The following is a 72,089-nucleotide window of genomic DNA, read 5'->3' as shown; positions in this document are numbered from 1 at the left end:
TGCTGAGAGCATATTGGATATCATTGGGCGTATACAGCTGCCGCATATTATTCAGCGCCTGTTGTATTAAGCGTATATTGCTGCCGCATATTTTTGAGCGCCTGTTGTATTAAGCGTATATTGCTGCCGCATATTATTGAGCGCCTGTTGTATTAAGCGTATATTACTGCCGCTTCTCATTAAGCGCATATTTTTCAATGGAACAGAACGCCTCAGCGTCTTCAGCAGGGGCGCCTCCGACCTCCGACATTAAAGCCCTCGGCCTCTGCTCTGCATGCCAGCTTAAGAGCCACGCACAGTGAGGAGCCAGACTCCCTATGTGCCTGTGAGGAGGCCGTGGGACCCTCGGGCCAGGACCAGTCTCAGCCACGATTTGCTGACAGTTCCCCAGGGGCTACCCCGGATTTAGCGGGCAGTCTCGACCAACCTGGAATCCCGGGGGATCTCGTACCCCGGCGATTAGAGGCCGCGTCCATTTCCTGGGTGGATCTCTTTAAGGGGATTCATGCCTTTGTACAGATGCAAACAGCTTCCCGTCCAGGCCCTGCTGTTCCTGCTGTTTCTGCTGTTCCTTCTGTGGCTGCTGCTGCTGTTGCGGCTCCAGCAGATCCTGTTCCTGGACCCTCACGCCCTTATCGTGAGCAGGACCTCCCGCCTCCAGACAGTCCGGATCAGACGGACCCGGATGTTTCACCGGACGAGTCCGAACTCCCGGACGAGGGGGAACTTCCCTCAGGGATTGAGCCATATAGAACCATGAGGCGGTTCTTCCCTAAAGAGGATCTTTCCGACCTGGTGTCTCAGCGCCTGGCGGAGTTGGATATTACAGGTCCCAGCGCTACGGTACCCTCTGCGCAGAACCCCCTGCTGGAAGGTCTTCGTCCTACAGCCCGCCATTTTCTATTATTGCAAGCGGCACAACAACTGATAGATTTAGAATGGGCTGCACCAGCGGCCTCATTCAAAGGGGGTCGGGCCCTGACAGGCATGTACCCCCTGGCACCGGCTATCCAGGAGCTGCTGGCGTGCCCTCAGGTGGATGCCTTGATTAGCGCTGTGGTCAAGCGCACTACTATTCCAGTTGAGGGGGGAGCGGCCCTCAAGGAGCCTCATGACCGGCGACTGGACGCCATTCTGAAACAGATTTTTGAGGTGGCAGCTCTATCTTTGCGGATCGCAACCTGCTGCACAGTGGTGACGCGTTCCTGTTTGTCACAGGTCAGGAACAACGCTCCAGCAGCAGACATGGAGTCAGCTCTCTCGTTCCTCACGGATGCGGCATCAGACCTAGTCCGGACAACAGCCAAGGGGATCTCATCCTCCGTAGCCGTCAGGAGGCAGCTCTGGATCCGGAAATGGTCAGCCGATGCTACTTCGAAGACACACCTCACCAGATTGCCCTTTAAGGGCTCTTTCCTGTTTGGCAGCGACCTTGATAGACTGGCCAGCACATGGGGCGCCTCTCCAGTACCTCGACTGCCGGAAGATCGGTTCAGAAGGAACCAGCGCGCCTTTCCAAGGCCCTCCAGGGGGTAGAAGCTCCCAGCGCTTCACTCCCTACAGGAGTTGCTACCAGGCGCCTCGTCCTCAGGCCCGGAATCAGTCCTTTCGGACCAAGCAGCGCAAGAGGGGAGCAGGCCCGGGCTCAGGTTCTGGCCGCGCCTCACAATGAGAATCCGCCGATTCATCTGGGGGACGGAGCCATAGGGGGCAGGCTAACCCTCTTCTACCCCAGATGGGTCGAGATTACGTCGACCAGTGGGTCCTCGTCATCATCCGAGAGGGGTATTATCTGGTCTTTCATCATCTCCCTCCGGACAAGTTTGTGGAATCTTCATGTCCCATACACAAAAAGGCAGCATTGGAAGCTACCCTGGCGAGGCTCCTGTCCTTGAAAGCCATCATCCCAGTACCTGCATGGGAAGTGAATTCTGGACACTATTCTATTTATTTCATGGTACCCAAGAAAGGGGGCACCTTTTGGCCCGTACTGGACCTCAAGTCAGTCAATCGATACTTGAGGGTCCCGAGGTTTCGCATAGAAACTCTGCGCTCAGTCAAGAACGCAGTACAGCCAGGAGAATTCCTCACGGCCCTAGACTTGTCAGAAGCCTACCTGCATATCCCGATACATCCGGAGCATCAGCGCTACCTACGCTTCAAGGTTCTAGGACGCCACTTCCAATTCCGGGCTCTGCCCTTCGGGTTAGCCACGTCACCGCGGACCTTCACCAAGGTGGTCGTAGTGGTGGCAGCGGCACTCAGACGGGAAGGAATCCTTGTCCATCCCTACCTAGACGATTGGCTGATCAGAGCGAAATCACGAGAGGAGAGCCATCGGGCAACCGACAGGGTGATCGCCCTTCTGGAAAGCTTGGGCTGGGTAGTCAACCTCAGCAAGAGTTGCCTACAGCCTTCCCAGTCACTAGAATACCTGGGAGTCCAGTTCGACACCCAGGCAGACACGGTCAGTCTCACTGCCAAGAGAAGGTTAAAACTTCAGACGCATCTCCGGTACTTGATGGGAGCCAGTCGGCCCACAGCTTGGGATTATCTGCAGGTTCTCGGCCTCATGGCATCCACCCTGGAAGTGGTATCTTGGGCAAGGGCCCATATGAGACCTCTGCAATGCTCCCTGCTCTCTCGCTGGAGCCCCCGCTTTCGGAACTATTCCACGCACCTTCCTCTGCCAGCTAGAGTACGGACCCAGTTGCGGTGGTGGTTGCAGTCCACCACACGAGCAGGGGTCGAAGATGTCCTCCCCCACGTGGACTCTGCTCACCACAGATGCCAGCCTGAGCGGCTGGGAGCACACTGCAAAGAACTCACCGCACAAGGGCGGTGAAACGGAGAAGAGTCAGCGTGGAACATCAACCGTCTAGAGGCCCGGGCAGTCCGATTGGCATGTCTACGATTTGCTCACAGACTGAAGAACAGAGCAGTCAGAGTGATGTCCGACAACGCCACCACGGTGGCATACATCAAATCGTCAGGGCGGACCAGAAGCCAACAGGTATCTCTGGAAATAGCCCCGCTGATGGCTTGGGCAGAGGCGAATCTTCAGGACATCTCCGCCGTCCACATTGCCGGAAGGACAACACACGTGGCAGACTTCCTCAGCAGAGAAAGCCTAGATCCGGGAGAGTGGCAACTGTCACCCACAGCCTTCCAGATGATTGTGGATCACTGGGGGATTCCGGACATGGACTTACTAGCGGACAGGTCCAATGCTCAAGTACCCAGCTACTTCAGCCGCAAGCGCGACCCGTTCTCACACGGAATCGATGCCCTGGTTCAGCCATGGCCTCCAGGGACTCTGCTATACGCCTTCCCTCGGTGGCCTCTGCTGGGCGCCATCATCACAAGATTCAGAAACACCGGGTCCTAGTTCTTCTAGTGGCACCAGACTGGCCAAGAGGACCCTGGTACGCGGACATGAGAAGACTACTGGCAGGGGAGCCCCTTCCCCTGCCTCCTCTCCGGGACCTTCTACGTCAAGGTCCCATCCTCCACGAGGATCCGGCTCAATTCTCTCTTACGGTCTGGCCATTGAGAGGGCTAGACTGAAGAAAAGAGGTTACTCGGAGCCCGTGATAGATACACTCCTCCGAGCCCGCAAGTTTTCCACTTCCCTTACTTATGTAAGGATCTGGAGAATATTTGAAGCATGGTGCGACACTCATGGCACCAATCCACATGCGACCACAATCCCTATTGTTCTGGATTTCCTGCAAGATGGGCTTCAGAAGGGTCTCTCCCTCAGCTCCATCAAAGTTCAGGTGGCTGCACTGTCTTGCTATGGTCCCAGGAGGGATGACAAGACCATTGCCACGGCATCCAGATGTGTCTCGCTTCCTGAAAGGAGTTAAAGCACATTCGTCCGCCACTGAAGTGGCCAGTGCCTTTGTGGAACCTCAACCTTGTTTTGGATTTCCTCGTGGGATCCACCTTCAGACCCCTTCGGGGCCTGTCTCTCCGTTCTCTAACCTGAAGATAGTGTTCTTATTGGTGGTGTGGTTCAGCACGCCGCATCTCAGAGCTCCAAGCACTGTCCTGCCGTGATCCCTTCTCAGAATCACTCCGGAGGCTATCCATCTTCGCACGGTTCCCTCCTTTCTACCTAAAGTGGTCTCACAATTTCACCTTAACCAAACTATATCCTTGCCTACTCGGCGGGTTTGAAGAAATCTGAAGGGCGTTTACTACGCCATCTCGACATAGGCAGAATGCTGCCCAGATATCTGGAAATGACACAAGAAGTACGAAAGACGGACCATCTGTTCATCCTGCACAGCGGGAAAGACAGAGGGGAAGCGGCCCTCTCGGCCACCATCGCCCACTGGATTAAAGAAGTTATCAGAGCAGCTTACGTAGAGGCCCGGAAGTCTCCGCCTCGACAAGTCAAGGCTCATTCTACCAGAGCACAAGCGGCATCTTGGGCAGAATCCAGGATGCTGTCGCCTGCAGAAATATGTAAAGCGGCGACGTGGTCCTCCCTCCATACCTTCTCCAGGTTCTACCGTCTGGATGTCCAGGCCAGGGAGGACACAGCATTTGCGAGGGCGGTCCTACATGGTCCTCAGGCAGCCTCCCCGCCCAGGCTGGGAGTAAAGCTTTTGTACATCCCATTTGTTCTGAGTCCATCTGGCTACACGCCAGGAAATGTTGAGATTACTTACCTGATAATCTCCTTTTCCTTAGTGTAGACAGATGGACTCAGCATCCCGCCCAGCTGCCTGTGTACATGGGTTTCACCGATTCAAGGTAAGCCATGTCATCTGTTTCCATAAGAGCGTCCCCTTTGCCAGGTGTCGATGCCTTCCGGTTGGGAATGCTGGCGGTCTCCAGCTACTATCAATCGGTCAGGGGAATCCTGTTTCACTATTTCACTGAGCGTCAGTACACACATCCATAACAGCTTTTGCAAGGAAGATTACTAAGTTGCTACGCTTCCTGTGGGGGTATATATACCCGTGCTGACGTCAGATCTGTCTCCAACTGCTAGCACAAGCATACTATACCCATTTGTTCTGAGTCCATCTGTCTACACTAAGGAAAAGGAGATTATCAGGTAAGTAATCTCAATATTTGCTTTCCCAGGAAAAATAAAATAAAAACTGAAAATGGAACTATCAAATATGGGGTAACATTTACAATGTTGTAATGAAAGGTGAATTTAAAACCCAACACACAGTCAATCCAGGAATGCGAAAAAAAAAAGTCAGGCTCAAGCGACTAAAAATAAATTAGTTTATATTCACACACTTTGAAGGCAAAATCTGCCTCCTCTTTATGGTTTTTACCTATCTGATCAGTACCTTGGGCCAGTGGTTCTCAACCTTTTTTGGCCGGGACACACCTGACAAATGGTTCTCATATGCGTGACACACTGAACATGTGACCATCACGGGGCTAAGTGTAAAAATGCACTCTGCATCCACAGGAATTTCCTCAACCCTCAGCAATGAGTGCAGAGCAGATCTAGGAGGCATAACCCGTACAACTCACCATACAAAAAAAAGATATTCTGGTTCTGATGACATCTCAGTAAAAGCAAAACAAACTCCCTTTACTACCAGGCACAATAGCCTTCCTTATGAAAAGACAGTAATTTACCACTAATGCATATCCTATTGAGAAAACACATCAAATAAGATTGATACAAATGCCTACATGCTAGTAAAGTACCTCACCTCGGTCACACACCCAGAACTGACCTTCACCAAGTACAGAAAAAACACAAATTATAATATGGAGACAGAAACTGGAACGGAAAACCAAAAAAGCCAACTCTGCATACAGTGCGAACCTGGAGAAATGGAAAGAGAAATATAGCACCTAACAGACTCAGGATTTGCAATAATGCACACAAACTAACCTGCACAAAGTTACACCTGTATTACGGAACACACGCAAACAGTAACAACCCTATCTAAGAAATACAACTATTAAACCAGGCCTAAACACTAAAACATTTCCTATTGGGAAAACAGAATAAGCCAAGCTGCTACAGAGCCCCACACTGAAATCATTGTAAAGTTATACCAAAAATGTTACAAAGCAGCTGCTGAACAAAATATATTCAATTAAATACTCATAAAAATTATTAAAACATGTCCAAATATCAATAAAATATTTCAAAACAGCAGACATCGCATAATACCCAATAATTAAAATGGCAGTCAATCAAGAAAAATAAATTTAAAAAGCCACCTTTACTTACCTTCTCCAGCAACTCTCCAACTCCTTTCCCTTCCAGGCCCAATAGCACTAACCAGAAGCAGCAAGGGCTGCTGAAGCTCTGTCCTCAATCTTCTTCCTTAGCACCCACAACCAGTCACTCACAACACACACAACCCCCCAATTAGACCCACGACCAGTCTCGGTCTCTTTCACACCAGTCATCTTCCTGACCAGTTTCTCTCTCTCACACAGAAACACATCACCTCCCTGACCAGTCTCGCTCTCTCAATCACACTCATGTTCTCTTATATACAAGCTCTCAATCACACACAAAAGCTCTTACACCCATTCACACCAGCTCTCACCCAGGCTTCCATTCACACCCCTACACACAAGCTCTCACCCAAGCACCCATTCACACCCAATGACACAAGCTCTCACCCAGACATCCATTCACACCCCACAGACACAAGCTCTCACCCAGACATCCATTCACACCCACAGACACAAGCTCTCACCCAGACATCCATTCACACCCTCAGACACAAGCTCTCACCCAGGCATCCATTCACACCCACAGACACAAGCTCTCACCCAGACATCCATTCACACCACAGACACAAGCTCTCACCCAGACATCCATTCACACCCACAGACACAAGCTCGCACCCAGACATCCATTCACACCCACAGACACAAGCTCGCACCCCAGACATCCATTCACACCCACAGACACAAGCTCTCACCCAGGCACCCATTCACACCCACAGACACAAGCTCTCACCAAAAATAACTTCTTCCTTCATTGCAGGGATGGGCTCCGGTTCTTCCGCCGTTGCTTTAATCCGGCGGGGCCTTCTTTTTTTCGGCGCCACAGGGATGGGCGCCTCAGTCAGAGGTCGGGTTTTCCTCTTCACCGCTACGGGGCTGGGCTCCCGTAGCGGCCTTGCACCGTCGGGGTCGGGTTTTTCTTCACCGCTACGGGGCTGGGCTCCCGTAGCGGCTCTTGCACCGTCGGGGTCGGTGTTTTTCTTCACCGCTACGGGGTTGGGCTCCCGTAGCGGCCTTGCACCGTCGGGGTCGGGTTTTCCTCTTCACGCTACGGGGTTGGGCTCCAGTAGCGGCCTTTGCACCGTCGGGGTCGGGTTTGCTCTTCCACCGCTACGGGTTTGGGCTCCCGTAGCGGCCTTGCACCGTCGGGGTCGGGTTTTCTCTCTTCACCGCTACGGGGTTGGGCTCCTGTAGCGCCTTGCACCGTCGGGGTCGGGGTTTTCCTCTTCACCGCTACGGGGTTGGGCTCACGTAAGCGGCCTTGCACAGTCGGGGTCCTACACTGCTATTCCTCCCACCCCACTCCCGGGCAGTGCCATGCCTGCCTCACCGGCCAATCAAGGCTTCCTCCCTTCTTCCTACTCCCACTGGCAGGTGGCAGGGAGGAGGCTTCCGATTGGCCTGCGCGGGGGAAGGCAATATGAGGAGGCTTCCCATTGGGCAGTGGGGGGTAGAAGAAAGGAGGCTTTCAATTGGACTGCGGGGGCTGGAAAAGGGAGAAGGAAAGTTACAATGGGGCAGTGGGACCACCGGGAGACGCGACCACCTGCCGGTGTTTGGCGACACATCTAGTGTGTCGCGACACAACCGGTTGAGAAGCCCTGCCTTGGACCATATGCAAGTGCTGTCCGCAACACACCTGCCTTCTTGATGCTTAATATAGAGTGTCTGCTCGTATTTCCACATCGTGTTTATGAAACAATTTCGCCATTGCCAGTAAGAAGGCAAGGCATCTCCTGGCCAGGCCAATAGTATTTCTTGTCTAGAATAAAAGCTTTTCTGGCAGAAAGCATATCCCCTTTGAAAAAAACAAAACAAAAAACCCTTTCCATTCAATTTAAATTACAAATTTGAAGTAAGGGGAAGTGCAGTAGTCCAAAATTTCACCTACATATTTTTCCCAAAAATTATATTTTAGAGCATTACCAAAATGCATGTGTTATAGATCCACTCCCAAGTGACTTTTCATACATGTTGCTGTTTTTGATATTTTAGCTTTAAACGCACTTGCTTGGGATATGTATGCTCTTCTCAAAAATGTATATTGTAATTCCCACAGATACATATTGGAAGATATGTCAACAATTCATCATTATGTCCTGTGATATAGAAAAATTGCCCCTTTTCAAATCATCGTTCGAATGTACTATATATGAAATTCTTGTCATCCAGCTTTGAAGTGCTTCATGAACATAAGAACATGCCATACTGAGTCAGACCAAGGGTCCATCAAGCCCTGCATCCTGTTTCCAACAATGGCCAAGCCAGGCCATAAGAACCTGGCAAGTACCCAAAAACTAAATCTATCCCATGTTACCGTTGCTAGTAATAGCAGTGGCTAATTTCTAAGTCAACTTAATTAATTAGCAGGTAATGGATTTCTCCTCCAAGATCTTATCCAATCCTTTTTTTAAACACAGCTATACTAACTGCACTAACCACATCCTCTGGCAACAAATTCCAGAGTTTTAATTGTGCGTTGAGTGAAAAAGAACTTCTTCTCCGATTAGTTTTAAATGTGCCATATGCTAACTTCATGGAGTGCCCCCTAGTCTTCTATTATCCGAAAGCGTAAATAACCGATTCACATCTACCCATTCTAGACCTCTCAAGATTAAACACCCTCTATCATATCCCCCCTCAGCCGTCTCTTCTCCAAGCTGAAAAGGCTAACCTCTTTAGTCTTTCCTCATAGGGGAGCTGTTCCATTCACCTTACATTTTTGTAGCCCTTCTCTGTACCTTCTCCATCGCAATTATATCTTTTTTTGAGATTGCGGCGACTAGAATTGTACACAGTATTCAAGGTACGGTCTCACCATGGAGCGATACAGAGGCCATTATGACATTTTCTGTTTTATTCACCATTCCCTTTCTTAATAATCCCAACATTCTGTTTGCTTTTTTGACTGCCGCAGCACACTGAACCGACTATTTCAATGTGTTATCCCTGTGACGGCCTAGATCTCTTTCTTGGGTAGTAGCACCCAAGATGTAACCTAACATTGAGAAACTGTCATGGGTTATTTTTCCTATATGCATCACCTTGCACGTATCCACATTAAATGTCATCTGCCATTTTGATGCCCAATTTTCCAGTCTTACAAGATCTTCCTGCAAATTTATCACAATCTGCTTTTGTATCATCTGCAGATTTGATTACCTCACTCGTTGTATTTCTTTCCAGATCATTTATAAGTATATTGGAAAGTAAGGGTCCTAATACAGATCCCTGAGGCAACTCCACTACCCCACTCCCTTCAGCTGAGGAAATTGTCCATTTAAATCCTACTCTGTTTCCTGTCTTTTAGCCAGTTTTGTAATCCACGAAAGGACAGCAACCAACCTATCCCATGAACTCTTTTACTTTTCCTAGAAGCCTCTCATGAGGAACTTTGTCAAACGCCTTCTGAAAATCCAAGTACACTACATCTACCGGTTCACATTTATCCACGTTTATTAAACTCCTTCAAAAAAGTGAAGCAGATTTGTGAGGCAAGACTTGCCTTGGGTAACGCCATGCTGACTTTGTTCCATTAAACCATGTCTTTCTATATGTTCTGTGATTTTGATTTTTAGAACACTTTCCCTATTTTTCCGGGCACTGAAGTCAGGCTAAGTTTTGAAAGTGATATCTCTCCATTTCTTCAATCTTTAAAAATTTCTTTCCTATCTTTAATACCAACAAAAACACACTAGAGGGCATTTTATCTACTTCTTATTTTTCTGTTATCAGTGAAACCTATTCTTTCTAACCCTTTTTTGCAAGTACTTTTTATTCCATGTCCTGTGATAAAATAAAATGTGCTGTGTTCAAATATTTGGTTTTACCTTTAAATATTTAATTAATTATTATTCTCTGGTATGTTCATGACATCAGAGTTGTGCCTGTTTCATATGTGTCACATGGTAACTACTGTCATGTTTTATGAACTGCAAAGATTTGGTATGCTGCTATTTTAAGTTTTAAACCATTAACTTTCTCAGAAGAAAGCATAAGAATCCTATTTCCTAGCGTTTAGCAGATGGACTCAGGACCAATGGTATAGTGTACTCCTTATAGCAATTGGGATTGGTCCTGAGTCCATCTGTCTACACAAAGGAAAACGAAATATCAGTAAGTATTTCTCCAATTTTGCAGTACTTGGAGATGTGTAAACAACCTTATGTGTCTTTCTGTTTTTATTTAACATTATTCTACTTTTACTAAAGATGCAAAACATAAGATCATGTAAGCACAATTTGATGTGGATACTGTATTAGTATCTTGATTGAATGTAATCCACTGTGAAATGTCTGTAAGTCAGAATATAAATTGATTAAAATATAGCCCTTTGCCATATTAGTGTCACTAACCAAACAAACTTTCTATTATACTGAGTAAACTATATGAATTTAAATCTAAGAAATTTAATATTTATCTCCCATATCTCACTAGTGAAGGAAAATAAACCCACCTTAAAATGAAGAAAACAGAAGCTTGGGTGGAAGAATGAGCCGCCTCATGATTTTTAAGTTCATGTTAAATGGCTTGGTAGTTCTACTTCAGCTTTCGGTGTGCAATTTGGGTATATGGCTAGATTCTGGATTAACATTTGAAATCTAGATCTCTTTTTTGGTAAAGATGTTTTTTGGCCATCTAAGGTATCTCCCGGTATGCGCACAAATTTTCAGTCCGATACAGTAAGGAGCGGTAGGAAGAGCTGCGTTAGTGCCGGGCGCACGCACAATCCGGCTCACCTACCGCTCGATACTGTATTTAAATTGCTTGCAAATGCAAGCCTTGTCCAAGAAGCGTCGTGAAGCGTTAGGCCCCGCAACCATTTTACTGTATAGGGCGCTATACAGTATCCTGGGTGCGCTGGCCTAACGCTTCACGGACACGCTGGTATTGTCATTTCAAATGTCATTTCAAATGACATTTGAAATGACAGGTACTAGGAAGTGGACGGTTCTCCTACGCTTGGGATTGCCAGTCCTCTCTCCCCTCCTCCCGAAGCAAGGCGCGTAAAGCAACGACTTACTTTTTTCGCATCCTTGAGCGTCACACCTTGAGCGGCCCAATTGCAACGCACAGGGCCCTTTCGCCCGTGCAGGCATCCATCTTCGCCGGGAGGCAGGGGAGCCGCGATCCATCTCCACCGATGTCCGTCTCCGGGGGGGCTGCGAAAAAAGTAAGTCGTTGCTTTATACTGCCAGTCGTCTCTCCCCTCCTCCCGAAGCAAGGCTGCTTTATGCCCCTTGCTTCGGGAGGAGGGGAGAGAGGACTGGCAATCCCGAGCGTAGGAAACCATCCCTTCGTTGCTACTTTTTTTTTTTTTTGGCTTTTTAGATTTTTTTTCTGCTTTCGTTGCTTCGGGGGGAGAGGACTGGGGCTGCCCTGGAGACCAGCACCCATTGACGCGGCCAGGGCAGGTGAGCGGGGGCTGGGGGTAAGTTTGCCGCCTACTCTTACCCCTGCCTCTAACGCAGGGGTAAGGGGTAGGCGGTAAGTTAGCAGGTAAACGCGCGGCAAAACGGCAGGGTAAAAAAGCGATAGGGCGCGCGTTACTGTATGGGAGGGAATAGCTAATTCGATCGTTTACATCTAAGATACTGCCGCGGGCGGAAGGGGTTACCCGGTGATTTAAAAAAGCGGTTAAGAAGGTAAGAATCTGTTAAAGGGGATTGTATATAGCAGGAAGGGCTAACACGGCCGGAAAGTGAGTAGAAAGCAGGTTAGGAGCGGGGTAACCACGGCCGCACTTTACTGTATTGACCTGTTTTTTTTGGAAAGAGGCAGTGCATAGGTGTGGTCTAGGCAGGGTGTGGGCGATCCCATGTTTTAGCATTCAAATAGTGTGTGTGCGCCAAGGGTCCCTATCCACGTAGGCTAGTTAGTAAGGATTGCAGGGTTGGAGCTAAAAGGGTGAAGGGGAGGCAGGTTAATTAGGGGTGTTAGGAAGTCCTACCCTTTACGTGGGTGAACTAGGAACAGACTGGGGAAACTGATAACTGCATCAGCACGGGTATGTATTAAAATTCCCCCACTTATGCAGTAGAACCGGCATTTGCGTGCACAGATAAATTGTGCATACATGTACACGCGTACCGCCAATTTTATACCATACACTCATATGCGCAAATGTTATAAAATGGCCTCGTCTATTTGCGCAAACTGGCATACATGCGTACTTATATGCCCGCATGGCTGTTTAGAAGTTACTGTTCCAGGAGGTAATTTTCAAAAGGATTTATATGCATAAAACCTGAGTTTTTGAAAATTGCTACTTTTACACATGTAACTCTTTTGAAAATTTACTCCATAGGACTCACACTCTCTTGCTCTCTCTCCTGCTCTCTTTCTCTCCAGAAATGGCCAAAATGCAATTCCAAAAATTTATCACAAATTGCATTATGGCCATTTTGGGCATATTGCACAGCCAAATGCCAGGTAAAAAGGTATAGTTATTTCCAGCATTAAAACCGTGCAATAGCATGCATTATCGTGTACATTAATGCCATAACTCATTTTGATGAATGACCCGCTTAGTTAAACGTTTCAAGTTTACCAAAGTTTTTGTTTTGTATACTTTTAGATGATGACTTTTGTGATGAGATTCTAGAGAAAAGGCTTCCTTTTGATAACTCTCCCATGCAGATCATTGTGTAAGCAACTCTGTACTGTGGACAACTAATCCAGTTTCAACTAAACTTTTCAGCAGGTGATTTTCAGTGGTCCATGGGTTGTTTTTTGCAGATCTGACAGTTTTTAGGAAGTTCTTTCTTGGTCTTCCAGGCCTTGACTTTCATTTCCATGTAATTTCCACTTAATATTGGACAGTTTGAAACTGGTAGCTGAAAGCATAGTGATGGTAACTATGATAGCAATGCACATGTACATGTGTATTCCAGCTCGCACCAAAGTAGGCGGCCAGAACATACACTCATACATGCACACATGGGGGTCAATTTTAAGACCTGCACACGTCCACTGTGCATGTGGTTCCTGGTGTGCACACGTTATGAAAGCTGATGGCCATGCACCGTGGATGCTGGATTTTAAAATCCGCACATATGCGCGGGCGGCCAGTGACTTGTGCATGCAGGGGAGGGGGGGCGATTTTACCATGCAACGCGCGATGACGCGAATAGGGCTGCCCCAGTTCCCTATACCCATATCTAACCTTCCTACCTTTCCTCTCTCCTCCCCAACCCCTAACCCTACCTAACTCTCTAATTTTTTTTATTTTATTTTTTACTTTGCTGACTCCTTCAGAGCAGTAGTAGATTCCGCGCGCTGGCAGCTGCGGCAGTTTCCCTGGGACAACAGCTAATGGCATGTCCTGGCCCCGCCCCTCCCCTTTGGAGCAGCCCGGCACTTTGAGTGCAACGGGGTTACTTCCGAAAATGCGCGCACGCGTGCAAGGCCCAGCCGCAAACACACGTGCAGACCCTGTTTTTTACACACGTGGCTCTTTTTAAAATCGGGCTGATGGTATAAAATAAGCTTGTACATGCATACATGTGTGCACAGTTTTATATGGGCTTGCGCATGTGTGTGCAAATGTCGTTACCGTTTAGGTGGGGAATTTTAGTAGACAAGTGCAGACGCAATTACTAGTTTCTCCAGTTTGTTCCCAGTTCACCCAGGTAAGGGTAAGACTTCCTAAACCCCACCCCCCCCCCTAGTTAAATAGCCTCCCTTTTACCCTGATAGCACCAACCCTTAAAACTCCACTGACTAGCCTAGAGTTTATTTTGTTACTTACATGCCATCCATAACAGTAGTAAAGTTACACAGCAAGGGGACCCAGCGCACACTTGTGCATATTTCATGTTAAAATCCTGGAATGCCCATGCCCCAGCCCTTTTTTTTTTTTTTTTGCAACTTCTAAATACTGGGGCACCTTTTAAAATCCATGCGGCGCATACCGGCCAGACATACTTCCGTATCTCTTGGTTTTAGCACACACCAGGCTTTTAAACTTCATCCTTGAGATTTTTTTTTTCTAGACATCCCCCCTACTTTTTATGAGTGAATGATCTTAATTTCAATTTCCTAGCGTGTAGCAGATGGACTCAGGACCAATGAGTATAGTGTACTCCTGCTAGCAGTTGGAGACGGATCAGATTTCAATCTGACGTCAGCCCCTAGTACATATACCCCTGCAGGAAGTGCAGCTCTTCAGTATTTTCCGTCTCCATAGCAGTTAGGGACTATCTGCACGCTCTCAAGCGTTAGATCAAATTCAAAGAAGAAAACCCAAAAATTTAAAGAAGAAAACCTACCTAAAGATGAGCCCCGCTCTCCTGTGGTGATACCCTCGGGTCCCTCCCCCAGTTGAGATTCCCGAAGTGATTTCCGTGGTCCCTCGGAGATGAGCCTCGGGCCGGCGGCCGAATCGCAGTGAGGACCTAGCCCCTGATCCTTCGGGCGCAGCTGAGAAGCAGCGGGTGCACCCTGGAGCGCGGTGGTGAAGGTATTTGCCCTCTCCCTCCGCAGCTGGAGACCGTCCGGGACGAAACCAGGAAGCGCCGAAGACCAGGTAAGGTAGAAATCTTCTACTGGAATCCGGTCTCCGAGGATCAAGGAGGAGCACAGGTCACCGACCGGGTCCAGTGCCACGGGTTGATCCGCCTTAGCAGGGCCAGGCCCCAGGCTATTCAAAGAGTCTGCCCACGTGGAGACTCTCCAAGGGGGTTGCCATCTTGGCCTACTCGCCGCGCCGTTCACCTCCGAGCGCACATCTCAGAGTCAGACGCACAAAGCACTTGTGCGCATAGACTTACCCGCGCATAAATCCTTGCGCGCATAACTTGCATGCACAGAGCCGAGCACATATCTACGGCACAGCCGTGCGCACAACTTACACGCTCATTTTAAGCGCACTGGAGCGCATAAGATTTACGCGCCGTCAGCCATGGCATCCCCAGGAACAGAAATTAAAGCGCAAGGCCTCTGCCCAGCATGGCACATCAGAGCCGCACAAAGCGAGGAGGCTGATGCCCTGTGCACGCAGTGCGAGGAGGCCCTGGGAGATCCAGCTCAGGGCAGTCCCACCCAGGGCAGAGTTCTAGCTCCTCAGGGGGCACCCCGGACCTAGCCTGGGGGACCCCCCCCACAGACAGGGACCCCCAAGGAACCAGCGCCCCTCGGCTTTGATCCAGCGTTGATATCATGGGTGGAATTCTTCAAGGGGGTTCACGCCTTGTTCAGATGCAAACTGAACCTCTGGCTGACCAACACATGCTCCACCGGAGGACCCCACATGCCCCACCTATGGGGACTCGGACATCTCTGAGGAGGAAGCCGAACCCCTGGAAGAGGGGGAACTCCCCCCCCCCCCGGGGACAGAGCCTCACCGAACCATGAGACGCTTCTTCACAAAGGACGAGCTCCCGGACCTGGTCAATCAATGTCTGACGGAGCTCACTATCCCGGGCCCAGGTATTTCGGGGGAACCTAAACCGAACCCCCTGCTGGAGGGTCTTCGACAGACTTCTTGCCACTTCCCTCTGTTACAAGCAGCACACCAGCTGATTGACCTGGAATGGAAAGCTCCGGAGTCGGACGAGCCTTGGCAGCCCTGTACCCCCTGGCACCCCCAAGAGTGGATGCCATGATCTGCGTGGTCTCTAAGCGCACCACTATCCCAGTGGAGGGAGGAGCTGCGCTCAAGGATGCACATGACCAACGTCTGGAGTCCATCCTCGGTCATTTGACGTTGCCGCTATGTCTCTACAAATTGTGGCCTGCTGCACTGTGGTGACACTTGCCTGCTTATCACAAACCAGGAACACCCCAGGAGAAGACATGGAACCAGCAGTATCATTCCTCGCGGATGCTGCCTCCGACCTAGTACGCACAGCGGCCAGAGGAGTGTCATCTGCAGTGGCTCCGAAGCTGGTCGACCGACGCATCTTCCAAAATGTGCCTCACAAGGATGCCCTTCAAAGGATCCCTCCTGTTCGGCAGTGAACTAGAGAAACTGGCCGACAAATGGGCGAGTTCCCATTGCCACGACTACCGGAAGATAAGACGAAGAGAAACCAGCATCACTTCCCCCAGGTCCTCCAGGGGCAGAAATTGGCAGTGCTTCAATCCTTACAGGAGCAACTATCAAGCCCCGCCCTATGGGCAGGAACCAGTCCTTTCAGACCAAGCACAACAAGAGGGGAGCCAGCTCGGGTATGGGCCCCAGCCGCACCCCACAATGAAATTCAGCCGACCCATCCAAGGGAAGAAGCCATAGGGGGCAGACTAGCCCTATTTTACCGCAGATGGGTCGAAATAACCTCGGACAAGTTGGTCCTAGCCATCATTCGGGAGGGGTACTACCTGGATTTCCTACGAACCCCTCCGGACAAGTTTGTGGAGTCCCCCTGCCACGACCCCTCCAAGAGGGCGGCAGTGGAAGCTACTGTCCAGACTACTGGCCCTCGAGGCCATATACCCAGTGCCTCCACAGGAAATAAATACTGGCCATTATTCCATTTATTTTATCGTTCCCAAGAAAGAGGGAACATTCAGGATCCCTCGCTTCTGCATGGAAACCCTACAATCCGTTATAAGGGCGATACAACCAGGAGAGTTTCTCACATCCCTGGATCTTGCGGAGGCCTACCTGCACATCACCATTCATCAGGAACATCAGCGCTACCTACGCTTTCAAAGTCCTGAACCGTCACTACCAGTTCCGGGCAGTACCCTTCGGGTTAGCCACAGCACCCCAGACGTTCACCAAGGTAATAGTGGTGGTGGCGGCAACACTGAGGAAGGAAGGAATCCTCGTTCACCCTTACCTGGATGATTGGCTGATCAGAGCATAGTCACCAGAGGAAAGCCGCCAAGCAACCAGCAGAGTCATAACTCTACTGGAAAACCTAGGATGGGTAGTCAACACAAACAAAAGTTCCCTACAGCCTTCACAGTCGCTGGAATACCTAGGAGTCAGATTCGACACCAAAGAGGACAAGGTGAGTCTGACCCCCACAAGGAGATCAAAATTGTGGAACCGGCTGCAAACCTTGCTTGAACGATCCTCGTCCCATAGCATGGGATTACCTGCAAGTCCTCGGGCTGATGGCATCCACACTGGAAGTTGTGCCATGGGCGCAAGCCCACATGAGGCCCCTACAGCGCTCACTCCTATCACGGTGGAGCCCACGGTCCCAGAACTACACCGTACATCTATCACTCCCGGGCAGAGTTCGGACCCAGCTACGGTGGTGGCTGCAGGCCAGCCACATTTGCTGGGGATCAAGACTATCCTCCCCAACCTGGACCCTACTCACCACAGATGCCAGTCTACGAGGATGGGGAGCACACTGCGAGGAGTTAACCGCCCAAGGGCGGTGGAACGAAGAAGAGGCGGGGTGGAACATCAACCGCCTAGAAGCACGAGCGGTCAGATTAGCCTGCCTGCGGTTCGCCCACAGACTTCAAGACAAAGCGGTCAGAGTGATGTCGGACAACGCCACAACGGTGACCTACATCAACCGGCAGGGCGGAACCAGGAGCCAACAGGTGTCCTTAGAAATAGACCCTCTGATGGCTTGGGCGGAAGCAAATGTCCAGGACATCTTCGCCGTCCACATCGCCGGGAAGGACAACACCACGGCAGACTTCCTCAGCAGGGAAAGTCTAAACCCAGGAGAATGGAAGCTGTCACCCACAGCCTTCAAGATGATAGTGAATCGGTGGGGGACTCCAGACATGGATCTTCTAGCAAACAGATCCAATGCTCAAGTACCCAGATACTTCAGCCGTAGGCGAGATCCGCAGTCCCAGGGGATCGACGCCCTGGTACAGGCCTGGCCACCGGGGACTCTGCTATACGCCTTTCCGCCGTGGCCCTTGCTGGACGCAATCATTCACAAGATTCAGCGGCACAGGGGACTAATTCTTCTGGTGGCCCCGGACTGGCCAAGAAGACCCTGGTACGCAGACATGAGAAGACTACTGGCAGGGAATCCACTACCCCTGCCTCCACACAGAGACCTGCTACAACAAGGTCCCATCCGCCACGAGGACCCAGCTCAAGTCTCTCTTACGGTCTGGCCATTGAGAGGGCCCGCCTGAGAAAGAGGGGATACTCGGGGGCAGTAATACGGTCCCAGAACTACACCGTACATCTATCACTCCCGGGCAGAGTTCGGACCCAGCTACGGTGGTGGCTGCAGGCCAGCCACATTTGCTGGGGATCAAGACTATCCTCCCCAACCTGGACCCTACTCACCACAGATGCCAGTCTACGAGGATGGGGAGCACACTGCGAGGAGTTAACCGCCCAAGGGCGGTGGAACGAAGAAGAGGCGGGGTGGAACATCAACCGCCAAGAAGCACGAGCGGTCAGATCTCCCTCGGCCCTCCAGCGGACCACGCTTGCTCTTCTCCCTCGGCCCTCCAGCGGACCACGAGGACCCTCCTCCGACGCCCGACGTAGGAGCTGGGAGCCAGGGCCGCGCAGCCGGCGCCGGGACCTATCGGGTAAGGCCTGTAAGCTCGCCCCTACCACCGACAGCCCCACCGCCGGCCACGAGGCCAAAATTAAAAATACTCACCGCCATCCAGGCGCCCGATCTCAGCGCCGACCCCCATCCAGGCGCGCAGCCGATGACGTCACCGAGACGCGACCGGGAGGGGATTTAAATCCCGGCGCGATCTTCGGGCGCTCTCTTCTCCCTCGGCCCTCACAGCGGACCACGAGGGACCCTCCCTCGACGCCCCGACGTAGGAGCTGGGAGCCAGGGCCGCGCAGCGGCGCCGGGACCTATCGGGGTAAGGCCTGTAAAGCTCGCCCTACCACGACAGCCACCGCCGGCCCCGAGGCCAAAATTAAAAATACTCACTGCCATCCAGGCGCCCGATCTCAGCGCCGACACCCCCATCCAGGCGCGCAGCCGATGACGTCACCGAGACGCGACCGGGATGGGATTTTAAATCCCGGCGCGATCTTCGGGCGCTCTCTTCTCCCTCGGCCCTCCAGCGGACCACGAGGACCCTCCTCCGACGCCCGACGTAGGAGCTGGGAGCCAGGGCCGCGCAGCCGGCGCCGGGACCTATCGGGGTAAGGCCAGTAAAGCTCGCCCTACCACAGACAGCCCACCGCCGGCCACGAGGCCAAAATTAAAAATACTCACCGCCATCCAGACGCCCGATCTCAGCGCCGACCCCCATCCAGGCGCGCAGTCGATGACGTCACCGAGACGCGACGGGAGGGGATTTAAATCCCGGCCCACTCCCCAGGCGCCTCGCGTGGGCGTCGCGCGCCAAAGGAGCGCGACAAAGGGGCCTGCCCCTTTGTGCGCCCCTTTGTGCGCCCCTTAGTGCAGACCCGCAGAGCAGACCTCACAGCCAAAGTACCCAAACCTCTCATCCGCCATCCTACAAGAAACCGACTAGAAGCCAACAACTGGTCTCCAAACCACACGCAGACGTCCAGCAACACCCAGACGTCAAATAATCTAAAAGTGAGCAAAACCTCACCTAACACCCCTGCAGCAACGCACTCTCGCAACGGACCGCCACCACAGGACTCACAACGATACATGCAATTTTTTGTTCCTCAGTCCTCGCCTTTACAACTCTTAATCCAAATCTCATCCTACAATTAACCCAAACCGCCCCTGTGCCCCCTTGCCAACCAAGAGTGCATGACCTTACAAGAACGATACATGATTCAATATTTTTTGTTGTTACCTATATTGCTACTGTATTGCTAGAACCTATACTGTCTTTTGTGCCTGCCTCTGTATGCTCGTCCACTCCTTGATGTCCACGTGCTCCCTTCTTAGCGCAGACCAGCCTAATTTCCCCACACCCCAGAGAATCCAGAGACTCCTCCCTCAAAAGATCTACTCCACCCTCCCTGCCTCACCACACCAGACATGTGCATACAATCTGTACCCATCCTATATCTCCCTCACTTGCGCAAACCCCGCGCCCCCCCTCTCCACATTGCCAACCCTCGCAGCTCGCTAATACCCATCTTGACCTCTCCCCTCACCGAATTCCTTGGCCTAATCACCCTCACCTTAACCCTCATCAATGCACAATCCATCCTAAAAAAAGCCCCCATCATCCATGACCTCCTCACGGATGATAACCCTGACCTTTTTGCCGTCACTGAATCATGGCTCAAAGAAACAGACCATGTCTATCTCAATCAGCTCCCCGGAACACTATACGACACTTTCTCCATCCCAAGACCTAAAAAGAGAGGGGGTGGGCTACTCCTAGCCGCAAAAAAGCATCTCAACCTCAAACTCCAACCCATCTGCCCCCCGCCCAAACTAGAAATCGGACTCTTCAAATCACCCACCCTCCAGATCTGCCTCATTTACGCCCCACCCAACCTCATCGAACACGACCCCTCCCCCCTCATCGAATTCATTGTAGACAACCTCAAAACAGACTCTCCCGCAGTGATCCTCGGAGATTTTAATCTCCATGTGGACTCCACTCCCCGCACCCCCTCTTGCGAAACACTCCTAACCACCTTCGAAGCCCTAGGTTTCAAACAGCTCATCACTTCCCCCACTCACAAGGCAGGGCACACCCTCGATCTCCTATTTATCAACTCCCATCTATCTACACCCTGCCCCCCCGCAACAACCCCCATACCCTGGTCCGACCACTTCATCATCAATGCCCAAATCAACCTCACTCCCCCCACCAAGATATCACCAACCCAAAGGAAAATTGTTTCCTTCCATAAACCCTGCTCTTCTGAAAACATAGCCACAGCTTTCGACAAAGCTGTAGAAAACCTGGACCTCTCAAATCCAGATGCAGCCCTTCACTCCTGGAATCATATAACCAAATCCATAGCCAATAAACTCTGCCCCGTGCTACACAAAGAAATCCCCGTCCCTCAGAACAAAAAAAAACCCTGGTACTCCAACGAACTCCAAAGTCTGAAACAAGACCTCAGATCAAAAGAACGCCTGTGGCGCCGCCATCCTTCCACCCAACACAAAGCAGTGTATAAACTCTCACTGCACAACTACCGACAAGCCACCATCATCGCCAAAAGGGACTTTCACGCCAAAAATATTCACGACCTACAATTCAATGCCAACGCCCTCTTTTCCTACGTCAATAACCTCACCAAGACCCCCCACCCTGCCACGACTGAAGAAAACGCCAAGAAAAAATGCGAGGATCTTGCGAATTATTTCCAGCACAAAATCTCGAACATCCTCCAACGTTTCCCCCATAACCCCATGACCACATCCCCCCCCCCCTAAAAACGATAGCTCCTGCATCAAAGCCTTCGACCCCACCTCCACGCTAGAAATTGAGACCATCCTCAAAAAAATGAAACCGGCCACACACTTCCTAGACGCAATCCCCTCCAAAACCCCTCCTCTCCATACCCACCACCATCGCCAAACCCCTAGCTAACTTCATTAACTGCTCCCTTACCTTCGGCAAAGTCCCAGACCCCTTCAAACTCGCCGTTGTGAAACCCCTCCTAAAAAAACCCTCCCTTGACCCCTCTGACCCAGCAAGCTATCGGCCCATATCCAATCTACCCTTCCTCGCGAAAGTCCTCGAGAAAGTAGTCAACACCCAGCTCACCGACTACCTCGAGGACCACAACCTCCTGCACCCCTCACAATTTGGTTTTCGGAAAGGCCGAAGTACCGAGAATCTCCTCTTAGCCATCACTGATACCATGCTCATCGGACTAGACCAAGGAAAATCTTACCTACTGGCCCTTCTAGATATCTCGGCAGCCTTCGACACTGTCAATCATCAGATCCTTATCACACGCTTGACAGAGATAGGAGTCACCGACACAGCGCTAGACTGGCTCACCTCTTACCTTACTAACAGAGAATACCTCATAAAACTTGATAACTTTGAATCATGCCACATTCCCCTCAGACAAGGCGTTCCCCAAGGATCATCCCTTTCCTCCACCCTCTTCAATATATACCTCCTCCCCCTCTGCAACTTACTCTCAAACCTAGGCCTGGACTTCTTCCTATACGCCGATGACGTACAAATTCTCATACCCATTCAAAAAACCCTCAATGAAACCATCCTTTTCTGGGAATCTTGCCTAGTCTCCATCAACTCCCTACTAACCGACCTACACCTTGCTCTCAATGCAACCAAAACCGAACTACTCTTTATATCCAAGCAACCTGAACAAGATACCTCCACCACACCACCGCCCCCCTACATCTCCCCCACACTACCCCCCTCCGTAAGAGACCTGGGAGTCACCCTTGACCAACACCTGAATTTCAAACCACACATCAAGTCCCTCCTCAAAGCAGGTTTCTACAAACTCCAGATCCTCAAAAAACTCAAGCCCTTACTCCATACTCAAGACTTCAGATTAGTCCTACAGTCCACTATTTTCTCCAAAGTGGACTACTGCAACGCCCTCCTACTAGGCCTCCCATTCTCCACCATCAAACCCCTACAAACTCTTCAAAACGCCATGGCTCGTATCCTTACTAACACACGTAAAAGAGAGCATATCACACCCATCTTAGTAGACCTACATTGGCTGCCCATCCAGTTCCGCTCCCAATACAAAACCCTTACTATTCTTCACAACACCCTCTACAAAAACAACTCCCCCTGGCTTAAAGAAATGCCCCACTTCCACCTCTCTACCCGCCAGACTAGATCCACCTCCACAGGCACCCTCCACACTCCCCCCCTCAAAACTGCCCGCCTATCCACCACCAGAGAAAGAGCCTTTACCATCGCAGGCCCCGCCCTCTGGAATTCCCTCCCCACATACCTCCGTCTTGAACCCTCCCTAACCATCTTCAAAAAAGGCATTAAGACCTGGCTCTTCCGACAGGCTTACCACTGCTCCAGCCCCTCGTAGTCCACCCCCCTAAATCTTCTCTAGCCCCCTATAGTCTACCCCCCTGAAACCCCCCCAATCGCTCCCCCCTGTCTCTCCCCTGCCTCACCACCCTGAATCCACCCGAGCCTCACCCGTCAACCCACCCATACCCCCACCCTCCCCCCCCTCACCCTTTCCCTATACCCCCGCCCCCCCTCCCCCCCCCCCCCCCGCCACCTTCCTACCGTGCTCCACTGTAACCCAGTTAAAACTTACAACCTATATGTCGAAATCAAGACACCGTTATTACCTGCTGTAACTGCTGTAAATAAGCTAATACTTTATGTATATGTGTTTAATTGTTTAATAAGTTATCAATATAATCCACCATAACTGCTGTAATTAAGCTTTAATATATATCATTATATAATCTATTTATTCCTCATTAACCGCTGTAAAAAATCAACCTTGTTCTAACCTCATTAAGCAACCTATCCTGTAAATACTGATACGTTCCTTGTACCTTTCTCAGCTGCTGTCTTTCCTCCTTTACCTCTCTCCCCCCTCTCCCCCCCCCCTCTTTTCGCTCCTGCTCCACTCCCCCACTCCCTGTTTTTTGTAATTTCCTCCTTTCTCAAGTTTATTGTAAACCGGCGTGATGTGCTTGCACGAACACCGGTATATTAAAAGCTGTTAAATAAATAAATAAAATAAAATAAATAATACATACTCTCCTCCGAGCACGCAAGTTCTCCACATCTCTAACATACATAAGAATCTGGAGAGTCTTTGAGGCCTGGTGCGAAGACCACAATGTCAAAGCACGTTCCTCTAGAGTTCCGTGATCCTGGAATTCTTACAGAACGGACTTCAGAAGGGTCTGTCCCTCAACTCCATCAAGGTACAGGTGGCCGCATTGTCATGCTACTGCTCCTGGAGCGAGGACGACAACTTAGCCTCGCACCCAGATGTATCACGCTTCCTGAAAGGAGTCAAACACATTCGCCCACCACTAAAGTGGCCAGTGCCCCTGTGGAACCTCAACCTCGTCTTGGAATTCCTAGCGGGATCCGCCTTCAGACCCCTCCGAGGCCTGTCCCTCCATCTGTTAACCCTGAAGACTGTGTTCTTGCTGGCCGTGTGCTCGGCCCGCCGCATCTCAGAGCCACAGGCCCTGTCCTGCCGTGAGCCATTCCTCAGACTCTCCCCGGGGACCATTCAGCTACGCACTGTTCCCTCCTTCCTCCCCAAAGTGGTCTCACACTTCCATCTTAACCAAACCATCTCGCTACCTGCGATAGACGGATTGAAGAAGTCGGAAGAAGCCCGTAGTCTGCGCCATCTCGACATCGGCAGACTCCTATCCAGATATCTGGAGATGTCGGAACCAGTACGAAAAACTGACCTCCTTTTCATCTTTCACAGCGGAAAGAAACAAGGGGAAGCGGCCTCGCGGGCAACCATTGCCCGCTGGATCAAGGAAGTTATCAAGGCGGCCTACGTAGAAGCGGGAAAACCACCACCTCTACAGGTCAAGGCCCATACCTTCTCCAGATTCTACCGTCTGGATGTTCAGGCTCGGGAGGACACAGCATTTGCAAGAGCAATCCTTAATGGACCACGGGCAGCCTCCCACCCAGTTCGGGAGTAGCTTTTATACATCCATTGGGCCCGAGTCCATCTGCTACACGCTAGGAAATGGAGAAATTACTTACCTGATAATTTCGTTTTCCTTAGTGTAGACAGATGGACTCAGCAGCCCACCCTCGGCTGCCACTGTATATGGTCCTTCAACGATTCAAGGATAAGCCATGCTTTCATTTCCTTAGGGCATCCACCCTGCCGGGTGTCGACGCTTTCCGGTTGGGCACTGGCGGTCTCCAGCTATAGTCAACCAACCAGTTCAAGTTAATAAAGTTAATCAAGTTTTAACGTTCTAACAAAAGTTATCCAAGTTAATCATATTAAGTTAATCAATCAGTCACACATATATCCACAATGCTTTGCAAGGAAGAATACTGAGGAGCTGCACTTCCTGCAGGGGTATATATACTAGGGGCTGACGTCAGATTGAAATCTGATCCGTCTCCAACTGCTAACAGGAGTACACTATACCCATTGGTCCTGAGTCCATCTGTCTACACAAAGGAAAACGAAATTATCAGGTAAGTAATTTCTCAAATTCCTCACAAAACATCAAGCAATAAAATCAAGACATAAAACATTCATAATATTAAAATCATACTTATAAAAAGAAAAATTAAACAGACAAAACATTCAATAATAAAAAATTGCTATAAATTTTCCAAAACCAATAAAATTATTTAAGAGTAAACACCACCCAATAATTAAAAAGGATTTTAAAAACTCCTGCTCTCCATACCTGGGATCTTTTGATTTCCAGTCACCCTGCGATTGTCATAGATTGTGCAGCCCTCCCTCCCCCAAACTTTATCTTCTTTGTCACACACATGTTCAATCTCTTAAACTCACCCTCTCTCATACATATGCTTATACTCTCACACACAGTCTCACATACACAAGCTTGCTGTCCCTCACGGGCACATGGTGTGTATGTGTGTGTGTGTGTGTGCGCTTGCACCTGTGAGAGCCTGTATGCGACATAGTTCTTACAGGCTCACATGGGCACACAAACACAGGCGCAGACAAGCAGGCTCCTAATCACGCTCAGAACAAACAAGTAGGCTTCCAGTCTTTCTCTCTCTCTCTCAGGCGGCACACAAGCAGGTTCCCAGTCTCTCTCTCACACACACAGGCGCACACACAAGAAGCTCTCCCAGTCCTGCCAGGCCTGTTTCTTCTTAGGCCGCAAATGGGATGGCCTCTCCGGACCTAGATTTCGTTCTTTGGTTGCGAGCAGGATGGGGTCCGCTCACAGCTCTGCCAGGCCTTGGAAAGTGTGTGAGTAATATTTCCACTATAAAGACTATGAATGTTGCACTCACTCTTGACTATCAGATTTTGCATATTAAAGTGGAAATTTTGAAACACCATGGTAGAAGAAGAAATGTGTGCTACATAGATTTTCCCATGTCTTCTCTGATATCACTTGAAGCATTTCCACCATTGTCCCAGGTCTACTACATTCCTATGAGTAAAAGGAGTATAGGAGGAGGGTGAAGAGAATTTGAGCATGGATAAATTGGAATGTACTGCTCTATTGGAGTCTTTGCAATGCAACTCTTCCAGTGTCATGTGCTTTGGAACCCAATAGGGATTGGGCCCTTCAGGCCTTTTTCCGCTATAAAAATACTACTTTTTTGATGCTAAAGTGAGGGTTTTACCAGATTTATTAGAACAAACTCAAGTGAAGCTTAGCACTTTCCTTGGATTTAAACAGTTTAATAGAGATGGGTGCTGTGTGGGGTTTTTTGTTTTTTTTTAAATTTCCTGCAAAATATGTAATTATCAAAGGGTTTGTTTTTCTTTGAATCTTTGTAACTAGAAATGTATAGAGGGTAGAGCTTGATTGTGGGGCTTATGAATTGTTAGTGGAGGGTTGATTTGGTATATTGAAATGACTGCCTGGTCTTGCCTAGTCCAATATTATTTTTTTCTTTAATTTATTTGCCCATCAAGCCCACAACCACTTCCTGGTTGTGGGCTTGATGTCTATATATTGGATTGCCTCTTTGTATTTATATGCTGTGAAGAATGTTTTCTTTTCAGAATTCTTCTGTTTAATTTGTTGAAATTTATTTAAAAAAGACACTATTCAATCCATCATTATTAATTAATCTATAACAGAGCAGTTTAGTAGCATTATTGAATTCAGTTCTGACATTAAAACAATGATTCTAATATATGAAGCATTCTACAGAGACAATAAAACAATATTAGACTGTATTAGATTTCTCGTAAGTTTAATTGTAACAGATTTCACTGTAGTACATTAATTAGATTTCATAGATGATTGTATGCTATAATTCTGGTTTTGTTTTTCTTCCACACAGTCATGGAGAACTGTTTAGGTCACTCTTCTGCTTCTCTTATTTTCTGTCTAACCATTCTGTACATTTCCTACATGGGAGACTTGGTTATTACTAAGGGTTGAGACAATGCCCTGAGTTAAACATGTACTTGTTTCTGTATGTGCTAAACAGTACCGTATTCAATTAACTGATTTTTCTGACACCCTCTTTACCCCCCTCTCATACCCTACCCCAGATTATCATAATGACACATATACAGAAAAAATTGCAAGCCATGAGATCCAGAAGTGGTTGCTTTATGTATTGCCACTAAAATATTTAGGAATCCTGTGAATACAAGTATTATAATTAATGTTTGTGGCTTAAGCTGATTTAAAAAATAATCGACATGGCTAGTAAAATCTAAATAAGACTGTATTGGCAAATTTAATCTTTTCTGGCAAAGAGCATCTTTCTATGTAAACTAAGTTATAAATCACACAATTTACTGTATCTGCCCATTGTTTGGTCAGCAGATAAGACCTTTTAATATTTTAGGAAAATGTCTCCAATCTAGGACTACAGTTCTTTTCCAACCTTCTTTACAGTTGACGGATTACATAGCTATTAGGGGTTTGGTCTAAACCAGTGTTTCCCAACCAGCGAGCCTTCAGACCTGATCAGGTGTGCCACAGAAAAGTCACCACTACCTGATGCTAGGATCCAGGCCAGCTCCTGGGCTCAGTATCTTAGAGCAACAAAACACTAGCGGTGGCTTTTAAACATGTAGGAGTTTTTTTCTGAGGCTGGGAGGAATACTGGTTGGAAGGTCACCTATACCGGCCCCTTTTCTCTTAGGTTGAGCCCTTGAGTTCCATGAGCTGGCAGGCAAGATTCTCCTAGATATTGGCGAGAGCGCAGATCCAGGCCAACTAGGGTTTTTGAGGCAGGTGGCAGATGAGTGGTCCAAATTCAGGCTAGGGTCAGTGGCAGGCAGCAGGCACAAATGGTCAAGAGTTCAGGCTAGGGTCAAAACCAGTAGGCAGTCCAAGGGAAGGCATAGGAGACATGAAGGACTGAGACAGCAGGGCAGGATGGAAGAGGTTGACTGGAAGAAACCAGGCAGGAGAGATTAGGCAGGCTGGTCTGCAGAAAGTCTGAACAGGAAGGCAGGAACCAAGCAGCAACTCACACTACAAGGGACTGTAGGCGACCCATTGCTGAGGCAGAGTGGGTGTCGGAAGAGCCCTTTTATAGAGCACCAGGACAATGTCATCAAGGGGAACTGCAGCCCCTTTCCCCTGCAGTGGACCCTTTAAGAAGGGCCAGGTTCGACGCCTGCATGCCTAAAGGACTCCAGAGCTTGAGTAGCAGTGGCAGTATCTTGCCGCCAAGGAAGTGCTGTCAAAGCACCAGTGGCATCCTGCCACAGAGACCAAGCCTGGCCACCATCAGGGGTGAGTGCCATAGCATGTAAGGCCTACCCCCGAGCCGCGGAAATGTAACAGTTTAGTTTCATTTTAGTTTATTTAAAATGTTTTAATTGCTTAAGCCAAAAGCACTAAGCAGTGTACACTGTAACATACATAAAACGAAAACTACAATAAAAAAAAAAAGCAATGCAGTATATAATAGATTTCATGTTTTACAATCAGTCGTATTATTTTTAAGATCCTTGTAGAGGAAAAGAAGACTGCACCGAGAGGAACATATTCTTCCAAATTCAGTAATGAATAGATTCATGCGTATGCCAGAGGAGCCGGCTGTCGTGGTACACGTGGGCACCAACGACATAGGAAAATGTGGGAGGGAGGTTCTGGAAGCCAAATTTAGGCTCTTAGGTAGAAAGATTAAATCCAGAGCCTCCAGGGTAGCATTCTCTGAAATGCTCCCTGTTCCACGCGCAGGTCACCAGAGGCAGGCAGAGCTCCGGAGTCTCAATGCGTGGATGAGACGATGGTGCAAGGAAGAGGGATTCAGTTTTGTTAGGAACTGGGGAACCTTTTGGGGAAGGGGGAGTCTCTTCCGAAGGGATGGGCTCCACCTTAACCAGGGTGGAACCAGACTGCTGGCGCTAACCTTTAAAAAGGAGATAGAGCAGCTTTTAAACTAGAACAAAGGGAAAGCCGACAGTCGCTCAGCAGCGCATGGTTCGGAGAGATGTATCTTTAAAGGATACTAATGATGCATTAGAATTAGGGCATCCGGACAGTGAGGTTCCAATAATTAGAAAAGTAGTCCAAGTGCCTGTAACTAAAAACTCACCTGAGCTAAAAAATTCTAACTTATCCCTATCAATTAAAAAGCAGAATAAAAATACAACAAAAAACAAACTTTGAAATGTTTGTATGCTAATGCCAGAAGTCTAAGAAGTAAGATGGGAGAATTAGAATGTATAGCAGTAAATGATGACATAGACTTAATTGGAATCTCAGAGACATGGTGGAAAGAGGATAACCAATGGGACAGTGCTATACCGGGGTACAAATTATATAGCAATGACAGAGAGGAGCAGTCGGGAGGAGGTGTGGCGCTTTATGTCCGGGATGGCATAGAGTCCAACAGGATAAACATCCTGCATGAGACTAAATACAAAATTGAATCTTTATGGTTAGAAATCCCTTGTGTATCTGGGAAGACTACAGTGATAGGGGTATACTACCGTCCACCTGGTCAAGATGGTGAGATGGACAGTGAAATGCTAAGAGAAATTAGGGAAGCTAACCAAATTGGTAGTGCAGTAATAATGGGAGACTTCAATTACCCCAATATAGACTGGGTAAATGTATCATCGGGTCACGCTAGAGAGATAACGTTCCTGGATGGAATAAATGATAGCTTTATGGAGCAATTGGTTCAGGAACCGACGAGAGAGGGAGCAATTTTAGATCTAATTCTCAGTGGAGCACAGGACTTGGTGAGAGAGGTAACAGTGGTGGGGCCGCTTGGCAATAGTGATCATAATATGATCAAATTTGATTTAATGACTGGAAAAGGAACAGTGTGCAAATCGAAGGCTCTCGTGCTAAACTTTCAAAAGAGAAACTTTGAGAAAATGAGAAAAATTGTTAGAAAAAAACTGAAAGGAGCAGCTACAAAAGTAAAAAAATGTCCAAGAGGCGTGGTCATTGTTAAAAAATACCATTCTAGAAGCACAGTCCAGATGTATTCCACACATTAAGAAAGGTGGAAAGAAGGCAAAACGATTACCGGCATGGTTAAAAGGGGAGGTGAAAGAAGCTATTTTAGCCAAAAGATCTTCATTCAAAAATTGGAAGAAGGATCCAACAGAAGAAAATAGGATAAAGCATAAACATTGGCAAGTTAAATGTAAGACATTGATAAGACAGGCTAAGAGAGAATTTGAAAAGAAGTTGGCTGTAGAGGCAAAAACTCACAGTAAAAACTTTTTTAAATATATCCGAAGCAGAAAGCCTGTGAGGGAGTCAGTTGGACCGTTAGATTATCGAGGGGTTAAAGGGGCACTTAGAGAAGATAAGGCCATTGCGGAAAGATTAAATGATTTCTTTGCTTCGGTGTTTACTGAAGAGGATGTTGGGGAGGTACCCGTAATGGAGAAGGTTTTCATGGGTAATGATTCAGATGGACTGAATCAAATCACGGTGAACCTATAAGATGTGGTAGGCCTGATTGACAAACTGAAGAGTAGTAAATCACCTGGACCGGATGGTATACACCCCAGAGTTCTGAACTAAAAAATGAAATTTCAGACCTATTAGTAAAATGTGTAACTTATCATTAAAATCATCCATTGTACCTGAAGACTGGAGGATAGCAAATGTAACCCCAATATTTAAAAAGGGCTCCAGGGGCGATCCGGGAAACTACAGACCGGTTAGCCTGACTTCAGGGCCAGGAAAAATAGTGGAAAGTGTTCTAAACATCAAAATCACAGAACATATAGAAAGACATGGTTTAATGGAACAAAGTCAGCATGGCTTTACCCAGGGCAAGTCTTGCCTCACAAATCTGCTTCACTTTTTTGAAGGAGTTAATAAACATGTGGATAAAGGTCAACCGGTAGATATAGTATACTTGGATTTTCAGAAGGCGTTTGACAAAGTTCCTCATGAGAGGCTTCTAGGAAAAGTAAAAAGTCATGGATAGGTGGCGATGTCCTTTCGTGGATTGCAAACTGGCCTAAAAGACAGGAAACAGAGAGTAGGATTAAATGGGCAATTTTCTCAGTGGAAGGGCCGTGGACAGTGGAGTGCCTCAGGGATCTGTATTGGGACCCTTACTGTTCAATATATTTATAAATGATCTGGAAAGAAATACGACGAGTGAGATAATCAAATTTGCAGATGACACAAAATTGTTTAGAGTAGTTAAATCACAAGCAGATTGTGATAAATTGCAGGAAGACCTTGTGAGACTGGAAAATTGGGCATCCAAATGGCAGATGAAATTTAATGTGGATAAGTGCAAGGTGATGCATATAGGGAAAAATAACCCATGCTATAATTACACGATGTTGGGTTCCATATTAGGTGCTACAACCCAAGAAAGAGATCTAGGTGTCATAGTGGATAACACATTGAAATCGTCGGTTCAGTGTGCTGCGGCAGTCAAAAAAGCAAACAGAATGTTGGGAATTATTAGAAAAGGAATGATGAATAAAACGGAAAATGTCATAATGCCTCTGTATCGCTCCATGGTGAGACCGCACCTTGAATACTGTGTACAATTCTGGTCGCCGCATCTCAAAAAAGATATAATTGCGATGGAGAAGGTACAGAGAAGGGCTACCAAAATGATAAGGGGAATGGAACAACTCCCCTATGAGGAAAGACTAAAGAGGTTAGGACTTTTCAGCTTGGAGAAGAGACGACTGAGGGGGGATATGATAGAGGTGTTTAAAATCATGAGAGGTCTAGAACGGGTAGATGTGAATCGGTTATTTACTCTTTCGGATAGTAGAAAGACTAGGGGACACTCCATGAAGTTAGCATGGGGCACATTTAAAACTAATCGGAGAAAGTTCTTTTTTACTCAGTGCGCAATTAAACTCTGGAATTTGTTGCCAGAGAATGTGGTTCGTGCAGTTAGTATAGCTGTCCTTAAAAAAGGATTGGATAAGTTCTTGGAGGAGAAGTCCATTACCTGCTATTAAGTTCACTTAGAGAATAGCCACTGCTATTAGCAATGGTTACATGGAATAGACTTAGTTTTTGGGTACTTGCCAGGTTCTTATGGCCTGGATTGGCCACTGTTGGAAACAGGATGCTGGGCTTGATGGACCCTTGGTCTGACCCAGTATGGCATTTTCTTATGTTCTTAAAAAGAGAGGCCGTATGGTTTTAAAGTTCCTCAAACCTTCCCATATGCCGTAGTGTTTCTGGGACAGTGTTCCACAATGTGGGAGCTGCAATTGAAAATGCACAGTCTCTGGTTTCTGCTAACTGAGCTTACTTCACTGAAGGAATATTGAGCAGTTCCCGCTGAGAGGGTTTTAAAGATCTAGTTGAATGGTAAATCCACATTAAAGCATTTGCCCAGGGGAGCCAGATTGACGTTATCAATTTATGCACCATCATAAAAGTTTTATATTGAATTCTAAGATGAACCAGGAGCCAGTGAAGCTTGAACATTACAGGAGTAATGTGATCTCTGCGAGACTTTCCTTCGATTAGCTTGATGGTAACATTCTGTAGCAGCTGTAGAGGTCTTCAGGAGGGAAATAGGCAGTCCCAAAAGAATTACATTTCCTGGCGTGTAGCCAGATGGACTCAGAACAAGTGGATATAGTGTGCTCGTGCTAGCAATTGGAGACGGATCTGACGTCAGCACGGGTACATATACCCCCACAGGAAGTGAAGCAACTCAGTAATTTCCGTCTCCAAAGCAGTTTGGAGCGCCTGCACGCTCGCTGAGCGTGTTTTCCAATACTACTTTCTACTTTCTAGTTTCCAAATTTCTCAGAAGACGAGCCCTGCACTCCTGCGGTGATACCCTCGGGTCCCTCCCCCAGTTGAGTTTTCCGAGGTGGTTTCCGCGACCCCTAGGAGGTCTACGCCTCGGTCCGGTGGCTGAACCGCAGCAGGGATCTAGCCCCCGAGCGAGAAGGGCTCGGGCCTGGCTGAGAGGCGCCTCGGTCCCGGCGAGGACTTTGCCCTGAGCGAGACGAGTTCGGCGGCTTAGAGGCAGCGGGTGCACTTCCTCAAGCGCGGCGGTGAAGGTATTTCCCCTCTCCCCCCGCAGCCGGAGACCGCCCGGGTTACAGCCGGGAAGCACCGAGGATCAGGTAAGGCGTACATCTCTTACTTTTGGTCTCCGAGGTACGAGGATCGGCGGCGTTGCCTGCATGCGGTACGCCGTGGAGGTCGCCATTTTGTCTGCCTTGTTCAGGTACTGAGCGCCCATGGATAGGTGCACTCGGATAGGCGCCTGTTGATAGGCGCACAATGCAGCATATAGATTGCTAAGCGAATATTATAGAGCATATTATTGAGCGCATATTGCTGAATGCATATTATTGAGCGCATATTGTTTATTATTGAGCGCATATTGCTGAGCGCATATTGTTTATTATTGAGCGCATATTGCTGAACGCATATTATTGAGCGCATATTGTTTATTGAGCGCATATTGCTGAACGCATATTATTGAGCGCATATTGTTTATTATTGAGCGCATATTGCTGACCGCATATTATTGAGCACATATTATTATTGGGCTCATAACATTATTGAGCGCATATCGCTGACAGCATAAGCGCCGGTGCCCTGCATTCGCAAGACGCGATGGAACACCTAAACGCCCCGGCGTCTCCAGAGGTGGCACCTCCTGCTTCCGGCGTGAAAGCCCTTGGCCTGTGCTCAGTGTGCCAGCTTAGAGCCACACAGAGCGAGGAGCCAGACTCCCTTTCTGCCCAATGTGAGGAGGCTGTGGGAGCCTCGGGCCAGGACCAGTCTCAACCGAGGTTTACCGACAGTTCCCCAGGGGCCACCCCGGATCTCGCGGGCCGTCTCAAATAGCCAGGAATCCCGGGGGACCTGGTACCCCGGCTGGAGACTGCTTCCATTTCCTGGGTGGACTTATTTAAGGGGATCCACGCCTTCATACAGATGCAGTCGGCTTCCCGTCCAGGCCCTGCTGCCCCGGCTGACCCTGTCCCCGGACCCTCTCACCCTTACCGCGGGCACCCGCCTCCGGGCAGTCCGGCTCCTGCGGATCCTGATGTCTCGGAGGACGAGTCCGAACCCCCCGAGGAGGGGGAACTTCCCTCGGGGATAGAGCCATATCGAACTATGAGGCGGTTCTTTCCCAAGGAGGATCTCTCCGACCTGGTCTCTCAGTGCCTGACGGAGTTGTCTATTCCAGGCCCCAGCAACATGGAGGCATCTACGCAGAACCCCCTGCTGGAGGGTCTTCATCCCACAGCCCGCCATTTCCCCTTCCTGCAAGCGGCGCAACAGCTGATCGATTTGGAGTGGAATGCGCCGGAGGCCTCATTCAAAGGGGGTCGGGCCCTGTCCGCATGTACCCCCTGGACCCGGCAATCAAGGATATGCTGGCATGCCCTAAGGTGGACGCCTTGGTTAGCGCTGTGGTCAAGCGCACTACCATTCCAGTGGAGGGGGGGGGCGGCCCTCAAGGAGGCTCATGACCAACGCCTGGACGCCATCCTGAAACAAACCTTTGAGGTAGCAGCTCTGTCTCTGCGAATCGCAATCTGCTGCACAGTGGTAACGCGTTCCGGTTTGTCACAGGTCAGGAACAATGCTCTCTCGTTCCTTACGGATGCCGCCTCCGACCTAGTCCGTACGACAGCCAAGGGGGTCTTATCCTCCGTAGCAGCCAGGAGGCAGCTCTGGATACGGAACTGGTCAGCCGACGCTCCTTCTAAGACACGTCTCACTAGAATGCCGTTCAAGAGGTCTCTTCTGTTCGGCAGCGACCTAGATAAACTGGCCAGCACATGGGTTGCCTCTCCAGTACCTCGACTGCCAGAAGACAGGTCCAAGAGGAACCAGCGCACCTTTCCGAGGCCCTCCAGAGGTAGAAGCTCCCAACGCTTCACTCCCTATAGGAGTCGCTACCAGGCACCTCGTCCTCAGGCCAGGAATCAGTCCTTTCGGACCAAGCAGCACAAGAGGGGAGCCGGCTCGGGTTCGGGTCCCGGCCGCACCCCACAATGAGAATCAGCCGATCCATCCGGGGGACGAAGCCATAGGGGGCAGGTTAACCCTCTTCTACCCAAGGTGGGTCGAGATTATGTCGGACCAGTGGGTCCTTGCCATCATCCGAGAGGGGTATTATCTGGACTTCCATTACATCCCTCCGGACCGGTTTGTGGAATCTCCGTGTCCAATCCACAACAAGGCAGCATTGGAGCTACCCTGGCGAGGCTCCTATCCTTGAAAGCCATAATCCCAGTACCTGCATGGGAAATGGATTCTGGGCACTATTCCATTTATTTCATGGTACCCAAAAAAGGAGGGCACTTTCCGGCCCGTATTGGACCTCAAGTCAGTCAAACCGTTACTTAAGGGCCCCGAGGTTTTGCATGGAAACTCTGCGCTCAGCCAAGACCGCAGTACAGCCAGGGGAATTCCTCACGGCCTTAGACTTGTCAGAAGCCTACCTGCATATCCCGATCCATCGGGATCTTCAGCGCTACCTACGCTTCAAGGTTCTGGGACGACACTTCCAATTCCGGGCTTTGCCCTTCGGGTTAGCCACGGTGCCGCGGACCTTCACCAAGGTGATCGTAGCGGTGGCAGCGGTGCTCAGACGGGAAGGAATCCTTGTCCATCCCTACCTAGACAATTGGCTGATCAGGGCGAAATCCCGAGAGGAGAGCCATCGGGCAACCAACAGAGTGATCTCCCTGCTGGAAAGCCTGGGATGGGTAGTCAACCTAAACAAGAGCTGCCTACAGCCTTCCCAATCACTGGAATACCTGGGAGTCCAGTTCGACACCCAGGCGGACAAAGTCAGCCTCACCACCAAGAGAAGGTTAAAACTGCAGACGCGTCTACGATCCTTGTTGGGAGCCAGCCGGCCCATAGCTTGGGACTATCTGCAGGTTCTCGGTCTCATGGCATCCACCCTGGAAGTGGTACCCTGGGCGCGGGTCCATATGAGACCACTACAACGCTCCCTCCTCTCTCGATGGAGCCCACTCTTCCGGAATTACTCCGTGCATCTACCTCTACCAGCCAGACCGCGGACCCAGCTACGGTGGTGGTTGCAGTCCAACCACACGAGCAGGGGGTCGAAGATGTCCTCCCCCACGTGGACTCTGCTCACCACAGATAACAGCCTAAGCGGATGGGGAGCACACTGCGAAGAGCTCACCGCCCAAGGGCGGTGGAACAGAGAAGAGTCGGGGTGGAACATCAACCGTCTAGAGGCACGGGCAGTCCAATTAGCCTGCCTGCGATTTGCTCACAGACTGAGGAACAGAGCAGTCAGAGTGATGTCCGACAACGCCACCACGATGGCATACATCATCCGACAGGGTGGAACCAGAAGCCAACAGGTGTCCCTAGAGATAGCCCCGCTGATGGCTTGGGCAGAGGCGAATCTCCAGGACATCTCCGCCGTCCACATTGCCGGAAGGGACAACACCACGGCAGACTTCCTCAGCAGGGAAAGCCTAAATCCGGGAGAATGGCAGCTGTCCCCCACAGCCTTCCAGATGATTGTGGATCAGTGGGGGACTCCGGACATGGACCTATTAGCGGACAGGTCCAATGCTCAAGTACCCAGATACTTCAGCCGCAAGCGAGATCCGTTCTCTCACGGGATCGACGCCCTGGTTCAGCCATGGCCTCCAGGGACCCTGCTATACGCCTTTCCGCCGTGGCCCCTGCTGGGCGCCCTTATACACAAGATTCAGAGGCACAGAGGCCTAGTTCTTCTAGTAGCACCAGACTGGCCAAGAAGACCCTGGTACGCGGACATGAGAAGACTTCTGACAGGGGAGCCCCTTCCCCTGCCTCCTCTCAGGGACCTGCTTCGTCAAGGTCCCATCCTCCACAAGGATCCGGCTCAATTCTCTCTTACGGTCTGGCCATTGAGAGGACTAGACTGAAGAAAAGAGGTTACTCGGAGCCAGTGATAGATACACTCCTCCGAGCTCGCAAGTTTTCCACATCCCTCACCTACATAAGGATTTGAAGCCTGGTGCGACACTCATGGCACCAATCCACATGCGACCTCAATCCCTATTGTTCTGGATTTCCTGCAGGATGGGCTTCAGAAGGGTCTCTCCCTAAGCTCCATCAAGGTTCAGGTGGCTGCGCTGTCTTGCTACGGTCCCAGGAGGGATGGCAAGACCATTGCCACGCACCCAGATGTCTCCCGCTTCCTGAAAGGAGTCAAGCACGTTCGTCCGCCACTGAAGTGGCCAGTGCCCCTGTGGAACCTCAACATAGTTTTGGATTTCCTCGCAGGATCCACCTTCAGACCCCTTCGGGGCCTGTCTCTCCGTTCGCTAACTTTGAAGATGGTGTTCTTGCTGGCAGCATGTTCCGCACGCCGCATCTCAGAGCTACAAGCGCTGTCCTGCTGTGATCCCTTTCTCAGAATCACTCCAGAGGCTATCCATCTTTGCATGGTTCCCTCTTTCTTACCTAAAGTAGTCTCACAATTTCACCTCAACCAAACCATTTCTTTGCCTACCACGGCGGGTTTGAAGAAATCAGAAGAAGGGCGTTTGCTACGCCATCTCAACATCGGCAGATTGCTGCCCAGATACCTGGAAAAGACAGAAGCAGTACGAAAGACGGACCATCTGTTCGTCCTTCACAGCGGGAAGAAGCAAGGGGAAGCGGCCTCTCGGCCCTCCATAGCCTGCTGGATCAAAGAAGTTATCAGAGCGGCCTACGTAGAGGCCGGAAAGTCACCACCTCTGCAGGTCAAGGGTCATTCCACCAGAGCGCAGGCGGCCTCTTGGGCAGAATCTAGGATGCTGTCGCCCGCGGAGATATGTAAGGCGGCGACATGGTCCTCCCTCCATACCTTTTCCAGATTTTACCGTCTGGATGTCCAGGCCAGGGAGGACACAGCATTTGCGAGGGCAGTCCTACGCGGTCCTCAGGCAGCCTCCCGCCCAGTCCGGGAGTAGCTTTTGTACATCCCACTTGTTCTGAGTCCATCTGGCTACACGCCAGGAAATGTTGAGATTACTTACCTGATAATCTCCTTTTCCTTAGTGTAGACAGATGGACTCAGCATCCCGCCTGGCTGCCCGGTATACATGGGTTTCACAGATTCAAGGTAAGCCATGTCATTTTCTTACATAAGAGCGTCCACTCTACCAGGTGTCGACGCCTTCGGTTGGAAGCGCTGGCGGTCTCCAGCTACTATCAATCGGTCAGGGGAATCCTGTTTCACTAATTCATTGATCGTCAGTACACATATATCCATAACAGCTTTTGCAAGGAAGATTACTGAGTTGCTTCACTTCCTGTGGGGGTATATGTACCCGTGCTGACGTCAGATCCGTCTCCAACTGCTAGCACGAGCACACTATACCCACTTGTTCTGAGTCCATCTGTCTACACTAAGGAAAAGGAGATTATCAGGTAAGTAATCTCAACATTGTAATAGTCAATTATTGGTAGCATTATAGCTTGTACCACTGAACGAAAATCAAAGTAATCAAGAATGTGCTTAAGGACACAGAGAACCTGTAGTTTGAAAAACACAGCTCTGATCACTGTTTTAATATGATGGTGAAATGATAGATTACTGTTAATCCACACGCCAAGACTTTTTACATGGGGAAGGATGGGAAAGGTAACATTGTCTAACATAATGAGAGGGAGTGGCTTGCTGTAGGACCGCCTTATTACTAGCCTTTCTGATGTTTAGTGCCAAATTATTATGTAGTACCTACTTCTTGATGGCAGACATGTGGGTAGTGTGGTGAAGACCTCATTCTACAAACTGCATCTTTTGCATCAATTGAATCTATTTATATTCTGCCTTTTCGGGCCAGAGAGGCAGCACCAGTGTGGTGGTTGAAGTGTGGCCTAACTGGCAGTATTGGAGACAGCAGGACTCTGCATTGGTGTGATATGGCTGTTGGATTGGCTTTTCGGGCCAGGGAGGCAGCAGCAGTGTGGTTGTTGTATTGTGGTCCAACTGACTGTTTTGGGGACACAGCAGGCAGATGCAGTCAGTCAGTCACCGAATGATGGATATAGGTCCTATCGCTGTTATTGAGGCATGGCAGGCAGACAGGTGGAGCAGCCTGCTACAGGATCTTCAAGTTCCTTTCATTTGACTACCACTTGCATGGTAAATCTGGAAAGCCAAGCATAGGTAGATTAATTTTAAGGAACACTAGCTTCTCCATCAAGTGTAGTGACAGCCTGGAGCGAAGAGGCTTATGATGTTTCCAGTTATGGAAAACACTCTCACTGGGGACACTAGGTGGGCTAGAGAGGTGGCGCTGAGCCACTCTCGATAGGTCTGGCCAGATGCTGGACCTGGCAGCACATCTGTGTCCATGTCCTCAATGGTCTCTGCGAGATAGCTTACCACTGAGATTTGAGCTGCTTTCTCATTTGCTATTTTTGGACATGTGTCCTTTCCAGCTGCTTTTGTGATCACCTGGGATAGAAGTGAGGATTGTTTCCGTTTTACTGCGGATGAGGGAGTGGTAAGTGGCAATGACAGGGTGCTGCTCTAACTTGCACTACTGTCTGTCCTGAGCAATGATGGTATTTCCTTCTGTGCTGTATCCCTCCTCTGCCTCAAGCTCTGGTGCTCTAGTTGACAGACCTCCTCTACAAGCATGCTCTTCTTGAGTCAGATTGTTGGCCTGCAGTGCGAGTCTCCCTTTCATACATGGATCACATAATGTAGCAAGCATAGGTAATCTGGGCACCTTTTTGGGTTACCAGTAAGCCCTGGGAAAATGTTTGTTTATTTTATTTATTTATTAAAATTTCTATACCGGTATTTGGTAGAAGCCATCATATCAGTTTACAAGGTTACATAAAAACATGTGAACTAAAAATCAAACATTTACAAATAATAAAATGACAATTCTAATGGGTTAAAACTGCATACAATTTTCATAGTAATGGCCTAACAGACATCTGGACAACAACATTCAACACTGTGACCAACTCAATGTTTCACCTCTGCTTTTAGTTCTTTCCTTTTTTTTGTGATTTTTTTTTTTTTTTGTTTAACAACTTACTGTCACCATCATGAAACGCTTGCTGAAAAAGCCATGTTTTAACTTTTTTTCTAAATGTCATTTTGTTTGGCTCTAGCCGAATGTCAACAGGTAATTTGTTCCATATTTTTGGTGCAGCAAGTGACAGGGCTCTTTCCCTTACTTATGTTAGTTTTGCTGAGATCATTGAGGGATTGGACAATAAGCCTTTAGTGCAGTTAGAGAGGGAGAGAGAGAGATTTAGGGGAAGATTCATCCGTGTTCAGCCCTCTCCTTGAGGGTGCTGAAATGAACAGCCCACTTAGATGTTTTATAGAAGAGCTCCGTGAAGGCTTTGGGGCCAGTCTAAATTTGTAGTTCAGGAGGAATGTTGGAGATTTTGGCCTTAGTTATATTTTTGGCCTTCCTGGGGACCTGGGCTCCAACCTGGAATTCTTCAGGGCAGGTTGAGGGTGCCACTGCTGTACTCTTCTCCCAAGGTGCAGAGTGGTTGTCCTGGGAATATTTTGAATTTTTTGACTTTTACTTGATAAGAGCCTTGCTGGAAACCTGGGTCTTTCCTGGATCCAGGGCATGGGGAACCCTTCCCCTGAAGTGGTAGCGGCAAGGGACAACTCTAGTGTTTCATTTTTTGGGAACCAGAAAAAGTTATTTTTGAAGATATGGGCGGATGTGTTTTCTGCCCCTCTTCCTTTACCCATCGGTGGACCTGTGAAGCAGCAGTCCATCCAGGATACCCTCCCAAAAGGGATCCCCATCAATGAAACAGAGTGAAAGAACTACTAACTGTGAGTAAGAACTATTTACAATTTGGAGGACACCCAATCGGTCTTCAAAAGCCCCTGGGGGGAGAGATTTTGCTCTCTTAAGGACATGTTTTGGCCAGCTTAGAAAGGATTTCCCATCTATTGGTTGCCCTGCCCATTGGGACTGCCATCCTCTAAATCCAGACAGGTGGAAAGTTTCCTTGCCTATTAGAAAAGACTCTTGAACAAACAGAGGATTAAGGAATTGTAACTAGAGAAAAGACACTGGTTCTCTATCATATTTATTGTGCACTATCCAATTGGTGTTGACAGTAAGGATTTTAAGTTGGACACTCATCCAGGGTTCCAGCATGGTTATTTAGTACTCTGTGAACAGCAAATAGAAAGTACCCCTCTCCCAGGGATACCTAAAGGGAAGTTAGCCACCCCTGCACTGAGACCCAGGAGGAACTCTTTCATCCCCAAGCCAATGGGCCCATACCCTGGAGAAAAGGGACAAAGAAAAAGCTAGTTAGGGTCCTTGCTCAAAAGAGAGACTATAAATATGGCCCCAGCCATGCAGGACATGCACGTTGGGTTGGGGGTTACACATGTAACTGGGGGTTTTGGTTAGAGGTCCTAGACTGTCACCTGCTTTTCCAAGGACACCAAATAGTGCAGCACCTTACCTCTCATTCACTCTTCCTGTTGAAAGTCCTCCAACTTTTCTAACAGGATGTTTACTATAGGGATGACATTTCCCAAGGTGGCTCTTGTGGCACTTGGCTCTTCTGTGGCATCTTTAAAGGGCTTCAGGATTTTCACAAGCTGTCTCATGGCTGACCAATGATACCCTAGGAGAGCCTGTACACCTATCTCCATTTCCCGAGACAAATCATGCAGGAGTTTCTGCTGCTCCACTAGCCTCTGAGGCATCATGTAGGTTGAATTCCAGCAGTTACCTACATCTATAATGAGACACTTGTGAGGCATCTCCAATTCCTTCTGCTTTTCACGGAAGTCTCCTGCCTTCCCATTTTGTTGGAAGTGCCAAGCTATCTTTTTCTACACTTCTCTAATAAATCATGCAGGTACACTTGCTCTGGGTCCCTGGACCCAGGGCCTCCTTCACTGCAAGGTGAAGGGTGTGAGTGAAGCATCATACACCCTGAGATCCCACCCGGATACTGCCTTTACCATATTAGAGCCATTGTCAGTGACAAAGAACCCTGTTCTAAGACTTCTGGCCCTCTGATCCAGCTTCCAGCCCTCCAGCATTTCTCTAACAGCTGCTAAAATATTAGCAGAGGTATGTGAACTTTCCACTAGGTGAGTGTGCTGCAAAGCCCACCTGTGTCCTGTTGCTCCGGCTCCTGTAGAGCTGCTGCCTGCTCCTATCTTAGCCAGATCCCACCAGTGTGCCATCAGAGAGCGGCAGAACTGTTAGGCATTTGTGGATTTCCAGCTGTCGCTTGTGAAATGCACACTGCTCCCCTGTGCCTTTGCCAGCAGCAACTGCAGAGGGCTAAGGCAATGCTTGTACAAACTAGGGATGACCTCTCTACTGAAAGTGGTCCTGGTGCTAAAAGCTGCAGCAAACACCTGAGACCCATGTTCTCCAAGACCTGCAGAGGTTGATCATCTAAAGCGATCATCTCACCAATAGTCCTAGTCACCACTTTGGATGCTGCCTGCCCCTTTCCCCATAACAATGCCACCAGATGCCACCCTATTTCATCCATTGTCGGCCGTCGCTGCTTAGATATAGATGGGGACTATTGCTGCCAGCCTGCCATCTGAAGTCTTGGAAGCAGCTTCAGAAACACTCATCCCCTTTTCCTGTACGTACCCAGATCAGTCCAGACAGTGGGTTGAGCCTCCTTTCCAGCAGGTGGAGACAGACTAAAACTTGAAGGATGCCCTATATCAGGACAGAGCCTATTCTCTAACCCTTCAGTATTCATCTGTCTCCAGCAGGTGTAGCATCTTCCCTTCGGTTCTCTGCTGTAGGCTAGTCAGCCTTTTCTTCTGTCTTCTTTTAGGCTCAAGCATGTACTTCTATTAGTTCTCTCTTGTAAAAAAAAAAAAAAGTGACAGTTTTTCTTTTTTCTGTGTGGGAGACGGCTCCGTCTCCCAGCTCTTGCCGGGCTCAGGGGGCTTTGCCCCTTTTGTGCTGCATAGCCTGAGTCCGTGTACGCTTCCAGGTGTGGGGACCAAGACTCTCGGGGTCTCGTTCCCCCCCTCTGGCTGCCGAGAGGGTTTTTGAACCCGCTGCTGCGCTCAGTAAAAAAAAAAAAAAAGAAAAAAAAAGTTTTAAACTTTAAATAAGTTGCAGGTACTCACCTACCTCTAACTTATTTGCAGCAGTTGACCAGCATTTTTTAAATTTTTCTGGTCATAGCAGGCCTAGAACCGGCAGCCAGACAGGCAGGAGGCAGCAGGTTTCCCTCTTGCTCTCTCCAGCCCTGCAGGCTGTCAGTCAAAGCATTTTTTCTACTTTTTTTAGCTTCAGCCGCGGCTCTGCTATGCCTCGGCAGGCAGCCTGCCTCTTTTCTGCAACCCCCTTTGAGTTTTTTTCGAAGGGGCTTTTTCTATGCCTCCCTGCCGGGTGGGGAAGGGCCTTCCTTGGCAGGGACGGCAAATTTAGCTTGGGGATCGAGTCCCCAGAGCTTGGCTAGGCCTTTCCCGGGTCAGGAAAGCCCGGGAACGGCCGCCATCTTGGATTTTTTAACGGCTCCGTTTTCGGAGCTCCCTAGGGCTGGGGGGCCAATTTTTTGACTGCTACCCCCCGATTTGAGCCCCCCTGACCCCCAGGAAGGGATTTTTGCCACCCTCTTGCCTACCCCTCCCCCACCCGGATTTTTTGGGCTCGTTTCGAGGTGCTGCTCCCTCCCCCTGCGTAAATACTTAGCGTGCAGGCAGGGGAAGGTCCCCCTCCCGACCCTCCCCCAGAACAAAATAGTGTTTACGGAAAAAAAAGAGAATTTATTTTCTCTGGGTAACTATTCATATATTTTAATTCTCCGCTACATGCCATTGCTAGGGTGGCCGGCTATGGAGCCCCCAGAATCTCTTGGGGTGCGGGTGGTCGCGGGTGCTGCCCCCCCCTTCCTTCCTGACTTTCCGGCAGTTCCGATATTACCAGATCCTGCCGCTAGTCTAGTTGTGTCAGTTACCCTTCCTCTCCTGGTACCGCCTCGTTGCCCACGGATATGACCCCCGTCCTGGTGGGATCCTGTGATTTTTTTAAGCGCTTCCCCTCCCACGCCCGCACGTTTGTCTCTGTGGTGCTAGCAGGCTCCCCGGACGGACCGTGCCCTAAACAAGTTCCTCTCCCGGGGGTATGCTTCGTTTGCAAAACAAAAAAAAAAAAACACAGAAACGGTCCTCCCTCCGTGGATTATTATGCGGTCCCGTTTCAGGAGGTTTACCTGGCTTTCAAGCGGCCCTGGTACGCCTCTTCAAGGCTCATGTGCAGTGTATTTTGTTGTCCTAGCGCTGGAGGTGTGTACCACTATTTGCAGCAGTCGCCGGCTGCGGGCAGCTCTCCGGTGGGATCCACGTTAAATTTGCCCTGCGCCCGGGACCCCCCATGGCCAGAGGCTACGCCTGCGACCCTTCTCCACCCCCAGACAACAGCCATAGTCTCTGTTATGTCCGTCACTCGGCCCTTTAGCTGCGCCACTGGTCGGCTGTCTTGCCCTCCACAGCCCGATGTGGTACATTGCAGCCGAAGGTAAGCGGTTCCTTGGCAAGGACCTTGTATAACTAGTGCTTCCTTAGGGGAACATAAAGTCCATCAGCTTCCAGAAGACTGTCCGAACATCTCGGTCCTTATACCTTCTCGTCCACGTTTTGGGGCCAGCGACGGTATACCCCATGCGGGCACGGTGACTCCTCAGGGGGTCTTGTTCCCTCTTGATCGTGGCTTTTTTGTCACAGCCTTCTCGTGGGCGCCATTCCTCTTGCAAGGATGGCCTACGCACGCAATTCTCACGCCTGCACACTCACCGGAGTTTTCCATGCCTCATTCCTCGGTCTCCTTCTTAGGCGATCGCTCTCCTTGTTTTTCATGCACTGGGGCCAGTTCCTTCCGGACCTGCGGGTCTCCGACTTCCTCAGAGACGGCTATGTCCTCGTTTTGTTCCATAATTGTCAGGATTGTTTCTGTGTTCCCCATGCGTTCGTTCATGCGGCGCTCGGTGGAGCATACCCCGCCAGGCTCTTGTGTCTGAGCGTGGAAGCCCCGGTTCCAGGCAGTGTATTTCTCGCGGGCCCGTATCCTAGTTTTCTTATGGGTTCCTTGCCTCGCCAGAGTCATCCAGGCTCTCCAGATCCCGCTTCTCCGCACGGACACCCTGGGAGTGGTCCTCGTTCCGTTTTGCCCCAGACCGTTCCTCGTCCCACTTGTCTTTGTTGGTGGCATTTTCCATTCTTCGGTTCATCGTGGTTGCCATAGTCTCTTCGTGTTCACGTCCTCCGGTATTTCTAGGTCTGGGCGCTTCCTTTTGCTCTCGCGACAGCACCGTGCACCTTCACCATTGCCTAGGTGTTGGTGGCGGCAGTTCTTCACCGGGAAGGACTCCTTGTCTATTCTTTCTAGATGTCTGGCGCATCAGGGCCATGGCGGACGTTCTTGGCCGGCGGGCGGTGTGTCGCGTGCTAGCTCTTTTCGCGTTTCTCGGGTGGATACTGTTTTCCTCAGAGCAGTCTTTAGCCCTTCTTGGACTTAGAGTGCCTGGGGGTCCTCTTGTTACCCAGGTGGGCAAGGACTCCTTGCCTCCTGTGGGGGTCCTCAGGTTGTTCGACCAGTCTTCTTTGTCTGCTCTTGCTGCCTTCTTCGACGGCTTGTGAATGCTTACAGTTCTCGGGCTCCTTGGCTCCTCCCTTGCCTGGTCACTTGGGTTTTTGCGCATATACGTCTGTTCCAGACAACTTGCTGTCCCGTTCGATGGCGCTGGCGGCTCGGTCTCACACAGTTCTCCCGTTTCGGGCTCGGCCGTCGCAGACTTCAGGGGTGATTGATCCTCCCTCACTTGCTTCCGGAAATGTCTCCCAGTTCCTCAGTGGACAGTTGTAACCTTGGACGCCGGTCCCTTAGGCTGGGGGGATGGTCTGCCTTTCCCAGCATTCCCGGGGGATCTGGCCAGCGGCTGTCTTGCTGTGTCTCATCAAGCGGTTGGCGGCTCGGATGTATTCCTAGTCCTTTTGGAGTTTCTCTCCCTTCTCCGCGGCTAGGCGCTCCGGCCCTTGCCCGACAACTCTACCATTGTAACTTGCATCACTCGCCCAGCTGGCGCTCGCAGTCCTCGGGTGACCCTGGACATCTGTCTTCCCTCCGCCCGGGCAGGGAGACGTCTTCAGTGCTCGTCCTCCCGCTCCGCGGGCTAGGGGCATATTCAGGCCGAATTCCAGTCGGCAGTTGCTCGATCCCGGGGAGTGGGAACTCGCTGCTACATCCATGGCTCTGTCTCTCTCTCTCATAGACAGGAGGTCTCTTGCCACCTGGGTTGCCTGACAACTATTCGCGATCCCACTGGCCTATTGGTCCTTCCACTGGAAGCTCCGCGGCTCGGCAGACGTAGATACTCTGGCTTTATCTTGGCCAGTGGATGTTCTCTCCCCCCCCCCCCCCCCGGGGTCCCTGGGCGGGAAAGCCTCAGAACGATAGATCTCCACCGGAGTTCCGGGGTTCTGGTAGCACCCGAGTGGTCGCGCCATCCCATGGTTCTGCTACCACTTGAGTGGCCGCTCAGGCTCTGCTTCACGGTTCTCCACCCTAGCGACGGCCTGACCTCTGCGGCTCAGGTGCCGGTATTCTTCGACTAGTCTGATTGCGCTTGTCTTGCGCCCTGTTTTTCTATGTGGCTACGTCTCCGGCGTGAGGGTTATTAGGAGTAGGTCTTCTCCGCCTTACTGCGGACCTGGCATGGTCGACTTCCTGGCGTACGGCGTCTCTGGTTGTGAGTCTGTTTGTCTGGCGTTGGTTGTCTCGGCGTTCTCCGCTCCGACTTATTGGTCTTTTCGTCTTCAAGTCAGTCTCCTAAGGTTCTTCCCTTTCGGGTTCGGCGCATACAGTTCCACCCTCTCGTCTTCTCCTCGGTCGGTTGGGTGGTCATCTCTGAGCGGTCACTCATCTGTGATTCGATGTTTCAGGGGCGTTAGGCATCCATGTTCCTCTCTCGCCCACCTGCCCATCGTGGATTTTTAATCTGGTTTTTCGGACCCTCTATGCGGCTCTGCCTGACACCCTCCGTCGTGTTCCCTTACAGGCTCTTATGCTGCAGACTTTCTTTCTGGCCTCTAGCTCCTAGGCTCGTCGGAGGTCGGGGTTCCAAGTGCTGTCCTGTTGGGACCCTTCTGCGTTCTCTTGACTCCGGGGTATCCCCCGTACGGGCTCTTTTTTCTTGGTGACGGTTCTTCTACCTTCCCTGTCCACCAGTCGGCTGATCTCCCTGTATTCCCCTGCAACCGGTGGCGGTCTCCGTTACCTTGAGGCCATACGTGCTCCTTCTCATCCCTCCTGGTTACCAATGACCTTCGTGTATCGGTCCATCCTTGTCCCTTGAGGGGGTCTGCTTGGTGTATGCCGGCTTCTGTATCCACTTTAGCACGCTGTGAACAGACACATTCTCCTCGGTTTTTCTTTGTCATGGTCGGACGGTTCCCGAGGGTCTGATATCTCCCTCACTGCGTTCTCGAGCTACTCCCTGGGCTCACGGTCACTGGATCTGTCCTTGGGGGATTTGCAGTGCCGACACACTTTGGACGTCCTTCCTTTTCTTTGATCGACGCTATCTCCCGCATGTGCTAGCTCCGCTTTGGTTCTGTTGGGCAACGAGTGCTTTGAGCGGGTCTGTCTTGGTCCCACCCGGTTTAGGGAAGCTTTGGTACATCCCACTGTCTGGACTGATCCGGGTACGTACAGGAAAGGAAAATTAGTTCTTACCTGTTAATTTTCGTTCCTGTAGTACCACGGATCAGTCCAGACACCCTTCCCTGTATGTTGTCTCTTTCTGTCCTCTCGAAGCTTGTTTCTCTTACAGATTCCTAAATTTCCACGTATCTTTTGGGCATAAATACTGAGCAAATACACCGGAAGCCTTGGTTGCACAAGTGCCAAGTATATGCAAGAGCGGTTAGTCATACCATATCCCTTACATTGTTCTCCTTCTGCTCCATTGAGCTTTCTGGTTGCTTGCTTGATCCTAATTGGTTTTGTTGTTTTCTGCTTTGACATGCGTTATACTGAAGGGTTAGAGAGTAGGCTCTGTCCTGATATAGGGCATCCTTCAAGTTTTAGTCTGTCTCCACCTGCTGGAAAGGAGGCTCAACCCACTGTCTGGACTGATCCGTGGTACTACAGGAATGAAAATTAACAGGTAAGAACTAATTTTCCTTTCAAATACTAGTGTCCTCCTTGCAGAAGGAGCCCCCCTACCTACTGCTACTACCATCCCCAGGTGCATTCTGAAGAGGATGCTGCTTCTTCAGGTGATGCTCCATCTCAGATTTGGTTAAGTGGCCCAGTTGCTTTCCTCAGCTGATGTCCTTTGCTCAATAGTTACAACGTGCAATGTGTGGATCCTTCCTGATTTGAAAATGGCTCCAGATCACAGATTTCTTTCGTGATCTCTTGCCTCTTGTTTGAAATCCTTGCAGTAAATGATGCTGCTGGCACTGAAGTTGTGGTGGAAACAGATGGGGCCTAAGGAACTGGGACAGAGAATTCACTCATCTTCTCATCCTGCACAGTCAGTGTAGCCTGCTCTCCCTCACCAATATCAGCTCCTGCCTCTCTCTCCTCTATCAGTGAAGTGGAAGTTAGCACGGTACTGACTAAAGCTCCTAAAACTGGCTCTTCAGCTAATGTCTTTCCCATCTCTGCTTCAGGAAATCCTGAAAGCAGAGGAAAAGGATGACAAAACTGCTTTTATGGTCTCTGCTGCACTAAGGGATTGTGCTGCTGGTTTTATAGATTTCATCACTTGTACTTCTAAATACACTGGAGGTTGTACTCTGGGGCTGCTGCTACTAATGCATTCCCTTTCTGTTTCCTCTGACATAACAGGATCTGGTTGAGACACTGATGGAACTGGCATATTCTCCCAAAATTTCAATTTTTTGTGGCTTGACATGTCTGCTTCTCCTGCTGATATTTTGGATTTGAAAAACATCCCCCTTTATTTTGATTGGGGGACTCGCTATTGTCTTGCTAGTAAATCCCCTATCAACAACTGCAGGTTTTCCATGTTCTCTAGTACCTTTGCCTGACATGATGGAATTTTATCTGTTGCAGTGCTGGAAAAAAGATGTTTTAATCTTTATTTCTTAAAATGAAATGGATGTGTGTGACTACACTGATCCCTCTGTGTGAAATGTTGAGCAACCCAGAATTTCCTAGCGTGTAGCAGATGGACTCAAAACAAGTGGGTATAGCGTGCTCGTGCTAGCAGTTGGAGACGGATCTGACGTCAGTACGGGTACATATACCCCCACAGGAAGTGAAGCAGTTCAGTAATTTCCGTCTCCAAAGCAGTTTGGAGCTCCTTCACGCTCGCTGAGCGTTCTTCCAAATTCTAACTACTAAATTCCTAGACAATAACTAGTAACAAAGAGCCCCGCACTCCTGTGGTGGTACCAGTCGGTCCCTCCCCCGGTTGAGTTTCCCGAGGTGATTTTCGTGGTCCCTCGGAGGTGAGTGCCTCGGTCCGGTGGCCGACTCGCGGCAGGGACCTGCCACCAAGCAAGAAGGGCTCGGGCGCGGCCTAGAGGCAGCCTCGGTCCCGGCGTGGACTTGGCCCCCGAGCGAGACGAGTTCGGGCACGGCCTAGAGGCAGCGGGTGCACCTCCTCGAGCGCGGCGGTGAAGGTACTCGCCCTCTCCCCCCTCAGCCGGAGACCGCCCGGGTTGCAGCCGGGAAGCGCCGAAGACAAGGTAAGGCGTATATATTTACTTGTTGGTCTCCGAGGATCCGAGGAGAAGCGGAGTGTGCCTCTGGGGCGGCCAGTTCAGTAGGCCGCCATTTCGTTTGCCATTATCTTCTACCTGAAGCGTCCCGCCTACTCCTACGCGCACGGCGATAGGCGTCCGTTGCTACGTGCACGACCATTGCTACGCACACGGCGATCGGCGCACATTACTAGGCGCCCGTTCATTGGAGTCCTTAGGCACCCGTTATAGGCACCCATTATAGGCGCACTGCTATAGGCGCACATTGTTGGGCGTAAGTCCTTAGGCGTCCGATTATAGGCACCCGTTATAGACACCATCATCCGAGAAGGGTACTACCTGGACTTTCTTCGGCTCCCGCCAGACAAGTTTGTGGAATCTCCTTGTTCACCCCTCAAGAGGGCGGCGCTAGATGTTACCCTACAGAGGCTTCTCTCCCTCAAGGCCATTATTCCAGTGCCTGCAGGGGAGATAAATTCTGGGCATTATTCCATTTACTTCATAGTGCCCAAGAAGGAAGGCACTTTCCGGCCCGTCCTGGACCTCAAGTCGGTCAATTGCTACTTACGGGTACCCAGCTTTCGCATGGAAACCCTGCGATTGGTCAAATGTTCAGTACAGCCAGGGGAGTTTCTCACATCCCTAGATCTGTCAGAAGCCTACCTGCATATCCCAATCCATCAGGATCATCAGCGCTACCTACGTTTCAAAGTCTTGAACCAACACTTTCAGTTTCGGGCGTTACCCTTCGGGTTAGCCACAGCGCCGCGGATCTTTACCAAGGTCATAGTAGTAGTGGCGGCGGCCCTCAGGAAGGAGGGAATTCTCGTCCATCCCTACCTGGACGATTGGTTGATCAGGGCAAAATCGCCAGAAGAAAGCCATCGAGCAACCAGCCGAGTGATTGCTCTTCTAGAGAACCTAGGCTGGGTAGTAAACTTAAACAAGAGTTCCCTACAGCCGTCTCAGTCGAAGGAATACCTAGGAGTCCTATTCGACACTCAGGCAGACAGTCAGCTTGACTCCCAAAAGAAGAGAAAAGCTCGTCTGCAGGTGTTGCTGCGTGCCGTCCGGCCCACAGCTTGGGATTAGCTACAAGTCCTCGGCCTGATGGCATCCACTCTGGAGGTGATACCATGGGCACGGGCGCATATGAGGCCGTTACAACGCACACACCTATCCAGGTGGAGCCCGCGATCACAAACTTATACCGTATACCTCCCTCTGCCAGCCAGGGTACAGAATCAGCTGCAATGGTGGCTGCAGCAATGCCACAGGAGCCGGGGGTCCAGGATGTCCTCTCCGACCTGGACCCTGCTTACAACAGACGCCAGCCTGAGCGGCTGGGGCGCACATTGTGAAGGACTCACTGCCCAAGGGCGATGGAGCAGAGAAGAGTCGGGATGGAACATCAACCGACTAGAGGCATGGGCAGTCAGACTAGCGTGCCTGCAACTTGCCCACAGACTATGACACAGAGCAGTCAGAGTGATGTCAGACAACCCCACCACGGTGGCATACATCAACCGACAGGGTGGAACCAAAAGCCAACAAGTCTCACTGGAAATAGCTCCCCTGATGACTTGGGCAGAAGCGAATCTCCAGGACATCTCCGCCGTCCATATCGCCGGGAAGGACAACGCCGCAGCGGACTTCCTCAACAGAGAAAGTCTACATCCCGGGGATTGGCAACTGTCGCCCACGGCGTTCCAGATGATTGTGAATCAGTGGGGGACCCCGGGCATGGACCTACTAGCGGACAGGTCCAATGCTCAAGTACCCAGATATTTCAGCCGCAGGCAGGATCCTTGGTCTCAGGGGATCGTTGCACCGGTGCAACCATGGCCCCAGGGGATTCTGCTGTACGCTTTTCCGCCATGGCCCCTGCTGGGTGCCATTATACACAGGATTCAGCGGCACAGAGGCCTAGTTCTTCTAGTGGCCCCGGACTGGCCAAGAAGACCCTGGTACACAGACATGAGAAGATTGCTGGCAGGGACTCCACTACCCCTGCCGCCGCACAGGGACCTGCGCCAAGGTCCCATATTTCACGAGGATCCGGCTCAATTCTCTCTTACGGTCTGGCCATTGAGAGGGCTAGATTGAAGACACGAGGATATTCGGGACCGGTAATAGATACGCTCCTCAGAGCAAGCAAGTTCTCCACATTGCTAGCTTGTATAAGGATCTGGAGAGTATTTGAAGCTTGGTGCGAAGCTCATAGCACCAATCCTCATGCCACTAAGGTTCCTATCATTTTGGACTTCCTGCAAGATGGCTTCAGAAGGGTCTGTCCCTCAGCTCCATCAAGGTCCAAATGGCAGCACTTTCCTGCTACGGTCCACGGAGTGACGGCAATAGCATCGCCACACACCCAGACGTTTCACGTTTCCTGAAAGGAGTCAAACACATTCGTCCGCCACTGAAGTGGCCCATACCTCTGTGGAACCTCAACTTAGTTTTGGACTTTCTAGCGGGACACGCCTTCCGTCCACTTCGAGGCCTGTCCCTCCGTTTGTTAACCTTGAAGATGATGTTCCTGCTGGCTGTTTGCTCCGCGCGCCGTGTCTCCGAGCTACAAGCACTGTCTTGCCGTGATCCGTTTCTCCGAATCACGCCAGAAGCCATCCATCTTCGCACAGTTCTTTCCTTCTTACCCAAAGTAGTATCGCACTTCCACCTCAACCAAACCATCTCTTTACCTACCACAGACGGTTTGAAGAAGTCAGAAGAAGGTCGAGTTCTACGCCATCTCGACATAGGCAGGCTACTGCCCAGATACCTGGAAGTGTCCGAAGCAATACGAAAGACGGACCATCTGTTCGTTCTACACAGCGGGAAGAAGCAAGGGGAAGCGGCCTCAAGGGCAACTATCGCCCGTTGGGTCAAAGAAGTTATCAAGGCAGCCTACGTGGACGCGGGTAAACCTCCGCCTCTACAGGTCAAGGCCCACTCTACCAGAGCGCAAGCGGCCTCTTGGGCAGAAACGAGGATGCTGTCGCCTGCTGAGATATGTAAAGCGGCAACGTGGTCCTCCCTCCATACCTTCTCCAGATTTTACCGTCTGGATGTCCAGGCCAGGGAGGACACAGCATTTGCGAGGGTAATCCTACACGGACCTTGGGCAGCCTCCCGCCCAGTCCAGGAGTAGCTTTTGTACATCCCACTTGTTTTGAGTCCATCTGCTACACGCTAAGAAATGTAGAGATTACTTACCTGATAATCTCATTTTCCTTAGTGTATGCAGATGGACTCAGCATCCCGCCCGGCTGCCAATATTCATGGGATTTCACAGGCTCAAGGTAAGCCATGTTTTATTACATAGGGCATCCACCCTGCCGGGTGTCGACGCCTTCCGGTTGAGAATCCTGGCGGTCTCCAGCTACTATCAACCGGTCAGGGTAATCGTGTTTAATTAATCGATTGGTCAGTACTAATATAGAGATCGAAAACTTACTCAAAAAAATTAAACCAGCCGCACATCCCTCAGACCCACTTCCTACCAATTTGCTCACCGCCATCCCAAACACCGTCGCAAAACCCATTGCGGAAATCATCAATACCTCCTTAGCCCAAGGCACAGCACCCAATCAGTTAAAGCTAGCAATTCTCAAACCACTACTGAAAAAACCAACCGCTTCACCCACGGACCCAGCTAACTTCAGACCCATTGCAAACCTACCCTTGATTTCCAAACTGATGGAAAAAGCTGTAAATAAACAACTTTCCGAATATCTCGAGGAGCACAACATTCTTTTTCCCGCACAATACGGTTTTCGAAAATCACTAAGCACAGAGTCCCTTTTGCTTTCTCTCACGGATACCTTACTTTTGAACCTGGAGAAAAAACAGTCATACCTACTGGTTCTGCTAGATTTATCCTCAGCTTTCGACATGGTAAATCACTCACAACTCTTAGACCAACTATCAAACATAGGAATCAAAGACACAGCACTCAGTTGGTTTAAGTCGTTCTTATCAAACAGGTTCTACAAGGTCAGAATTAACAACAAGGAATCTGAACCCATCCTATCAGACCAAGGCGTACCACAGGGTTCATCCCTCTCACCCACCCTGTTCAACATTTACCTCCTCCCCCTCTGCCATCTGCTATCAAAACTCAAGCTTACTCATTACCTATATGCAGACGACATCCAGATCCTCATCCCCATCACAGAATCTATTCAAAAAACCTTCTCCTTTGGGAGAACTGCCTACAACCAATTAAGCAACTACTTTCAAAGCTTAACCTGATTTTAAACTCCAGCAAAACAGAGATGCTACTTATTTCACACGACCCAAGTATCCACTCACCTAGCCTTGCGCAATCCACCTCATTGAATATTGATCTCTCCTCAGACTTCGGGGATCTAGGAGCATGGCTTGACAACCAACTTAACTTGAAAAAATTTATAAATACCACCACCAAGGACTGCTTCTACAAACTACAAGTCCTAAAAAAGTTAAAACCACTCCTACACTTCAATGACTTTTGCCTCGTTCTACAATCCATTATTTTTTCTAAACTCGACTACTGCAACGCAATCCTACTTGGCCTCCCCGCCAACAGTATCAAGCCTCTACAGATGGTACAAAACGCCGCAGCCAGAATCCTAACAAACACCAATAAAAGAGACCATATCACCCCCATTTTGAGCAACCTCCACTGGCTACCCATCAAACAGAGAATCCTATTTAAAACCCTAACCATCATTCATAAAGCAATACACAACATCGCACCTATATCACTCCAAAATCAACTTCGTCCACACTTATCCTCCAGACCCATCAGGAGCGCTTACAAAGGCACATTAGTCGCACCTCCAGCAAAATCAATACTAAGAAAAAGAGCACTCTCAACTGCAGGACCACACCAATGGAATGCTCTCCCACCAGACCTACGCCTCGAACCCAGTCTACCAGAGTTCAAAAAAAGTTAAAAACCTGGCTCTTCAGGCAAGCGTTCCAATTTCTAGAATGTAACTAGGCGCCTTTTCCCGACTTCTTTTCAGTTCCTTTCATTGTATTTTTGTCACTAATACCATTTCTATATATATTTAATTTCAATACTTATTTACTCTCAAGTTATTTAATAGTCATTTATTACATATACTATATATTTGTATATTTATTTATTATTATTCCTTTGTACCCCCAAGAGTAAACCGTATTTAGTTTATTGCTATCTCCCTGCAATTATCATGCACATGGTTTTAACCTAGTCAAACCACAGAACTTGGATTATCTTTGTCCACCAGTTAATTTGCAATGTTTAACCCCCTAATTGTCTTAAAATACGAAAACGTTCAATGGTTTATTGTCACTGTTCAATGTTCCTTGTAAAAAGCCTCTGTCGGACCTCACAGACCAGGGCAACTTATCATTTCATGTAAACCGGATTGATTTGTATTGTATACAGGAATTCCGGTATATAAAAATTCAAAAAATAAATAAATAAACAATATAGCTATGACAGCTTTGCAAGGAAGATTACTGAATTGCTTCACTTCCTGTGGGGGTATATGTACCCGTGCTGACGTCAGATCCGTCTCCAACTGCTAGCACGAGCACGCTATACCCACTTGTTTTGAGTCCATCTGCATACACTAAGGAAAACGAGATTATCAGGTAAGTAATCTCTACATTATTTTAGTATTTTGCTCTTCTGATTAGCGCACTGCCCATGCACACAGAGGAAAAACAAAGAATGGTATAATGCTCTAATGTGTGTGAGTAATAGCAGAGCTGTGCACTAGCAATAAATGCAGTAACATAATAAATTAATCCATAAAGTGGCTGACTGTACCTGTGGTGGTGAATGGCACAGACTGCTTTTTTTTGTGGATGTACTGACTCTTGTACACACACAGACCCAGCCCCAGAGAGTTTTTGAGATGCGGTGACCAGAATTGTACACAGTATTCAAAGTGCGGTCTCACCATGGGGCAATACAGAGGCATTATGACATTTTCTGTTTTATTAACCATTCCCTTCCTAATAATTCCTAACATTGTTTGCTTTTTTGACTGCTGCAGCACACTGAGCCGACAATTTTAAAGTATTATCCACTATGATGCCTAGATCTTTTTCCTGGGTGGTAGTTCCTAATATGGATCCTAACATCGTGTAACTACAGCAAGGGTTATTTTTCCCTATATGCAACACCTTGTACTTGCCCACATTAAATTTCATCTGCCATTTGGATGCCCAATCTTCCAGTCTTGCAAGGTTCTCCTGTAATGTAACACAATCCATTTGTGATTTAACTACTCTGAATAATTTTGTATCGTCTGCAAATTTGATAACCTCCATTGTCCCTGATGCACTCCATTGTTTACCCTTTTCACTGAGAAAATTGACCATTTAATCCTACCCTCTGTTTCCTGTCTTTTAACCAGTTTGTAATCCACGAAAGGACATCACCTCCTATCCCATGATGTTTTAGTTTTCTTAGAAGCCTCTCATGAGGGACTTTGTCAAATGCCTTCTGAAAATCCAAATACACTACATCTACCGGTTCTCCTTTATCCATATGTTTATTAACCCCTTCAAAAAAATGAAGCAGATTTGTTAGGCAAGACTTTTCTTGGGTAAATCCATGCTGACTGTGTTCCATTAAACCTTGTCTTTCTATAGGCTCTGATTTTGATCTAATAGTTTCCACTATTTTTCCTGGCACTGAAGTCAGACTTGCTGGTCTATAGTTACCCGAATCGCCCCTGGAGCCCTTTTTAAATATTGAGGTTACATTGGCCACCCTCCAGAACAAGCTTCATACTGCCTGGAGATGAGAGGAGGTGGCCACAAGCTGTCAACAAAGACCCTCCCCACAAGGAACATCAGCTGTCTCAGGTGCATTAATTTATTTATTTATTTATTTATTTAATGTCTTTTTTATACCGATAACCGTTCACACATCGTATCGGTTTACAGTTAAACAGGAACCATTGGGCAGAACCCTTACATATAACATTGCAAACAGGTTAACTTTTGGGCAGGGCCCTTACATAAAATTGAGAACAGCAAAATCACTATATACATATCACCAAAACTATATACAAAAGATAAGTACATAAATAGCCGAGTCAAAGTACAAAATCGATAGGCATACAACGTAATCCGAGAAATAAATCATAAGTCGCGTATCAGATTCTAGGAGAATCACTTATTTAATCAGTAAGGATTTATGTAATGGGAGGTGATGTGTGGTAAGCTTGCTGGAAGAGCCATGTTTTCAGTTTTTTTTTGAAAGTGGGTGTGTATGATTCTAGGCGTATATCAGGAGGCAGGGAGTTCCATATAGAGGGGCCGGCTAGGGAGAAAGCTCTGTTTATAGTGGACGATAATTTGAAAGATTTGATAGGTTGTGCACGTAGGGTTCCTTGGAGGGCGCAGTACGTGTGGGTCTATTCGAGGTGCGGGGGAGGAGTGGGGGGTTAATCCAATTCAGGTTAGAGTTCAACAGACTTTTGTGGAGGATGGAACAGGCTTTATAGAGAATTCGAGAGTGTATAGGGAGCCAATGAAGTTCGATGAGTGTAGGGGTGATGTGATCTCTTTTTTTCGTGTTTGATAGTATCCTGGCGGCAGCGTTTTGTAGTAGTTGTAGGGGTTTGATATGGGTAGCGGGGATGCCTAGAAAAAGTGCATTACAATAGTCTACCTTAGATAAAATGATAGACTGTAGTACAGTGCGGAAATCAGAAAAGTGTAGCAGTGGTTTGAGTTTTTTTATGGTTTGGAGCTTAAAGAAGCATTCCTTAATGATAGATTTAATGAAAGGTTTGAATGTAAGATGGTTATCAATGAAAACACCAAGGTTGCGAACTTGTGATGGGAAAGTTGTGGAAGAGTATGCAGGTGGGATGTCTGGGAGCGGTGGCCTGTTAGATATAATTAAAAGTTCAGTCTTGCTGGGGTTTAGCGCTAGTTGCATGTCATTTAGTAATTTGTTGATGGCTGAGACAGGATTCCCAGTTGCGAAGGGCAGTAAGGAGAGAGTCAGAGAATGGGAAAATAAGTTGCACATCGTCCGCATAAATAAAATGCTTGATGTGGAGGTTAGTGAGGAGGGTGGTAAGGGGGAGCATGTATATATTAAAGAGGGTGGAGGAGAGTGAAGAACCTTGGGGCACACCTTGGGGAAGACTGATGGGGTCAGATTCATTGTTATCAACTAATACTGTGAAAAGGCGATCCTGGAGATACGATCGTATCCAGGAAAGGGCATTGCCAGTGATCCCGATGCTCCTGAGGATGTTAAGGAGGACATCATGATTGACTGTGTCGAATGCCGCTGAGATGTCAAGCATGGCAATCAGATAAGAAGAACCTGAATCTGTACCTCTGATGAGGGTATCATGTAGAGAGAGTAGCAGGGTTTCAGTACTTAATTGCTTTCTGAAACCGTGTTGTGTGGATGGGAGAATCTTGTTTTGCTCCAGGTGATCTGAGAGCCGTGAGTTGACAATTTTTTCAAGAACTTTAGCTAGGAGGGGTAAGTTAGAGACAGGTCTGTAATTAGATAAAGTGTCGGGGTCAAGATTAGGTTTTTTGAGTAGTGGTTTCACTACTGCTTGTTTAAGAACATTGGGGACTGTGCCATGCTCTAGGGAACAGTTAAGGATATTTGAGAGGGGTTTGGCAATCACCTCGGGGATAGCTAGCAGGAGTTTAGTGGGGATAGTTTCGGAAGGATGAGATGATGGTTTTAATTTTTTAAGGATGTTTTGTACTTCGAGAGAGGATGAAGAGTCAAAAGACGAGAGGGAGACTGGAGAGTTGATGGTGGGCAGATAAATATTGACGTTATTATGTGAGAATTGTGCAGTGATGGAGGAGACCTTGTTTTTGAAAAATTGAGCTAATTCATTGCAGCGGTTTTTAGAGGGATTGGCTGATAGTTGCGTGGGGGCAGGAGAAGTGGGGTCCGCCACCATGGTGAAAAGGGCCTTAGGGTTGTATTGCATACCATGTATTTTTTTAGCATAGTAACTACGTTTAGCCTGGAGGATGGAGTTTCTATATTCGTGCATTCGCTGGTAGTATAAAGTTTTGGTTGCAGGGGATTGATATTTGCTCCATGACCTCTCAGCTGTTCTGAGTTGGATTTTCAGATTCCTAAGATCAGGCGTATACCAGGGTTTTCTGTTTCTACGGTTTGGGTTAATAGTTTTCGTTATAAGAGGGCAATGTTTGTCAGCAATGTTGAGGGTGAGATTGATCCAGGTAGAGAAGGCATTGTCTGGGGATGAGGCGTCAATTTGGTTGTCTATGTCAGCGCATGCTTGTGAGATGATATCTATATCGCATGGTTTGCGAAATTTAAAAGAAAAGGGCTGCTGGGGGGTGATGGGGGACATTTGCGGGAGAGAGAGTTTAGTCTGAATCAGGGAGTGGTCAGACCAAGGTACTGTGTTGCATGTAGGGGGATTGTTTATGTTGATGGGGGAGTTGACAAAGATCAGATCAAGTGTGTGGCCAGCTTTATGTGTAGGAGCGTTCACGATTTGTTGGAAACCCATTGCTTCAAGAGAGGAAAGGAATGCTTCGCATGCTGGAGATTGCGGGGAGGTGTCCACGTGTAAGTTAAAATCCCCTAGGAGAATTGTGGGTATGTCAGGGGATAGAGAATTTGCAAAAAATTCGATAAGAGGAGATGAATCTTTCTCCAGTAGGCCTGGGGGCGTATAAATGAGACATAGTTGGAGCGACTTAGATTTGAAAAAGCCGATTTCGTACTGGTTTGGAATATCACAATTCTGGGGTAGTAGTTGAAACTCCTTTTTTACAGCCAAGAGTATGCCACCACCTCTTTTCTTTTTCCGAGGGATAGAGAAAACATCGTAGGTTTCTAAGGGTAGCTGGTTGATGAGGGGCGTGTCATGTTGTTTAAACCAGGTTTCCGTGACAGCACATATTTCTGGTTTAGAATCTGTGAGAATATCATGTAGTAGATGGGTTTTCTTTTGGAGTGATTGTGCGTTAAATAGAATAATGGTGATAAGAGATAAACTGATGGCTTGAGTGCATGTGAGGGTGTATATTGGGATAAGCCTTCTTTTGCTGAGCTTAGTCTGGTAGTGTGGGGTCTGATAAGAGAATGTAAAGGGAAAAAATGGGTTGTGTCCCAGGTGGCAGGATAGAGAACAGTTTCCACTTAAAGGAGGCATTGTTAACCTACAGTGTGTTAAAAGTGTAGAGTTTGGTGAGACAGTTGTAAGGCAGAAAGGTACCGAGAACTATTGTCATACAGTTTACAGATAAAGCACCATTCTAATAGTGTTTCCGGCGATAATGATTAATAAAGCCGGTTGTACAGTGGGTTAAACAATTCTGACAGAATTGTACATTCTTGTATTGTACATTCTTGAATTGTACATTCTTGTATTGTTAGTCCTGTATTTCTATCATATGCTGCTACTACCTTTAATGGCTGAGTATATATATTTTTCCAAAAGCTATTTTCTACTGTGCAATATGTAACACCAGTGTGATTTTTATATTCTTTTTCAGTTAATCTCTCAGGAAAAATTCTGTAAAGTGGCTTAGTAATGTTTATTCTAACTGTGGATGCTTTTTAGAAAGACCATTACAAAATAAAAGCTTTTACATCTGGAGAACAGCTCATTCTTCAGCCTTACCACCCAAGATATAATGCAAAATCATAGCTAATTACATGAAGCTAGTTACTCTGGAGGGATGTCGTTACTTTTCTTACATTGTTGGTTACTATGGGGGTTAAGTAAGTCCTAATGGGCTTGGGGTTTCCTGAAATGTACTCTAGGGAGCTTAAATACATCAGACATGGAGAATAAAGTATTGTGCTTGCTTGGACATGAGAAATAAAGGCTGAAAAACAAGTTGTAGATGACACTTTTTTTTTTTTTTTTTAGTGGCTATCTTTATATAATTTTGACTTCTTTTTGAAAGCTGCACTTTCGCCCACCAATGAAGGAAACCTAAAACTTGCATGACTTGTTTTCTGCCATAATTTTGTTCCATTTCAAGCTTTTTTTTTTTTTGAGTATGTGAAACCTTGTACCAATACTGCTGATAAATACCACCGCAATCAGTATTTCTGAAAGTACATACTAGTTGCATTATCTAAATTTGGCATGCTGACATAAAAAGATATTTTGCATGTCTTTATTGTGCGTAATGTGAAAAGAAATGCTCAAGCTTTTGTTAACCTGCCACACCACCAGCTGTGTTTCATTAAAACGTAGGGACTACAATGACTGACTGACTGAACGAACGTTATATGCAAACTCTGCTTGCATTTATCACATAATTTAAGGAAAGTGTGCTGTTTGTGGTATGCAGGTAGTGGGGGTGGGGATGAGAGACCATCAGAATGAAACTAAATATGCCATTCATTATTTCCATTCATTATTTATCATGTTTTAACTAATAATTTTGTAGAAAATATCCTATGACAATCTACACGAGTTGGGCTTGTATCAAAACTGTGATTCTATTTCCTCCCTTTCAAAGTTCACAACTGCTTTCTGATAGGATCTATCCTTCTCTTTTTTTTTATTTTTTTTCCTTCCTAGTAGCTGAAGCGTGAGAGACTGGACAATGTGTAGAACCACTATCTTTGATTCTTCAAGTTTTCCCCCATCCTATGGTTATGGGAAAATCCTGGATGGCTGTCTTTAATGAAACGGTAAAGTATTTAAATACTTTAGACATATTACATAGAAATAAGGTCAACATCTGTAATAGGTGATGCTTTTTTATTAGACTTGATCTATTTTTGACTAGCTTTAAAGAAATAAATTTCATCAGCACTGGAGGTGTCACAGGCTGTAGTCTCCCTTAATCCATCCTCTTGAGTATTAAATATTTGTGATGTCACTATTCTAAAACCCTTGAGAGATACTGTAGTACCTGCATTGACAACTATCATAAATTTCTCTCTAGCTGAGGGCTTTGTTCCTCTGGCTTTAGAGAGTTTCCATTAGCCCCCTCATTAAGAAACCTGGTCTTGCCCCTTTAGACTTAACAAAATACTGGCCCATTTCTTCACTTTCTTTTACAATAAGGCTCCTGGATCATATGGTGCTTCAGCAGTTAACAGATTTTATTGATGAACACTAGATTTCGGTTTTCCATTATGGTTTCTAAAAGACTACAAAAACACTTACATAGATAAGCAATGATACTTTTACAAGAGTGTGGGTGTGGGTAAGAGCTTTGTCATTGTTTTGCATGATGGTCCATCAGCACTTGACACCCTAGATCACCATATTCTCATATCTAAGGGCATGTGATGTATCTGACATCATTCTGAACTGGTTAAGTTCCTATATATCAGAACAGACTCATCAGGTGAGACTTGACAGCAAACATTCTCCATGTCATTTGTATCAACTGGAGTCCCCCATGGCTCTGACTTGTTGGTGTTTCTTTTTGGCAATAAGTAAAATGTTAATCTGCAAACTGCTGCTAAGGCTTTGGAAAGAATATTTGATCTAAGAGGATGATATACAGTTTTTCATCCCTCTTCAATCTGATTGGTCTGATCTGGTAAAATTAATCAATCTGTTTTTCCACCATTAAAAGAGGGTTGCTTCACACAAAAGTGGCACATAACATTACAACATCACAGATCATTGTTTAACCATCTATATGCTAAACCTCCAGCATCTTCATTCATCATCGATATTGTAACGCTGCTGATTCTCTCCAGTGGTTAAGAGCCTAGGTGTGCTGATTTGATTAAAGTTTAACATTGCTTCCTTTTTTAAATCAGTTGTGCAGTTAGGATTTTATAAGCTGCAAGCCCTTCGTGGACTACAGCATTTTCTTGACCATGATGATTTCCAGCTAGTGGTAAACTGATGGCATTGCTGAATATCGGTATATAAAAGCAAATAAAATAATTACTGTAAGGCCATTTATATCTGCTTTCCAGCATACTCACTGAAAGTTCTACAATTATTGCAAAATGCAACTGCATGGTTGATCACAGAGAGGAAGATCAGAGAACACATCACTCCAGTACTGCAGAACCTTCATTGCTTATCTGTACAGTTCTGCATTCAATACAGAATTGCTCTAATGGTCCATAATTTCCTGAAACAACTTTTTTCCTTGGGCAAGTGCCTGGTTAAGAGTTTATAATCCTCTACATGCTTTGCAGTTCCTCCAGAGGGGTTTGCTAAACATTCCATTCCTGAAATTGGCATGCCTTGATGAAAGAAGATGTAACCCTTCAGCTGGACGCTTGGAGGCCTGCGATCAGCTGCACTTACAGACCTCAAACACACTGCCAGGATTCCCATACTGAAGATGCTGCCATGCCTCCTTGATTGCGCTGTGCCCACTTCTCTTCCTTATCTAGGCCCAACAGCGAGAGAGACCTGGCAAGCACCCTTGGATGATGGCACAGCTGGGTATTTAAAACCCAGCCATGCTCTCAGTCCTTGCCTCAGCAACACATCCCCTGCCTTTTCTGTAGTGCATCTTGCTACGCTCCTGTGCCTGTCTTGCTTCCTGTGTCTCCTAGTAGTGTCTACCCCTATCTTGCCTTCCCTTGCCATGCTGTCTTTGTCTTGCTTCTTATACCCTTGCTGTCCTGTCCAGTTACAATCCACTCTTGTCTTGGTCCTGTCCTCACCGTCTATGCTGTCTCTATCTGCATGCCTGGTTTGGACCACTGCTAGGGACCTGGACCACGCTCTTGCCTGCAGCCTGATACTGCTTTCTGCTATGGACCCCGACCACTCTCTACTTGCTGTCTACCCTTGGATTTAGTTACTATCTGATCACAACTTGCCCTGACTTCCACTCGTGTCTGGACTCTCTCTCTACAACTCCTCAAAGGACACTTGCCTAACTCCTGCTGACTACTGGAAACTAAGGGCTCAAGCTGCAGGAAGTGGGGCTGGTACAGGTGAAGCTCCCGATCAGTCCCAGTAGAGCATGTCTGCCAGCTTTAGGCATGGGCTTAGTAGATTCACATTGTAGGCTGTGTCAACCATGCCACAGCACAAGGACTCACTAGAATGACACGAGAGCGGTTTCTCTTTGGTCACCCTGTTTCTGTGGAATATGTTCCTAGAACAGGAGCACCTCATGGAATATACAAAGACTTTTAAAATCTCTTTAAAGACATTTTTGTTTAAACATGCCTATATGTAATTGTACTCTGCTGAGTTAATTCCATGCTGTGATAAGTTTTATATTTAAAAACTATCATTACAGAGTCAGGGCATTGTGAAGCTATATTCCTTATTGTTTGCTGAGTCATTTCCCTGTTTTGTTTGTTAAAGGCTTCTTCTGAGTATGCTTTGTGTTTTATTTGTTTACCTATTGTATGTGTTTTTGATTGTATTTGTATGGTTTATACATTGAATCACAGCTTAATTCTTAAGCTTAAATTCATAATAAAGATGAAAGTACAGCACTCAAAAGCTTGTAAAAAAAAAGTTACTTTTTAGATTTTAAATCTAATTGTTCCCTCTTTATTCCCTGCCCTAGAGGGCTTGCCATCTAGAAGTGTTTTACTAAGGTTTGGGGATTGGTTTTTTTTTTATTATTATTTTCTCTGTCTGAGAAAAGCTTTGCAAATCAGACCCCAAGTTTGTACGTGAGGCAAGGGCAAGTGATGTGAGTTGCTCAAGAGCACAAGAAGTGTCAGTAGGAGAGGTGGACCACCTTCAGTGAAATACTGCCTAGAACCTTTTTTTTTCTACATTTATTTTTACATACTCCAGTGGACCAACAGGACAACCACACACCCAAAATATGAAGTAAACAATTTTATAAATAGAAAACAGTGTGAGTCTGTCATGCCTTTATCCTGCTCATGGGCTAATTAATTACAGGAATATGGTACTATCCAGTAAGAATAATTTAGTACCCATCACGCTGCTTGGTATCATTGTCCTAACAGGAAAATGGAGTAATTAGAAAACATGATTTACTAACAGTATCAACATCCATACATGAATGGTAAATGCTTTCCTGTTTGCCCCAATTATTTTCAACATCCTTAGCATTAATTTCAGTTTTGAAAGTTTGTATTTATTCAGTGCTTGCTCATGCTGTTAGCTCTACCTTTGAACCTACTCCATATGGCATAGTTTATCCCCTTTCATGGTGGTTTTCAGGTGTAAACAGAATCAGATATGTAGATTTTTGTTTTTAATTCTCTTTGGGGTAGAGTTTCATTTAAAATATGAGCAGCATACAAAATTTCAAAGATAAAACAAATGCTACTTCTTTTTTTGTAAAGTTTTACAGATTTCTGTTTGACCTCAAATGTAGCTACATAGCACTGTCTGTTTTTTCATTTCTTTATTTCTCTAATTATTTCATGGGGTCCTGCTTCAGATGTAATTCCACATATCTACTTTTACTATTGCTTCTCCCATTTTAGATTTTTATTATGTTTGCACATTAAGGAAAGAAAAAGACAATCTAAAGCCAAATAATGCAGAAAATTAAATATATCACTATATCCGATCAAGCACAAATAACTCCATAATAAAAGAATGGCAGGAACTGGGTACCTGATGTAGTCACCTGATTATATTTTTGTTTTAGATTAAAGCATAATACACAAGGAAATGCTAAAGTAAACACTACTGCCTTCCATGTGTATTTACACTGCTGCTGCCTTAAAGCAGTGAGCTCTGTTATTGTCTTGACCACCTTCAGAAAGAAGGTCGTCTGCTTCCAAAACATCTTCCCCACTATAATCATAAGTCTCTTAACTTTAATCATAGGTCTTCCAACTATTGTTATAGTGGAGAATTGTTGTAAGAGTTTGCAGTCAATGATATCAATGTATGATGGTCCTCAAATTAAATTTGTGGGTTTTACATACTAGAGGTTTTTTGTTCTTTTGTAATGCATAAAACTAACCCATGTTGAGAAACTGCCCCTAGAGTACTTATACATACTGCACTTAGGGCCTTATTTTCTAAGGACATTTTGCACGCGATATGTCTGTATCGCGTGCGAAAAGTTCGCAAACCGCACTAACAGCAGTTACTGCGGTTTGCGAATGCAAATTTTGAATTAAGTATTCATGGGTGGAGTTTGGGCGGGGCGAATGCAAAGTAGGGAGGACTTGCAGTGAAACAGCTGCGTTGTTAGCGCGGCCCATAACTACACCTCTTTCAATTGCGATAGACTGTATTGCTGCGTATAGTGCGCACCGTGATATCGCGTTGAACGACAATGTAGAAAACCAATCCCCACAGACCTACAAAGGTAGTGCTACCCAATAAAAAGGCATGTTCTTAGTAGGTCTATCTTCCCAACACCATCTACACATTCACAGTGTATGGGGCAGGCGCACTCCATGGCTGAGCAGGCCCGACGCAGACACCAGGATGTTGGTCGATGTCGCCGCAGGTACAGGCAGCGGATCTACCACGAACCTCATTGCTGGGTATGCCAGAGGATGTTGTGATCAGCTCTCATGCCTTCCTGAAAATATATGAAGACAGACAAGGTGCCCTTGAGCCTCGAACCCGAAAGAGCCGTGCCGTCCCCGGCCTGACCAAACTCTTGGCCGCCCTGCACTTCATAGCAAGTGGCTCTTTCCAATCCACAGTAGCTGTTGTGGGTGGGATATCACGGAGCACCTTCTCACGGTGTCTGTACCAGGTCACTGAAGCAGTTATGGCCACATGCCTCGCTACACAGCTTTTCCGCGTGACAGACAGGACCTGATGGACCTCAAGCGTGGTTTTTATGCCATTGCCCACTTTCCGAATGTCATTGGAGTTATTGACTGCACTCATGTGGCCATCATTCCACCCCGTCATACGGAGGCAGCCTACTGCAACAGAAAGTAGTTCCACTCCCTCAACATGCAAGTGGTGTGTGATGCTGGAATGCGGATCCTCTCAGTGATGTCCGGGATCAGCGCACGATTCCTTCATACTCGGGCAATCATCTCTGTTTCACAAATTTGAAGCTGGCCTGTTTAGTTTGTAGGAAAGATGTATGGAAATGAATATCTAACATATTTGCAATGTTCATCTGTGTTATTGCACACAAATGTGACGTATACGCCTGTCCCAATGGAGTCATATGTCCCCATCACAACAGGCCTCAGTGGCTCATAGTGTTACCTTAAGTGGTGGAATGGCTCATGCACCCAACCAGTTGCTATGGGCTGCCAAGCACGAGGTACACAGCAGCCCCAGTATAGCCTGTATGTGGCATGGCTTGTTCACCTCACTGCACTAGTGGACAGCCTACACTTATTTGGTCTAACCATGGTTAATAGCATTGCCCAAGGTGATTCTAGAATTGTGATGTAAGGGCAGCTCACATCCACAGGTGTTCCTGAGGTCCTGACGTTCATGATACTTCACATGATCACTTCGAGTCAGTTGTGCACATTCAGGGGCAGCCAGTTTACACCATGTCCCCCCTATTGAATACCCCATAGAACAACACAAAGAATTCCCCAAAGAATTCTTCAACTCTAACTCCTTGGCAGCCCAAAAGTACAAAATGCAATTCCCAACCTCCTGACAGTCTTAAAAGCTATACACAACCCCACACAGAAGTTATCTGCCTCTGCCTATATTAGGCTATGTATATTGTATTTCTTTGTTTAACCCCATATATTTGTTTCCAAGTTATTCTTCCTGTTCTCTGTAAGACATTTGCTTGTCACTGTTATTGTTCAAAATGTAAACCGAATTGATCAGTAATTCTGTTATTGGAAAGTCGGTATAGAAAAGTTCTAAATAAATAAATGTCCGTTATTGGGCATGCATACCTACATAAAAGGTCAGGTTGAGCAGATATGTCTACACAATGACTAGCGTGCATGAGGCATATGATCCAAACACAGGGATGTAATCTCTAATGACAGTGATATTACGGACCTACCACATATACACGGCTGTCATAAATCTCACTGTCTAGGGGCCCTTCACGTGCTATACTTCCTAATAGCAGCACACCTGCTGTGGCACAAAGCAATCATGGAGCCCCACACATAGGGTGTTAGGAAACAGGAATGGCCTGCCTCGTGCCATCCGGTTCTACTGCATGTAGTGAGCACCTACACGCATGTGACACCAACATCAGTATTTGTAATGGCTTGCCTATTTCATTGCTAGAGGGGACTCAGCCTATGGATGCAGGCCCTGGCTTATGACCCCAATCCTCCAGCCTGCCACGACGCGACAGATGGCCTATAATGAGGCCTTATGTGCTACACGCTCGGTCATCGAATGTACCTTTGGCCTTCTGAAGAGCCGCTTCCAATGTTTGGACAAGACAGGGGGAGCGTTACTCTATGATCCCCCCAAGGTTGCAAGGATAATCCTGCTTTGCTGTGTGTTCCATAATGTGGCTGTTCAGCATGGAATACCTATGGCTATAGATCCAGACCTCAGACCTGATCCCCCATGTGCGCGTGCACGACTGCATGAAAACACAGTCAGTGGCAGGCAGCTTCGCCAACACCTTATACAGGCACACTTTTAAGGTAGGCATGGGACAGAACCATGTCAGTTTGGCCACTGATAGGTTAGGACATAGTGTAATGTGCAGACTTCTCTTTCAGTCTGCTATGTGCCTCACCTGCTAAGTCTGTCCATCCAACAACTGGTTGGGGGTGGTTCCCTACATCTGACGGTATAGCCCATAATAGGGAGGCTAAGGGCTGGCTCAAGGCACTGCTGAGGTGCTCATTTGCACATTGTGTACCGTACATGTTTATGGCCTATGAATATTTGTACAGTAGGTAATGCCTTGCACATCATGTCCCCAGTAACAGTCTGAACTGTTTAGTCACAGTACAACTACTGATGGAATAGCAGCAGAGCTCAGGGTTGGTGTCCAGTGCACACCTGCCATCCAAGGCGTAACACACCTGTGTCATGCCAGATATGGCACACATTATCTGATGGAATTAGTGATCAACACAATGCACATGAGAAGCAAGGAAATAGCCACCTGGTCATGCATGGTCATGGAACGAGCACACACACAAGCCGTCAGACTCTTCATGATATAGATGTCCCCTGTTGGGACACACAGCCACCATTTAATGCAGGCCATAAATGCTCCTGTCATAATATGTCACTTGTAGAAAGTTTCAGCAGTGCTGTCTGCACTGAGCTGCCACATGGGGGTACCCACCCACATGTCACATATTCTGCCACAAAGGTGATGGCCTGCCTGTTGGCAGCCACCTCGCAGACAGGCTGTCACCAGCAGCACAGCTGATCGGCCAGGCTGGCAAAGGGAGGATGCATGCATGTGTACACTGCTCTATTGAGTGATAGATGGCCATTACTGAGGAGTGAGCCCTCACAAGAGGACTGACAGGTGGATGTGACAGTGATGCAGTTCCCCTCAATGTGGTGTCAGGTGCCCTTCGAATGACTGTAAGGTGCAGAAAGTAGCTGTCTGCAATGTATTCAAACATGGAGATCTGTGCAAATTGCCAATGAGGCTCTCAGGACTGTAACAGAGTGCCTCTTCGCCCAGGGCCTCAACAGATGGGCTGCACAACCGCCCACAAATGGGTTAGTGTGGCACAAGGCACAGATCTGGGTGTGGCTGGTGCCACGTAACCCACTGCAGTTGGTTCAATAGCACAGAAGGCATGCTGTGTACTGTGGAAGCACCTCCGACCAGGCATTTGTATCCCTACAGCACGCTCCTGGTGAGCAGACACACAGTCATTGACGCTCGTGCAAACAGAGCCCATCTTAATCGTGTTGGCTCTACCAACGCCCTCATCATAGCAGCCTTACTGCTGAGTATGATGACTAACTAATGTTGCTATTGACAGATGATCACACAGCCCTCCAGCACAGGTCCTGATGTCCAAATTAAAGGACTTCAATACTCATGTGAATGTGTCCCTAGAGCCTAAGCCTTTGGCTGATCCCGCATTACCCATGTGTCGGCCATATGGAGATGGCAGAATACAAAAGGAGGCTGCACAGGGTGGAATGTATGCATGAAGGGGGCCAGATATACGGCTAGGCAGGTGATGAGGTATATTGATGTACAGCCCACTCCCCTTTCCTAACATATGTACTACCCCTGTGCAGCAACAAACCAGGGGTGGTATAGGAAGAATCGGCGATCAATGAGCGGGAACAATGAATGTGTGCTAGGTGTCCGGATAGAAGCGACCAGCCTTTCAGCACACAACCTATGGACACCATATTCCAGAGCTGTTTAGAACATTAGCACGTGCATGGGTGTGAGTGATAATCCACTAGCTGACACACATTACTGTACAGCAACAGCTGTTTCCTGTCGTGTAGCCAGATGGACTCAGAATGAATGGGTATAGTATGCTCGTGCTAGCAGTTGGAGACGGATCTGACGTCAGCACGGGTGTATATATACCCCCACAGGAAGCGTAGCAACTTAGTAATTTCCGTCTCCAAAGCAGTTTGGAGAGCCTGCAAGTTCGCTGAGCGGGTTTTCCAAATCTACTTTCTATTTTTCTACTTTGTTTTTACTAAAACTTCTACAGCACCATCGAGCCCCGCACTCCGGTGATACCCTAAGGTCCCTCCCCCAGTAGAGTTTCCCGGGGTGATTTCCGTGTGCGCCTGTTGTATTACGCTTATATTGCTGCCGCTTATTATGTGCGCCTGTTGTATTAAGCGTATATTGCTGCTGCATATTATTGTGCGCCTGTTGTATTAAGCATATATTGCTGCCGAGTATCATTCAGCGCATACTTTTCAATGGAACAGAACGCCTCAGCGTCTTCAGCGGGGGCGCCTCCTGCCTCCGGTATTAAAGCCCTCGGCCTCTGCTCTGCATGCCAGCTTAGAGCCACGCACAGTGAAGAGCCAGACTCCCTATGTGCCCAATGTGAGGAGGCCGTGGGACCCTCGGGCCAGGACCAGTCTCAGCCCCAATTTGCTGACAGTTCCCCAGGGGCTACCCCGGATTTAGCGGGCAGTCTCGACCAATCTGGAATCCCGGGGGATCTTGTACCCCGGCGATTAGAGACCGCTTGCATTTCCTGGGTGGATCTCTTTAAGGGGATTCATGCCTTTGTACAGATGCAAACGGCTTCCCGTCCAGGCCCTGCGGTTCCTGCGGTTCCTGTTGTTCCTGCTGTTTCTGCTGTTCCTGCTGTGGCTGCTGCGGTTGCGGCTCCAGCGGATCCTGTTCCTGGCCCCTCACGCCCTTATCGTGAATGGGACCTCCCGCCGCTAGACAGTCCGGATCAGTCGGACCAGGAGGTCTCACCGGACGAGTCCGAACTCCCGGACGAGGGAGAACTTCCCTCAGGGATTGAGCCATACAGAACCATGAGGCGGTTCTTCCCTAAGGAGGATCTCTCCGACCTGGTGTCTCAGTGCCTGGCGGAGTTGGATATTACAGGTCCCAGCGCTACGGTACCCCCTGCTGGAAGGTCTTCGTCCTACAGCCCGCCATTTTCCATTCCTGCAAGCAGCACAGCAACTGATAGATTTAGAATGGGCTGCACCAGCGGCCTGCACCAGCGGCCTCATTCAAAGGGGGTCGGGCCCTGACAGGCATGTACCACCTGGCACCGGCTATCCAGGAGCTGCTGGCGTGCCTTCAGGTGGACGCCTTGATTAGCGCTGTGGTCAAGCACACTACCATTGCAGTTGAGGGGGGGGCGGCCCTCAAGGAGCCTCCCGACCGGCGACTGGACGCCATTCTGAAACAGACTTTTGAGGTGGCTGCTCTATCTTTGCGGATCGCAACCTGCTGCACAGTGGTGACGCGTTCCTGTTTGTCAAAGGTCAGGAACAACGCTCCAGCAGCAGACATGGAGTCAGCTCTTTCGTTCCTCACGGATGCTGCATCAGACCTAGTCCAGACAACAGCCAAGGGGATCTCATCCTCCGTAGCTGCCAGGAGGCAGCTCTGGATCCGGAAATGGTCAGCTGGTGCGCCTTCAAAGACGCACCTCACCAGATTGCCCTTTAAGGGCTCTTTCCTGTTTGGCAGCGACCTTGATAAACTGGCCAGTACATGGGGCGCCTCTCCAGTGCCTAGACTGCCGGAAGATCGGTTCAGAAGGAACCAGCGTGCCTTTCCAAGGCCCTCCAGGGGCAGGACTTCACAGTGATTCATTCCTTACAGGAGTCGCTACCATGCGCCGCGTCCTCAGGCCAGGAATCAGTCCTTTCGGACCAAGCAGCGCAAGAGGGGAGCAGGCCCGGGCTCAGGTCCCGGCCGCGCCTCACTATGAGAATCCGCCGATTCATCTGGGGGACGGAGCCATAGGGGGCAGGTTAACCCTCTTCTACCCCAGA

At 48.3% G+C, this 72,089-nt stretch overlaps 1 long non-coding RNA gene across 2 annotated transcripts; it reads left to right on the top strand.

Moving 5' to 3' along the window:
• The first annotated feature begins 56,497 nt into the window (after positions 1 to 56,497).
• On the top strand, positions 56,498 to 64,268 carry LOC115074779. Of its 2 annotated transcripts, none has more exons than XR_003852338.1 (3): positions 56,498 to 56,682; positions 61,392 to 61,501; positions 62,753 to 64,268. It is a non-coding gene; the product is annotated as an uncharacterized LOC115074779 (long non-coding RNA). The 2 variants fall into 2 exon arrangements; XR_003852339.1 differs by having other exon boundaries at positions 61,389 to 61,501.
• The last annotated feature ends 7,821 nt before the right edge of the window (positions 64,269 to 72,089 follow it).

Source organism: Rhinatrema bivittatum, chromosome 13 (assembly GCF_901001135.1).
Source record: "Rhinatrema bivittatum chromosome 13, aRhiBiv1.1, whole genome shotgun sequence".
NCBI lineage: Eukaryota > Metazoa > Chordata > Amphibia > Gymnophiona > Rhinatrematidae > Rhinatrema > Rhinatrema bivittatum.
The sequence above is the reverse complement of the archived record's forward strand: the minus strand, read 5'-3'. Positions and strand labels throughout refer to the sequence as shown.